General features: G+C 32.2%; 7 protein-coding genes and 2 long non-coding RNA genes across 11 annotated transcripts; 6 read left to right on the forward strand and 3 right to left on the reverse strand.

The window, feature by feature from the left end:
- Positions 1-4,906: 4,906 nt before the first annotated feature.
- On the reverse strand, positions 4,907-9,924 carry LOC137835738 (serine/threonine-protein kinase GRIK1). 2 transcript variants are annotated; one of them, XM_068644372.2, is made up of 12 exons: positions 9,797-9,924; positions 9,292-9,675; positions 8,768-8,842; positions 8,639-8,683; positions 8,281-8,355; positions 7,346-7,433; positions 7,083-7,207; positions 6,524-6,619; positions 5,895-5,961; positions 5,685-5,800; positions 5,507-5,585; positions 4,907-5,375 (listed from the first exon to the last, which is right to left on the reverse strand). In XM_068644372.2, the coding sequence occupies exons 2-12, from the start codon at positions 9,607-9,609 to the stop codon at positions 5,230-5,232; spliced, it is 1,230 nt and encodes a 409-aa protein (XP_068500473.1). In that variant the 5' UTR covers positions 9,610-9,675; positions 9,797-9,924; the 3' UTR covers positions 4,907-5,229. The 2 variants fall into 2 exon arrangements, with proteins under 2 accessions (XP_068500473.1, XP_068500474.1); XM_068644373.2 differs by having other exon boundaries at positions 9,292-9,685.
- Positions 9,925-11,434: 1,510 nt separating this feature from the next.
- On the reverse strand, positions 11,435-18,366 carry LOC137835740 (beta-galactosidase 8). 2 transcript variants are annotated; one of them, XM_068644374.2, is made up of 19 exons: positions 17,537-18,366; positions 17,363-17,458; positions 17,098-17,210; positions 16,957-17,023; positions 16,792-16,884; positions 16,395-16,538; positions 16,165-16,253; positions 15,877-15,982; positions 15,690-15,777; positions 15,351-15,469; positions 14,867-15,028; positions 14,423-14,625; positions 14,238-14,332; positions 13,379-13,488; positions 13,087-13,200; positions 12,689-12,790; positions 12,208-12,419; positions 11,785-12,121; positions 11,435-11,700 (listed from the first exon to the last, which is right to left on the reverse strand). In XM_068644374.2, the coding sequence occupies exons 1-19, from the start codon at positions 17,699-17,701 to the stop codon at positions 11,593-11,595; spliced, it is 2,523 nt and encodes an 840-aa protein (XP_068500475.1). In that variant the 5' UTR covers positions 17,702-18,366; the 3' UTR covers positions 11,435-11,592. The 2 variants fall into 2 exon arrangements, with proteins under 2 accessions (XP_068500475.1, XP_090158124.1); XM_090301998.1 differs by lacking the exon at positions 16,165-16,253 and having other exon boundaries at positions 17,537-17,997.
- Positions 18,367-27,406: 9,040 nt separating this feature from the next.
- On the forward strand, positions 27,407-28,701 carry LOC137835741 (fasciclin-like arabinogalactan protein 11). Its single transcript, XM_068644375.2, has one exon. It carries the CDS (start codon positions 27,679-27,681, stop codon positions 28,495-28,497), a length of 819 nt encoding a protein of 272 aa, XP_068500476.1. The 5' UTR covers positions 27,407-27,678; the 3' UTR covers positions 28,498-28,701.
- A 2,771-nt stretch (positions 28,702-31,472) lies between these two features.
- On the forward strand, positions 31,473-32,535 carry LOC137835742 (fasciclin-like arabinogalactan protein 11). The gene has a single exon (XM_068644377.2). The coding sequence runs from the start codon at positions 31,533-31,535 to the stop codon at positions 32,391-32,393; it is 861 nt and encodes a 286-aa protein (XP_068500478.1). The 5' UTR covers positions 31,473-31,532; the 3' UTR covers positions 32,394-32,535.
- A 507-nt stretch (positions 32,536-33,042) lies between these two features.
- Positions 33,043-33,726, forward strand: LOC137834533 (uncharacterized). The gene is made up of 2 exons (XM_068642559.1): positions 33,043-33,430; positions 33,516-33,726. The coding sequence occupies exons 1-2, from the start codon at positions 33,096-33,098 to the stop codon at positions 33,523-33,525; spliced, it is 345 nt and encodes a 114-aa protein (XP_068498660.1). The 5' UTR covers positions 33,043-33,095; the 3' UTR covers positions 33,526-33,726.
- A 10,822-nt stretch (positions 33,727-44,548) lies between these two features.
- On the reverse strand, positions 44,549-47,278 carry LOC150027629 (uncharacterized). The gene has a single exon (XM_090302960.1). The coding sequence runs from the start codon at positions 47,276-47,278 to the stop codon at positions 44,549-44,551; it is 2,730 nt and encodes a 909-aa protein (XP_090159086.1).
- Positions 47,279-50,307: 3,029 nt separating this feature from the next.
- LOC137834534 (uncharacterized) lies at positions 50,308-51,269 on the forward strand. The gene is made up of 2 exons (XM_068642560.2): positions 50,308-50,857; positions 50,943-51,269. Exons 1-2 carry the CDS (start codon positions 50,370-50,372, stop codon positions 50,950-50,952), a joined length of 498 nt encoding a protein of 165 aa, XP_068498661.2. The 5' UTR covers positions 50,308-50,369; the 3' UTR covers positions 50,953-51,269.
- A 4,255-nt stretch (positions 51,270-55,524) lies between these two features.
- On the forward strand, positions 55,525-56,256 carry LOC150027630 (uncharacterized). The gene is made up of 2 exons (XR_016521159.1): positions 55,525-55,858; positions 55,944-56,256. It is a non-coding gene; the product is annotated as an uncharacterized LOC150027630 (long non-coding RNA).
- An 8,693-nt stretch (positions 56,257-64,949) lies between these two features.
- LOC137835743 (uncharacterized) lies at positions 64,950-65,554 on the forward strand. The gene is made up of 2 exons (XR_011085129.2): positions 64,950-65,258; positions 65,344-65,554. It is a non-coding gene; the product is annotated as an uncharacterized LOC137835743 (long non-coding RNA).
- Positions 65,555-72,089: the final 6,535 nt, after the last annotated feature.

The following is a 72,089-nucleotide window of genomic DNA, read 5'->3' on the forward strand; positions in this document are numbered from 1 at the left end:
AATATAATTCCTGTAAAAGTAAAAAAATAGCAAAATGAAAATATTTAGAAATGACAAATTTTGCAAACTAATAATTCTAATTAGGTCTCACGATCTCATATAATATTATCAAATATTAATTAAGCAATATTAAAACTCGCTTAATTTTTATTTACCGTTATATTTTATTTTATTATATTCCAACTTAAACATAAAAAAGATGCAACTAATTATTTAATGTATAAAGATCAAATATATCCTTAATTTTTTTCATAATTGTGTATAGTTTCCCCCCCTTCTACTTTCTATAGTACCAATTTTTATTTATTTTTAACTTTTTCTCATTTCATTTTCTTTAACAAAATAAAATAAAAACCTTCAACCTTCTATTTATTCTCTTCCATTCCTTTTTTTTTTTTTTATAAAGTTGTCGTGTTAGGCATCACTATGCAACTTGACATCTCAGCAAAGCTGACACCTCAAGTAACAACAATCATCTGCCATCACATGAAAAAATATTATTAAAAAAAGAAAAAAGAAAGAAAATACAAAAATATGGGGAGACATTCCTTCTTTTTCTTTTATTATCTTTCTTAAAAACTAAATAAAAGTGTACCATCACTAAAAAAAAAAAAATCATGAAATAAAAACCAATTTTAGAGATAAAAAATAATTAGTTGTTACAATGACTAAATTAGAGACCATTTTAGAGAATACAAACTTTTTTGTTTTCTACAATAATTTCTATTATTTTTAAATGGTTATCTATTTAGCAAACCAAAATTTTTCTATCAAATTTAAAATCTAAATAATTGATAGTTAAAACTTTGGTAGCTAATTAGATATTAATTTAGAAACTATTTAACAATAATAGTTAATCTTTAAAATATCTCTAATTTAATCATTATACCTACTAATTAATTTTGGTATCTAAATTTAGTTTTTATTTCATTTCATGATTTTATTGTGTATTTTCGCATAGCAGAGAATGTATTTACATGATTAGATAGAAAATAGTTTGGTAAAAAGCATGGGAAAATAGGAAGGGAGGAATCAGTAAAAGCAAGAGGAACAGGAGAAGCTGGAAGAGAATCTAATACGTTTTCTTTATTCGAGAATGTGAAAGAAAAATGAAAAATGAAAAATGAAAAAAAGAAAATAGAGTAATAAAGAAGGAGGCATGATTGTGCCATTTGTCGACCTCGAAAAGCCTTGTTGCTTTTTGGCAATTCATTCTGAAAACGCAAAAGAAAAGTGAAAAATGGAAAAAAAGTTAGAAAGTATTTATATTTTGAAGGAGAACTTAACATTTTATTGATTAATAGAATACATAGCAACAGAGTTGAGCCAAGAAAGCGATACAACAACTGACATAATTATTTTTAGGAAAAGATGTTCACTCATTCAACATTGTCTTCTGTCTCTGCTCCTGTCGGACCTCTAATTTTCTTCAAATTATATCTAATCAATTTAATCTTAACACTTTTTATTTTTTATTTTTACTCTCTAATTAACTTTCTCACTTTCAAAACTATGTATCAATTTTTTGTAAAAGAATTTATATGGGCTCGTAATTTGTTGGATTAGTTCTTCAGAGTTTATTTTAACAATCTTCTTATGAAACTTATTAAATAATTTGTTTAACTCATTAGGGTAAACTTTGTGGGTAGATCTATAACATTGTTTTTTTATGCAACTCTTAAATGAAATATCTCACTACAAAATAATTAAATAAAAATTCATTTTAAAAATAATAAATAATTAGTTATATTGATTAATTTAGATATTGTTGATATTTAAAATAGTTTATGTTATTAATAAAATTTAAAAATTATTTTTAAATTGATATAATTAATACCAATGTTTTAGGAGTAACTTTAAAATCTAAAATATTGGTAACTATCAATTTAAAAACTAGTTTATAATTTTTATTAATAATAAAAATTATTTTAGATATTAATAATTTTATTATATTTAATTTAATCAATATAGTAATCAATTATTATTTGTCTCTAGAATTAATTTTTATTTAATAATTTTTTTAGTGTTTTTTTTAATATTTTATCTTTAACAGATAATATTATGAATAAATTTTAATTCATTTGCAATATGCGAAGTAAGCTGTAAACAATATTTAAACTAAGTGTAAATGCTGTTAATATTTTATAAATAATGAATAGAAAATCTAATTTTTCATATAGTCACTACTTGTAATTTGTTTTGATAGTTTGTTCAGTACCTTCATTTGTTAAAATAAATCATCAAATAACCAATATAAAATACTGATTAAAAAATTTATTTTAAAATTGATCTACTACTTTTTAATTCATCTTATTATTGGTTTTGAAAGTCTTTAATTTTTGAAATGGAATACAAATTCAAAACGCTAAAAAGGTAGAAGGGAGATATAATTAAATGTTATAAAATAATAAAATACTAATTTGGATATAGATAAAAATAGTCATTATTATTGGAGTAAACTTGGATATTTCAAGGTGCTTTTGGTATAGTTATACTTTTAGATAAAAATTTAAATAACACTAAAAACACTTAAAAAACATATAGTTTTTTCTCCATTTTTATATCGATGGCTTATTATATTTTAAAAAAAGTCTGTTCCTAACAAATAAATATTTTAGATGCATTAAGTGATTGAAAAGTCTCAAGGGATTGCGTAATTAACATAAATACCAAACAATGTGGGTAAGTACCTTGTATGAGAAATAAACTATTTTGTTTAGGAAAAGAAGTTAAAAGAGAGAAAGTGAAATGAATTAAATGAAAGAAAAAAGTTAAATTGTTTTATTTAATTATATGAAAAGTAAAAGAAAAAAATTAGTACATAAAATGGCATAAACATTTTTAATAAAAATATGTAAAAATAATGATAATTTACTCCTTTACTGTATAAAGCAATTCTCTTTCTCTCTCTCTTTCTTTTTCAGATTTTGAACAGATTGCAAACAAATGTGAGTCTCACCTTTTTTTTTCTTTTTTAATCATTCCTGCTTCCTTGCAGAGGATTCAAACAGCAGAAAAACTATTAATATTACCACTTTCCATCTTGTGTAGTTTCTTCCTCATTCACTCATTCTAAACAAACCCTAAAGGCAAAAATAAGCTTGAATATAATTTATTTTATTAACTCTCAGTTATAATAAAAAAGATCATTTATTTATTTACTTTGTATGTAAAAAATATGATAAAACTCATATGTTGTGTGAGAAAATTGAAAAAAAGTGATGCATGTGTGATATCTGGCAGTTGGATAGAAGAAGGTTTAGTTTGAGAATTGTAGAAAACTAAATGAAAGCATATTATAGTGACAGACATGCATGGTTGTAGAAAAATGATCCATAAAGTTAGATGGTAGTAGCGTGCGTGAAATACTTAGTTGCTAATATGATCTTAAAAACAAAAAACCTTATCACTTGTTGTGCTAATCTAATCAGAACATCATAGGCCACATGTTTGATATCCCCTTCATTTTGTTCAACTTTCGTTTTCATGTCAACATCATTCCACCATCCAACAACTTTATTCTTTCCAATTAACAAATTCGAAAACTCACTATTCTTCCTTCCTTCCTCTGCACCAATCTCTACTCATTATCTTATGTCATCACTCATACTAGAATACAACTCTAACTGTAACTGCTGTAACTGTAACTGTAACTCATTCTACTTCTACCTCCCTTTTTGCTAACCATTTTTTACCAGTAACAAAATATTGTATTGTTCATATACCTTTTCTGCCATCCAAATAAATCATAATATCAAGCTGGAATATACTTTTCATGTTTCACGTTAAATGCACGTTCAGCGTGTTTCAACGTTGATTTAAGAGGGTCTTGGTCAATGATGGCTTTTATCTATATGCACATAGATCACTGCTCTTTATAAACTTGCAATTTTTTGTCACAATTATTTAACATTTTCTCTTCTGAAATTCTTTTACGTGGGTGATTGTAAGGATTGGTTATGGTAAAAAAGAACGTTGTTGATGATTTTTGAATTTGTTAGTAGATTTATAATTTGTTTAGGTTTACTAAAATTGAAATAAAAATTAGGATGCATTTGTATGTAGAGAATGTTGATTCGGCTGACAGAGGTCTCATCAATCAGTCTCAGATTGACGTGGTTCGTTCTTTATTTTATTCATCTACTTTCACCTTATCTCAACAACATCATCATATACGTTTATTTATTTAGTTATTCTCAACGGCTCTTATTTAATCCATCCCTTCAATTCTTTTATTCGTTACACCTCTTTTTCTAAAACAAAAAGGAATAAGTACACATAAATTAATGGATTCTAAATAGCTATTTTGAAGTGAAGTTCATATGCAACTTGTATATATACTGTTGGTGCCGTATGAAAGTATATGATTCTGTTGAAAGGATACCAGTTTGCTCCTCCATGCACTGGCTGAGGTTAGAATGAGAGTCGTAGAGAATGGGAGTTGCAGTTATCGTTGAAGATCTTTAAAATGCAAGTCAAATGGTAAAAATCCTAAATATAAAAACAAAGGCTAAGGAGGGTGGTGACGACAATAGAGCCAAAGATTGGCTCTACTTTTGTTTGTTTGCGTGGATGAAGACTTTTGTTGAAGAGTACCACGCGTTTACGACAACCAGAACCGAACTTATGCAACGAATAACAACTTTATCCCATTACAATAATACTTGCAATACCTTTTAAGTTGGAACTTCTCACTTCTCATCTAAAAGCAGATTAAAAGTAAATACAATACAATACAATGTGAGTTGCTACTCCGGGAGGGTTTGGCAAGAATCCACTGTCTGTCAGACAAAGACCTTATGATAGGAGTGGAGTTTCATAAATTTGACAATCAAAGCCTAAATTCAAGCTTAGCGTGGATCGTTGAATAATCAAATTCTTTGAATCTTAAACCAAACCATGTATGTAAGCAAACACTCCAAGGAATGTAATATATAATATATAGAATATGAAGTGAACACAATTGGGCACGTGTTTGAGAAAAAAACTCATTGTATGCGAAAGAGCCGTATACAAGACCTCTATGTCCGCATGCACCAAATGCTTCTTTATAACAAAAAAATAAACATGATTTAGTTGGCTACTTATCGTCGACAACATGAGCTGTATTTGCTTAAATTCCAAGGATCCTTTGGAGACTCCCTTTAATCATAACATCCCTCCGTGGGGTCCAAGTAATGGGCCTTTTCACACTGTACATAACAAATCTAACTTAAAAACCAGTATGGATCAAGCAAGTGTATTGCTCCCATCAAAATCTTCAGCAACCAGGCTCTTGCGTTTGCACCAACATAAGTACCCAGGAATTGGCCCATCATTTCCAATAACCCACACATGCTCGGCAACATCGCCCAATGTCATCCTTTGGTCTGGGTCTGCATAACACAGGTCAGTTGGGAACCATAAAATGATCCCAAAATAAAAATTAGGATGATGATAAAATTATGTCAGCAAATTGAGATGGAATATATACAGTTACGTCTGTGAAAACTTGAATGCCACGTACCTTTGCACAGTAATCCTTCTATCAAGTTCTTCAACTGGGGGTTAATGTCATCTGGCAGAAGTAAAGGATCATTGACTATCTGGACAGGGAAGAAAACAACAAGCTCAGAGTTTGGTGAAAGGTTAAAAACATGAACTCTACGTAATAATATCAGAGGTTAAGTTAATATATGTCATACTTTGTCATATGTATCTTGAAGTGTATCTCCAAGAAATGGGTATTCACCCAATATCATACAGTACAAAGTAACTCCTACGGCCCACGTGTCAGAAGCTTTACCCCGATAAGTAAGACCTAAATAGTATCAACAAATAACTCCAGTGAGAACATGTACTTTTCATATAGTCCACGGAGAAGTGTCTAGCATGCTTGAAAGCAAACCTCTAACCTAAACAACATTCTGGTGCAGTGAAAACAGGAGTGCCAGGTGATCGACGAAGTTCATCCTGGCCATCCTGCAAAATGAAATCAAGGTATTGATTCCTTATTAGTTGAGGTTATATCTACACATGTAATGTCATCAATATATTACAGGAATGTGCTACGAGATGTCAAACATATTAATTAGAAAACAAAAATCTCTCCCTGATTAATAACCATTTTCAACTTCCTAGCTCCTGCCCCATCCTAAGATTAGATCAATTCTTATAGGTATCGCCAAGAAAGAAAATTAAGTGCCAAAAAAACAACTGCTTTGGACCTATTACCGTGATAATTGCAAGAGTGGAGTCAGAATCCTATAGATTTGCAGAGACGTGTGCTATCCGCACAATGAAGTAAAAAAAATCAACTTATATTATGTAATTGACATGTTAATGATTTTCATCTTTCAAGGACAAATTAGCAAGGTACATTCACCAGCTTTCCTTCAACCAATCAAATTTCGAACTCACTCATAAAACAATGTCTTTTCAAATATCAAATTTCGAAAACACAAGAAAATAATATCAGAAACCTGGAGTAAATAATCCGCTTTCACATTTTTTCAAGAATTTTTTAGTTCAGTAATTACATCACCTCAAAAGCCTGGCTGACACTGAAATCCCCAATCTTTACTGTGCCATGACGAGTAATCAACAGATTATCAGGTTTTATATCCCCATGCACTATATTCTGCATTAGAACAAATACTGAATGACCATAGTAACATAGTCAAACTATTTTGAAGCATATAACATCAATGAGCCTGAGCATGTTAGTTATGAAGTTTTTAAGCAGGCATATCTAATATACGCATTTCCAGTGATATGCAAAAATATACTTCAACCAACTATAGACAAATAAATATTTACAGCTTCAAGTAGACAGACAAAACTGACTTTTAAGTGTAAGAAGGATTGCATAAATTAGAATACATATTGCCCAAACAAAAAATAGAAGCAGTAGTGTCTATTTGTAATTCAATTCTCATAAATGTTTTTTTTCTACAAAAAAAAAATCATAGAAATGTGAAAAACATAAAATAAAACAACTATAAAAACTTCAGGCATATAATTGAAGGTCAAAGTGTGCATTTGTGATAGAGGGGGGCGTTAGTCATCATCAACCACAATAAGATTTGGTTGAGAGATAATACATGAGCATGGAGATATGTTAATCCTGAGACTATATCACGCATGTATTTCCTAGCAGTCTCTTCGCCTAATGCAGAGGAACGACCTGTACCCTCACACACCCATTTGCTTTCCACATATTCAAGTACTGTAAAAGTAAAAAAACAGCAGTTAAACAAAGTAGTTATTAGTAATTCTTATTAAAACTTCAGGTTCAAATACATAAGGACAATTTACAGGAACAGTCTTCTCTAAATTAAGAAACCAAGACACTAGTATTGAGTACCCATGTAGAAGTCGTCTGATTCCGAGTCATCAATTACTTCAATGAGATTGACTATATTAGGATGTTCCACCATTTTCATAATCAGTACCTGAAATAACGCACATGTCTATTAAAATACTGCAGGGGAAGTAAAGAACATCCCAAAAATTGAGTTAAAAACATTATTATAAATCATAAAATGAACAAAATAGGAAGCAAAATATAAAAGTGAAATCTTGGCAAAAGATTAAAAATATTGAAATTTATTGGAAAAACCAATTTGCACATGACTAGAGAGAGTGCTTGAGAAGTAAACATAAGCAGGGTACTCTAAACTCCTGTGCTAGCTTTTGAGGTTGAATTAGGTTAAGATTCAAATTTTAAGAACATATAAGAGCCTGCCCTAAATCCGACATCATTTACCATATTATCCACACCAAGCCCAATAAATAGTAGGCGTGAGATGGAGTATTAGGAAAAACTCAAGTCACACATTAACTAGAAATAAGTGTCTAAATAGAATATATAAATGGGGATCAATCCTCACCTTATGAGGGGTTGTGTTAGGCCCTAAGCTAAATTTATAAGAAAATGGAACACAACATTTGCACCAGAAAAAAAGGTCTCCATTTTCCAAAACTGATCTATATGCATGCTATGGTATAAAAAAATCACAGACGACAACATATTCCATAAGAACAGAAAAGCAGCAAATTTAGAAGTAGTTTCCATATACTGTTAGTGAAGTTAAAGAGCCATATGAAGCAGTTGGTGGCTAGCCACTAGCTGCCAACCATTGTGTTATCAAGTTCAATGAATATTTACACTTGGACGACATTTCTACCACAAATCATGATTGAAGATTAAAAAGAAAAGGCCAATGCTCCCACCATGAAATGAGGACTCCCTACCCTATATTGTTCATAGAAAGATACTAAAAGGATATATATACATACCTCCCTTAGAACATCAGTCATGGCAGTCTCAGAGGGTGCAACACGAAGCTTTTGTAAATGAGACTTGTGAAAGGCCTACAGTTCAAAAAAGTTAACCTCAATAAATGACTATTTTGCCCTTGTCACGATAATGACATTTCACACATGCATGTTGCCATGAGGAAGTGAGCTTTTTATTAGAGTTCGTATGTTCTTTTCAGTCTCTTAAAGTAATACAGTCTGCAATTTCTCAGTCACACTAGCTAGCCCAACAATCTACCAGCGTCACACTTCCCTACTCAGGAGCAGTGACTAAGGACCTGTTAAAAACCTGCTATTATAAAATAGTCTGCATGTTCACAACAAAAAGTGTCCATACCTTAATTGCATAATGCTTTCCGTCAAAGCAACCTCGATAAAGAGCCTGAAATTTGAAGAAGGGAAGGGACTCAGGACAGTGGATCCAATGAGAATAAAGGAAACACAATTTCTCAAAAACTAAGCTTACCACTTTGCCATAGCTTCCAGAACCAATTTTGTACTCTCGGACATATTCATTTATCATCTTGTTCCCATTTTCATCCTGAAGGAATGAAGACATTAAAATAAAGACCATGAAAAAGAAGAAGATATTCATCAAAGTACAGACGTTTTGCCTGAATACAGTTCACACCTGTCAGGTAAGAGGATAGACACACTAAAAAGACACAAAATTCAAGACCAAGATTACCGTGTAGAATGTAAAGTAATCTCTCTATATTTATGGTTACAACTTGCAAGTGCAGGAAAGTAGGACAAAGCAGCAACTAGGCAGAAAAAAATTTACACCAAACATTTCAAAGTTTAGTCTTAATTCAATGTCATATCACCAATATTCAGGCAAAAGTTTGGATACCATAAAGGGAAAAAAACACCGAATTCAATATTCACTAATAATGATCCCACTCACATATCAAAACTAGTCAAGCTAGTTTTGACGTTTTACTGAAAGCAACTTTATAGAAAAAACTAAAAAGCTATCTCCACATATACCTCTGTGCGAACAAGTTCAAAAGTCTCCTTGACAGGAAATGGCCTACAAACCATGCCATTCTCAGCTCTAAAGTTCAAAATATCCTCGGAACGGTTCCGTACAGCTTGAACCTCATTATCATCTCCACTGGTGGCGTTACTAGTAACATCACCACTACACGACTCATCACATTCAGTTTCTCCATAATATAATAGGCCATGGGAGAGAAAATTGTTGGTGCTACGTTTAGCCCGACGCCGTCTAGGTTTTTTCACAAATCCGAAGCAACCACAGCAGCCCATCATTTTGGAAAATGAAAAACTCTTATAATCTCCCATCACAGCAGTAACTCACCTCAAACGGGCAAAGCCAATATCCTAATAACTAACTTGTCTCTGCTGACCCTGCAAATTGCTTTCACAATAGGAATCTCAGCAAATGGGTGGGTTACCTCCACACAGCTGCAAGGATTAAGCACAATCACAAAACAAGATTTTACTTATCCCTTAAGGGGAAGATGATTACCTGATATGAGAGGAAGAGAAGGGCCTCAAGCCCCGTTTAACATTACTATTCTAAAGGATGCCATTCAGCTAGGTGGAGAAAACGGCTACAGAAATTAAAGCCACAGCGATTCACACCCAACATTGCGATAGCTCCAGTTTATAGTAACGGTTGCAGGCTCAGCCCACAACTCACCACCAATAATTCGTTGACCTTTTACACAAACAGGAACAGGAATTTTTTTTAAAAAGAAGATGATAAAAAATAAAAACTACATATTGATAAAATAATATTGGGAAAATAGAAATAAGAAGAATACAAAAGTTTTGGACGCCATCAAAGAGAAACGTCAACGGCTGAGTCTATTATTATAATTATAATTATAATTATAATTAATGAAAAGTTCAATAATTTACCCCTCTCTCTTTTCCTCCAGGAGGGAAATTACAAAACGGAAGAACCCTATCCCTGTGGCTCCGAAAGCCTAAAAATCCAGCACGAATCGACGGCCTTCAGAGTAAGACTCGGAACCCTAAATCCAAAATTGAATGGAGAGAGTTGCAATTAGCACAGAAGGAAACCGAAGGAAACGAAAACCCTATTGCAATTGCCGTTGTGAATGGGAAGGAGAAAAATTGGAATGGGAAATCGGAATGCGGAAAAACCCTAGGCGGAGGAAATCGATCCGTCGGGAAGAAAGAGAGTGAAGAAAAAATGAATAAATACAGGGTATTGTGAAAAGTGCGAAGCTAAAAAGAGGGGCAATATAGCAATTAAAAATTTTGTTCAATTTTTAGGAGGAATCCAACAACGGTAACAGGTTGGCCACATTCGGCATCACTCATTTTTTCAGACTATAAATACAATTTATAACTGTTTCTTGCATCCCATAAATGCATAAACGCTTTTTTATACTTTAATACTTCATCACAATTAGAATTAAAATCTAACTTCTTCAACTATTAAATTTTTTTAACAATAACTTATTTCCATTTATATCACTTTCTGCCAAGTTACCTTTTAGAGCTCCAAATTTTAATCTTTTTAGAAGTCAAATTTTTAGGGAGAATAGGTTTCTTTAAACTCAAATATATATGATATTATTTTTCTGTGTAGTTTCTACCAAAAAATGTAAGTAATGTTATACTTTGTTATAAACGTCTCTATTATTTTTCTAAAAATATATCAATTGAAAACTAAATACATTTCATTTCATACTTTAAAAATATAAATCACATTTTATATTTATCATACAAGGGAAGTAATGCAGGTTTTTTTGGAATCTCTTATTCCTGCTGCTTCAAACTTTTCATTACCAATTGTTATGCCTTAATCATGATGAACCTTAAATTCATTCAAGTTGTGGAAACTCAAATTCGGAGAAGGGTTTTTTTTCTTGTTGCAAGTACAACGCATTGGGTTGATTTCTACTGATCCAACTTGTGAATTTCAAAAGCTCTACACATCCTTTTACATTTCAGTAAATTTTATCATACAATTTGTCTCACGAGAAGAACTTCATGCTCCTAATTTCAACATTTTACTGTTCGCTTTCCTCACACCAATCATGAGAACAACTTGTCTTGCAAGTTGGGAAATTAGTCATCCTTTTCAGTAAAAGCATAAATAAAAAAAATACCATTTGTGGCGTATCTTGCATAAGCCAAGACTTTTTTTCTTTTATTGCACGTGAGACTAGACAGTTTTAGTTGACAAATTTTCATGGATGTTCCTAGATTGCAAATCTACTGTGTGGCTTATTAGTAGGAATCATCTTGAGACAATTGGGGAGTGTTCTTGTAACAACATGTCTCTGTCTATGCACAAGTAGCTTCAACAGCTAAACTCTTTGCCACTCCTCTACAAGGATCTCCAAATGTATTGATTGACACTCCAACACTACAACTGCTTGATCCAATGCAGGCCTGTTTAAAATCATTTGATGAGTCATTCTAGACCAAAGCGAAAAGATATCAATGTAAAAAGAGAAAGAGGAAGCTAAATAACACCTTCTGCACTATAGGCAAAGCCTTGTTGCTGCTGCAGCGTCCATGGTAGAAGTTCCCACAAGTCCCCAGGGGGGTTCCGTAGCTTGCAAATTTAATGGAAGAGATGACCTGATTATTCTGAGGGCATGTGAGTGATAGTACAGGACCTACTTCTCTTCCTGATTCTGTATATGAGTTCCACAATTCTACTGGTGGTGGGTGAGAATCAGATACATGTGCACACAAACTTTCTATCTGTTTTGTGACAAAAGATATTTGTGTTGGATCACCTCCCTTCTCCTCAAACAAAACAAGGGTGTTGCCACTTGGTTTCAACCACGATCGTGGTACATGATACCTGCAGGATTAATGCCTCAGTGATATTATCAACCAAAGACTAACTTCATTTTTCAATTTCACTCATTTATGATATCCCACACTTACAGTGTCTGTGATGGTTTTCCACAATTTCTGCGGCATTTGGATGCAGTGTAAGGTCCTCTATAATTGCAAGAGTCTGTGCAACCAGCATCTGAAGCTACATATGTAGGCCAGTATCGGCCAATGCTTTGCCCATTCACCCAAGCCTCACCTTTACTCATTCCCGTGAAGTCAATTGCAACTGGACTCGTGCCGGATGGAGCAGCAAAGGTTGTCTAATGCAACATGAACTACATTAGTTAGTAGCAGAAGTATTTTTCCCATAGAGCATTCCCTTCATTTCAATTATTGTATGCTAATGCAAGTTGAACATAACAGTTGTAGACATTGCTGGTAAAACTATACAAAGATATGGGAGTTCTAAAAGAAGTGGGTGGTGGCCAGGAGGATGGGAATCTTTAAATTGTCTACAAGCCTGGGATGAGTAATAATTCTAATTCCCTTACTCCTGATCAGTAAAACAAGGAAATGAAAATCAGATTACCTTGTACCAAGTCAAAGGTTGGTTCTTAGGGAAGGTAGACTGTGAATTCCATTGTTCAGAATTTCCACTAGACAGGCCTGAGTCTTCACCTTTGAGTCCAACCTGCATAAAAAAAATTAAGACTGCATTCTATGATTTTAACCAAAACGGAAATAGGGAATCCAACTGACTTCAGTTTTATATCTTTTAGGATCTTGAACTAAAAAATAGCACTTTACATCTTCTATCATGAACTTATTGATCTATGAAATTCATTGGCGGGAATAGAGAAAATAACTGAAACATACAAGTAAACTTTATGGATAGGTTTAAGTATTACATGAATCTCACAAATGTTTACTTGATTAAGTTATATACAAAGGAGACAGAATAGAGTTTAACCAAATGCAAAAACTGACTTGATATGTCCACTTCTGGGAGGAGAGATCAAGTGTATTGGCATTCGCCAAACCTTTCAATATCACTGGACCAGTGATCCCCGCTCCTGATGTGTCAAAAAATGCTCCATAGTTCTGATGTGTATAAGGTTTAATTAGTCAATGTTGTAGCAATCATCGATATAAATGACTGGACGAGTAAGCAAGATAATGTGTAACAGAAACTAACAAGCCAATACATAATTGCATACTATAAAACCATAATTTCATATCTTGTAAATTTGTGTGTATAGTATGGTGTGGAAAATTGAACCTGAAGTCCCACGGTTAAACTCAAGAGGTCAATTGTGTTCTTTCCAGCCACTAGGGTGACAGGGATGTCCACAGTGAACTTAGCTTTGCCACTGTTGCCTGCTTGACTCCCTAAGAAGTTTTCAATAATATTGCAGATAATTAAAATTAATTCAAGAACTTAATTGAAGGAATAAAATCTGAACATTTTAGGAAGGAGAAACTGCTCTTACGTCCTTGCTTGATTTTAAATTAAGCTTTGATTTTATTTTCCCAACATCTTTAAAGGGATTCGAATTTTGCATAACAACAAAGACTCAAAATTTAAAATTTGGTGGATCCTCTTCTACACATAAATTAAATAGAGATTTCGGTTCCTGTACAACAGACCAGTACTTAATGTTTCGTATGATTCAACTGATTTGATTTTCATTTGGGTTAGATACATTATAATGTTGTAAGGTCATATAACTAGGTGAAATTTGATTTAAATTGATTTTATCCATTAGCTAAGAATTTAAGTTGTGTTCAGGTTTCTGATCAATAACTGACCAAACATGTCTGCTATTTTCAATTCTGACTACATACAATGGTTGCCCCCTCCACTGGATTCAAATTAGATGCACAATACCACTCAAACTCTTCAAAAATTCCTCTCTACAATGAAATTTATACCTATCTAAGTCTCTCATCATTTAGCAACAATTTCAAGAGGTGCTGCAGTTACTAAAATGATACCAAGGATCTACATAACCAACAATTAAATATGAATCTCAATCATATAAAACAAAAACATAAGAATATTTAGGAAGAAAGAGTGTAGAGATTCACAGTTATCCCAATATAACATCAGTTGTAGTAACTGTTTTACTTTTATTTACCTGCAAGCTTCCCGTTGATGAAAGCATGAAGGCCATGACCAAGTGATTGAATTTGAAGGAAAGTTTGAGAACCAGCAGCATCCTTATAATCAATGCTTTAAGAAAAACACAAGAACAATGTTAACAAAGCGGAAAGAATTATAGGTCAGGGGAAATGTCTTGCAACATGGAGGCCTATTATCTACCTTAATGAGTACCACAAGTAATCACTTTTATCAGCTGTTGTATTTATTTGCTCCAGTAATCCAGTTTGTGAGAATGAATTGGCCTTTGAAATACCCACTGGTTCACTTATCCAACTCCATCCAGTACTAGAAGTTTCTAAAGAACCAATATCTTCTTCTGAAGGTTCATTTGTGAAGCTTGAAATTGAAGAAGCAGAATTAATCTGCCATGAAAAATATTATTTTTATCATATGCTACTTGCTTCTTGGAGTAGAAAATAACAACTTTTTTTTACTATAGAAGCATTAATCACAAAATGACCATACTCATTACAATTTCATAGTAACTCGAGTCAATTAAACTAGTTATAAGATTGGGAAAATCAACCAACAACACATTTAATGTTAGGGAGCCACTCATTAGTGAAGCCACATTTACATGAAAAAGAAGTTAATGAGGCGAACCTTTGCAGTGTTAAGCACTACATTCTTGCAGTCTGGTAAGATGCTCACAGACCATGCAGGCAAGTGATATGAGTTGCCACTGAAATTTACAGTTACATCAGATGTGGTGCCTACATTAGCAAGGAAGGCCGAACATACAGATTCTGTCTTGTAAACTGCAGCCTGTGGTTTAGATAGTAAAAAATACATTATGGAGAGACTGATTTTTCATAAAGCATATAAGTAGTAATGCAGAAAAAAAAAAAAAACATCAGCATGCAATAGCATTATTGCAAGAGGAAGGAACCAGTGTAACCTATGACAGCGAGCCAGTGTACCAATTTATAAGTTAGCATTCCACTATCACGGGGCATTTCAAGGGAAATAAACTAACGAAAATTTTATAAATAAGGAGAATTACAAATAAGTTTATCAAAGAAATTCCATCCCAAGACATGAAGAACACGTTTAATGGACCAAATTTTTTAACATAAACCATTCATACCTCTAGGTTTGGACCAAGGGATACAATTGATGGATCAGTAGCTATCAATGCTTCTTCACAAAGCTTTATGGCCTTATGAACATCTTTAAGGTGGCCCCACTTAGGCTGTCTAACAATTCCTGAAGCATATGGTAGAGATATGTTTAAAAACCCACACAAATTTGTCAGTGTAATTTGTCTTACATAAATAATTAATAAATTGTGCATGCAATACTGTTTATCCAACTTCTTCAATGCATATGGAAGTTAAGCTGCCCTCAACTGACAGTTGCTAGCACAATTGTGATGTCTGCAATATCAACCAAAGATATGCAATATGAAGGAAGAATGAGTGCATACCATACTCATCAATTGGTGCATCATAATCATAACTTGTAGCAATGAAAGGTCCACCAGAAGTTCGGTCAAAGTTGGTCCCTCCATGGTACTGTTTCAAAGCAAGCAATATATTTCCTCTTCGCATCAAATTCTTTCTTGAAGTATCATATCAAATGAAATGCAGCCACCACATTTAAAGTTGCATTACCATATAGTAATTTTGAAATGTTCCTCCTCGCTGAAAAAAGCGTGCCACAGCAAATGCAAGATCTTCCACAGGTCTGGAAGGAACAGCACCACCAAATGAAAGAAACCTACCATTCCAAAGAGTTTAAAACAACAAAAACAAAACCTTGTTCCAAAGAAGTTCAAAAGATTAAAAAACATTAAGAAAAAAATAGACTCTAATATAAGGTACAAAAACTAATCAGATGACATTTCAAGGGATATATTTCATTGAAATAACTAACTGATTTAAATAGAAAAAGATGCTAACCATCCACTCCAATTCTCAGTCCACATTTTTGGTTTTGTGTTAGAGTTTGGTGTAAATTGATCGCAGTAAAATCCATTGCATGTATTAATCTGCGGGTTGTTACAGTATCAATAAAGTAAAGAGAATGTAGACAGAACACCCTGATTTCTCCTTCCAGGAAGACAAACAATCTAGTAAAAAACATAAACCACCAACCCTTGATGTTGAAAAATAAACAGAAGAAAACTCACAATTGGATCAGGAGCATCAGCTTGTTGACACATGACCCAGGGAACCCCTGTATCAAGAGATGTAGCCATAGTTGCTGCCCACTTGATGTAGGATTTGCCAGCAGCACCGTAGGACGAATCAATGTTTCCATACTCATTTTCAATCTGGCATTAGAAAGTACTAATATTATTATATTGACAAATATTGTAATTTACAACCATACTTCAACATCTGGATGTTAGTAATTTCTTTTAAACAAAAAAATGTTTTTATTAAATGAGACTAATTTGTATGCACCACCAATGTAAAAAGATTGTTACCCTTGATTAGAAAGTGTTAGATATGACATGTAAGATAGTTGTTATAACTATCAATGCAATTATGATTAAATTCTCATTAAATTAAAAGAAGAAAAACCTGAGATAAAATAATAGGTCCTCCCTGTGACGCATATAGCTTCTCTTGCTTCATCATATCCACAATTTTGGCAGTGAACCGCTTCATTTCTGCCTGAGTACAAAGTGGTCGGTGAGTAAACTCGGATCCAAGGACAGCATCACAAAGCAGAAGGAGGAGAGTTACCTTGAAGGGTTCATTATCAGTTCTGAACTTGATTCCTGGAATGAAGTGCAACCAAAGGGGGAAACCACTATTGAAAAATGACATCCCTCAATTAGACATGAACACCCCCAGAAAATAGAACACAAAAGGACCAAACTTTACCCATAGTTCCATTCAGCACACACGTATGGACCAATGCGGAGATGCACATAGAGACCCGCCGCTGCCACTGTCTTCACAAATTTCACCAAGTCCTTCCTCCCATCAAAGTCATACTGCCATTTTTTCTTGTTAGTATTTTCATTCAAAACCACAGAAAGAAACTGCTAAACATTCCATGCTTCAACAAATGCAATGCTGATACCGGAAGCCATAGGAGAATGCAAAATTAAAATAAAATAAAAAATGAAAAGAGAACAGTCATAACCTGTCCTCGAACTGGTTCGTGTGCGTTCCAGAAAACATAAGTCTCAATCACATCCAATCCTCCATCTTTTGATTTTTGAATAAGGTCTGGCCACATCTGCAACATTTCCCTTCTAAGTTAAAAAAACCACGCAGAAGTCACACACACAAGCACAGAGAGAGAGAGAAAAAAAACCTCTGGAGTGCTGCGAGGGTAATGAATAGAACCGGAGATCAAGACCCTGCGTTTGCCATCGATGACCAATGCTCTGTGATCATACTGCACATTGGCACAGAACAACGCGGGAGTGTAAATGCAGAGAAACCAGAACACAACCAACACAATATGTGTTGCTCTCATGTTGTAGTTTTTTGGCACAACGGAGAGAAAGGAGCAAACCCACAAGGAAAGGAAGACGCTTTATCCAAACCAAAATGGCAACAAATAATGGGGTTGCCTTGTTTGGTAACACAATGCAAAGCGATCTTGCTTTGCTCGATGTGTTACTTGTGTCGTGCCTCACATGCGTGCGAAATGCAAATGCTAATGATGTTGCTTTGCGGAGAGATATTAATGGGAAGTAAAAGTGGTTGAAATGAAAGAGATAATAAAACTTGGAGAGAGGGAAGGGAATCAAATGGGGGGAGAAGTAGAGTGAAGAGTTAGGCTAACAAGCTATATATGTACATCTATGATTTATTTGTTATTTATCATTTATTCTGCTGTTAGAAAAGGACACTCCAGGTGTCAGATGTGTGTGTTAACAAAGAAAAAAAAGGTTGTCGGTGAGATTATCGTGTTGGTCTGTCGGCGAGTCAATGGTGAAGGGTGGAGCATAGGAAATGGGGTCTTATCGATGAGGCATTTTATGCAAAGGGGTCAAAAATTGGTAGTGAAAAAGGAAAATGGTGATATTGCTGATGTTAAGATTTGTGTCGAAAGCTGAAGGGTGTGGTTTAGGTGGGGAGACACAAACACAGGGCATGGCAGCTGTAACCAGTAATGACCAAACGGTTTCAGACGATATTTATTCCCCCTAGTTTTTTGTTCTTTTTATGGTATTTGGATTCAGGTGCGTTGCATGAAACAGAGTTTTGTTTGTGCCTATGTTAACTTTACTTTCGTCAATCAAAAGTTGTCTTTAACACTCTCTAACGCCGAGTAAAAGCAACTCTTAATTTTAACATATGTTTCAAAATGAAATATGTTTTATTAACACCGTATGCCATAGTAAAAGCACAGATAATGTCAGAGTCTGTGGCAAAAGAGTCCTTATATAAAGCTGAATTGCTTAAGAATATAACCGCTAAAAATGGAAAAAAAAGGTTATTCTATTTAAGGAGGTGGAGGTGGACATATTTTGAAAAAATTGTAATGATATTTTGACACCTGTTCAGTTTACATTTATAATAAAATATTAATATTTATAATAAAAAATTTAAAAAAATAAAAAATGTCATGAAAATATAGACAAAAGAGTAAGAGTGAGAACTTTCCTAAGTAGAACTTAAAATCAAAATGAATTCTTATTCACCTTTTATTTCCTTTATGTTACACTGAAACCAAACCAACACTAAAATAATGGAACAGGACTATGTAGAAATAGTTAGTATAAAAATAAAATATAATTTGTCTTACAATTAATTAGGGTAATTATTTTTTTCGCTTTACGAAGACTGTATATCAAGTATAAGATAGCACATTTAGTTTTCTTGTGATGTTAGATAACATCTTATTAAAAAAATTGTTGTTTTCAATCACAACTAAATCATAATACCTGATCATATCAGAAAAATAAGATCTGGAAATACTTATTTCTATTTTTTTTTATCAATAGAGCACATTAGACGAGAGTTTGCACTAGATAACTAAAAAATATGATCCTTCAAAAATGTTATTCTCTAGTCCATAATAGAAATGGTTGATTGAGAAAAAAAATCATTTTGAGTGAGCAAGAGAAATTGTTTAACTTGATTATCTTTATTTCTTACTTAATTAGCGAATCTAAGTTTATCAATAGATTGAATGATGTCACTATTCTTAAATATTTTAACATACATGATCATGTGAAAAAGTTTTGGGTTTGTAGATTTCAACATTGATGATAATATACATAGTACTATCCCTTGTGGTAGGATTTTTTATAATAAGTGTTGAAAAATTTATTAGTGTTTTTTTTTCTATTTATTTTTAAAAGTTGAGTTACTAGATAATATTTTGGTTATTGAATTATTTGGAGGATGACCTCACTTTTTGAATGTGATCTTTCTTTCATGGTTGATGTTTTCAAGATTCCATATATATAGAGAGAGGGAGAAGAAAATAATGTGTTGATAGGTGGTGTCAGCGATGAATTACACCTTCAATACTAACAAGTTTCCAGTGATTATGACATGAAAGTTATCGACAACGAGTCTAAGGTGCAAGGCGATGAGGATCGATGACAGGGAAGGATTGTTAGTGTCGATGTATTGTCACACATGGTGAGAGCAATGCAAGTGGTTGACAAAGTGTCAAGCATTCGTGACGAAGAAGAAGAAGAATGGATGGTGTTTGAGTATTTATGGAACATGGTGTTGATCTCATTGACACATTACTTAAAGATGAGTATGTAATTGCTTATCTGAAATTTTGATATATGGAGTTACTTGTTTTAATATTTTTTTTGAAGAAAAGAGAATATACTGTTTTGAAGTAAATATACACCAAGACTTAAAATAAATAATATGAAGAAGAGAAAAATAAAAATTATTATAAAAAGAAAGAGTTAATATAAGTGTTATAATCGTATCTCAATAAGTCTTTTAAGTATAAGACACTTGGGTAGTTATGTGTATTAAAAAAAGTTATAATTTTATCCCGATAAAAATTGTATTAGAGAACTTGTAATTTTATCATAATAAAAATTGTATGTTAAAGTAAAAATACTTTTATTAAATATTTATGAATGTAGAACTTGAAATAGAAATAACATTAAATTTATTTATGATCTCTCTCTTATTTATAAGTGTGATTCTATCTAGGTTATTTATAAGCGTGATTCCACTAAACGATTATTATTTTCTATTGCATGATTCCTAACACCACACATGCAATCGCTATTTCAACAAAACACAACAAAATTCCATGCCAATTCTACCTTTTCATCCACCAAAACCTAATGCAGAGGTCACAAATCTCCACCACCAAAACTACAAAATAAAAAATCATAAAATAAAAACTAATTTTAAAAACTAAAAATAATTAATTATTACAATGACTAAATTAAATATCATTTTAAAAACTATTTTTTTTTATAAATTAGTTTCTATTAAATAATTTTTAAATTGGTATTTAATTAACTATGAAGATTTTAACTACCAATTATTTAGATTCTAAATTTGGTAGAAAAATCTTGATAACTAATTAAATATCAATTTAAAAACCATTTAACAATAATAGAAACTAATTTAAAAATAAATTATTTTTTAATCTTTAAAATGGTTTGTAATTTAGTCGCTATAATAATTAATTTTTTTTATCTAAAATTGGTTTAATTCATTATTTGTTGGAGATCCCACATCAACTAGAGATTAGAGCCTTTCATTATATATAAGTGGATGCAAACCTCAACTCTATGAGCCGGTTTTATGGGATTGAGTTAGACTTAAATCCACTTCATAATATGATATCAGAGCAATTTTCGAGCCTATCGTGCCACCTTCATGGCAATGAAGGTCATAAAGAAATAGAGTAATTATTTGATAAAATAAAAGTAGACACTAACTACTTTTTATATATATATATATATATATTAAAAAGAATTAATATTTCAAAATTAAAGGTAAAAGTAAATAAATATATTAAAAGTTTTACATTTATAAAAATATACAATTAATAATTAACGTGGAATTTAAAATTTCTGCATAAAAAATTCGTACTAACAGAATTCAAGGGTTGATCACTTACTTCAATTTGATTCATCTACTACCACACCTAAATGACAATGATCTCTTCCTTATCTTTATATACACACTTCACTTCACCTAATTAAATTAAAAATCGAGAGCGTGGGACCATGAAATGAAAGCCACACAAATTGCAGAACACTTAGCCATACCATGCATTTTCAACAACTATTCTTTGCGATTAATAAAACATACAAAAGTTGTTTGTAAAATTGGCACAAAGTTGAGTGCAATGGCATTTGCAATTACCCATTTGATTTATATAAAAAAAATAAATAGAGGTGTATCTATAAAAAAAATAATACATGAGCATCTTGACCATGGAACACTCAACTCCTAATTTTCTTAGAGAATGGATTTTAAGTGGTGTATAAAAACTTTAATTTTCTCTGCATTTATCTTAGATTTTGCTCCACAATCAAATAAAGGATGATACTATAAAGTGATAAATATATACTTATTTTCATATTCTGTCTAACTAATTCAAATATTTTCCATCAACGAAATTTACTATGACTTTTTATTATTAATCATTACTAATTTTTTTTCTTTTGTTTAATATATAACCATTAAAGTTAATTGTGGTTGGTTAATCTGATAAATTCATTGGTAGTCGGCAAGTATGATGGTTAGTGATTCGTGTGTATCTTAATTACAAGTGATTTAAAAACATCTTGTATAAATTAACTTGAGTTACAAAGTGATGTGTAGTTTTGATTGTAATTGTATTTTTTGGAATAATTAGTTATTACTTACTTTGAGATCAAATTCGTGCTTTTAGAATAATGGATTTCATGTTACATCAATTTGAACTTACTTCATTAGGTAATATCTTTTTCATTAATTGCTTTCAATTTTTATATAAAGATATTTTTTTTCAGGAGTACGCTTACCTATTCTACCAAATACAGATACACCTCCATGAGCTTTAGCATGTTATTGATCAATTTCATAATAAATACAATTTTATACATTCTAGCTCCACCAGAAAGTTCTATTTATATGAGTATGTACAAGAGACCTAAATTATCCATCGACTCTCCCTAAACACATTTTAAAATTTGTCCTAAAACCCACTAGTGATAAAGGCCGTAAAGACTAGTATAATTACATACAAGCAATTAGAAAAAAAAGAAGTATAATAATAATTTGATTCTTCGTTGTTGTACTAAACAGTAGAGAAAATAGAAATTATTTCTTCATTTTAAAAAAAAAGTAATTAATTGTGACGTGTTTACTAAAAATTTTATTTTGTAACGAATTATTTACCTTTATGATGTGTTAACAATTTAATAATTATCTTTGTAGTTATAGAATGTTTCAGGGTTATCTGATATCTAAAAATTAAATTTTTTGTATTAAATTTATAGTGTGGATACTTTGTTTTAACTCTAATTCTAACTCTCATTACCTAATACTACTATATTGCTCTAGAATAGAAGGAGAATGACTGATTTTATTTTGTCTAAACAAGACTCTTATAATGAATGGGTTAAAGGGTGAATGAAGGAAGTGTTGGTGTGGGATAGTCTTGTGTTTTGACTTCCACATTGAAGATAATCTAGGTCACACTTTTTTGGAGTGAAACAAAATGTTTCTTTAATTTTGATTTTATTTCTTTTGTGTAGTGAATTAGGCTCCAAAATCATAAAAAACATTTCGATGGCAAAGGATGAAATAGGGCATTAAAATACAACATGCCCAAACATTGAAAAATTAAACTAAATAAATGAGTGTTTGAATACAACGCCTTGTCATAACATGGTAATGCATTTAGGAGCACACGAAATGATAACTAATTGGCGTAAAATATTAACAAAATTGAATTTTTTATCCAAATCTTTTCATTTTTATGTTTCATTGGATCTTGTAATTTTGAAACTTTTCTAAACAAAGTATGGAGTTCCTTCAACTTTATAAATCCCTTAAATTCTTTCGGATATTAATGATAAGATTTAAATTATAAAATCTTAATCATAAATTTATTTTAAAAATTACAATTCCTACGTAATACCTAAAACTACAATATATTTTTATATCAAAATATTTTTAAAATACACGCTTTAGATTTTAATTTAATGCATACATAAGTGCAATGTTAATTTGCATGGATGGATCTACAAGACAAATAACAATATACTAATGGAAATTTGGATAATTACCAAATGCAGGGACAAAAGATTAATCAATGATATTCAAATTTTACGTTGATGAAACACTATTAGAAAATAATTAAATAAAAATTACTTTTAGAGATTAAAAATAATTAGTCGTTATATTAACTAAATTAATTAAATTTTATTTTAAATATTAAAAAAGTTATTGATTTTTAAATTAGTTTATATTATTGATAAATATTTTATAAATTGATATTTAATTAGTTATCAAGGTTTTAACTACCAATTATTTATATTATAAATTTGGTAGCAAAAATCTTAAACACCAATATAGACACTATTAATTTAAAAATTAATAATTTTTTTAATATTTAAAATAAAATCTAATTAATTTAGTCAATATAACAATTAATTATTTTTAATCTTTAAAATTGATTTTTATTTAATTATTTTCTTGCATTGAAAACACTATTAACATAATTTTTACTATTTTTCTTAAGAGAATGTTATGCTATAACAAAACTATTTAATATTTAAGAAATTAAAATAATGAAATAAGATAAAAAGAGATAATTTTTCTCTCATTTAATATTTAAGAAATTAAAATAATGAAATAAGATAAAAAAGAGATAATTTTTCTCTCATTTCATACCAATTGAATTCTTTCATTCTTTGTATGCATCCCTCTTTCCATTTCTTTATAAATATTTTTTTTGTTTAACTGTTATTTTTAAAGTTTAAAATAACACTAAATTTTCATTTATATTCTTACCATTTATCTTATTTTTAATTAGTTTCATCTTATAAATATTTTATCAAATAACTAAAAAAATTATTATACTGCTTGATTATTTTATAAAATTTTAAACTGACATTTAATAAAAAGAAAGATAGGGTGGATATGAAAACAAACTAATAACATAAAAGTATGAATTCTTAAATGCATTTTATTAACTTAAATGTTATTATTTCATTAAAGAAGAAAGTCATTCTCTTACCTACAAACCAACAATTATAGCTGATACTTTTTCTTCTTCTTTAATTTTATACTGTATTCTATTTTAGAAGTGCCAAATTTTAAATATATCATAATTTTAATAAGAAATTGTGGTATGTACACTAGCTATATACATAGATAATGTCTCATATTTTAAGTTAGGTATGAGACAAGAATATGTATGTATATATTTATCTAGTTATTATACTAGTATGTGTTTATAATAAACAAAATACCATTAATTTATTAAAAAATCTAAAAAACTTGTTATTTTTTATATTTTTTTAATTTGAATAAATCTTCTTTTGTTACATAATTTTTTTTTAATTATTTATTTAATTTTTTCATAATCATTTATTTCAATTATTCGACTTATTTCATATGTATAAGTTTACATAGACCTGTTTCATCTTAAATTCAATTATATATTTTTATTTTGGTGATTCAAAGATGCATTGCATTTAAGACAATGTAAACTTCAATTATATTTAATTAATTATTTATTCGACATATTTATGAACATTTTTGTTTTGTTTTAAAATCTTTATTTACCGTTGCTTTTTCTATTACTTGAAAATATTTGACTATAAATTTTAAATATTCAATCAAACATTTAGTTTAGTTTATCTTTTCTCTTTGGTTATTAACTCTTCGGTCACACAAGTTTTATATTCACCAAGTTTATTGCTACTTTCCTTTTCAACATTTGGAAAAAATAAAAAATGTCATATTTGTCAAAAATTTCAATTACATGTATTTATTATTAAATACTAAAACTATTGACACAAATGAGAACAACCGGAAATACATATATAACAAAAATGAGAATAAGAATACATGTGAATTTGTAATATAAAGATAATTATACACGAATGATATGCATTATACAATAATGTTTTGACATTATAAAGAAATAAATTTGTTTTTCAAAAGACTCGTTGTTTTCCCTCAATCCTAGGGGATTAGTGTACTATGTGAGTACTTGAGATCCTCATCTTAACATATCAATATCTCGAAAACACATTTGACAATCAAGATTAGAGTTTAATCACATAATTAGCAAATATGACACAACAAATAATTAATAAACTGTGATTAAGAAAACACTAAAACCTACTTAGGTCTACTTTAGTCATTTGTGCATGAAGGAACCCAACACGATTGGTATAAACAGATAAACGTAAAAAATAACTAATCTTTAACGATTATTATATACTCTTTATTTTGTCCGATAACTGACTCGAACGTTAAATTATAATTACATGTATCTCCGACAAAACCAAAAACTGAAGATCCGAAACTAAGAACTCAAAACTGCGAACCAAAAACTTAGAGCAACGTGCAATGACTAAATATGTTCTATAATTCGATTCAATCCAACAAAATAATTACAATTTCTATCCAATTAAAAAACGCAAAATGTAATAATAGATTATATTCGAAGTAAATATTTTAAAAGGTATTTATTCTAAAACAAAAATTATAATTGATTATAGATATTTTTATTATTATAAAATAATAATAAATAATTTAAATATAATATTAAAAAATTAATAAAAAATAAAAATTATATAATTCTTCCTTATCTAATATCAATATTACATATAGACAGTGCCTTAAGTTGCACGCTGTATTTACAGTACAGAAACTGTAAACCTGAAACATGATATCGTGTTCCATGGAGCACCCAAATTCTGTTGGCTATTAAATAACCACAAAAAGTTCATTTTAGTTTCAGATGGTTTTATTTAATATACAAATATCTCAGAGCAATTCAATTTTTTATCTAATTGACTGGGACCCAGACTTTTGGCCACCAATTGAAGTTGATAGAATGCTTTATTTCTTTTAAGTAATTTATGGTGTAAGCAATAAGCAACTGAAGTAGGCATGTCACATGACAAAACCCTCTTTCAATGTTTTCTATTTTGATTCATAAAAGAATAATGCTTCTCTGCTTTGTAAACTATTTATTTTCATTGGTTGAAATAAAAAACTGTGGCACAACTTTTGAAAGATATACTGAAAAACTTAACACTTATTTTCACTGAATGTGGAATTTAAACCTGTTCTGTAATTCTAAAGCATATTTACATAGCTATGGACTCATCATTCTTATTGAAGCAGCTTCAGCAACTTATTAGGCTTTGATTGCATATTCCAACCACATTTTCAAACCTTAATTGCCTTGTGCACCAAATTGAAGATTTTTAGAGTCACCATAATGCATATTTTAAAGAACAGTTGAGTACATGACCCATGTACACACAAGCTGAAGCCATTTACTGAATCTCATTTTATATGAACCCCTTTCCAATTAAAATGGAGTGCAGGTGAAGAGTGATCCCTCTTTTTCATCTCTCTAGCAAAGTGGGATTGAGATCATCATTTCCTGTTCCTATATAATGAGATATGATTCCTTTCTGCAGAGATACATTTTTTTATCTGATAAATCATATATCTGATAATGATAAGTGCTTACATTACCTGATAAAATCTAGCCTTTTTTGTTTCCTCTTCAATATTGTTATTTAAGAATATGAGATTTAAATTGGCCAACTAAGGAATTGATTTCCTTAGTTGAATGGTGAAGATCAAGTCGAAATGAGTATTTGTAGTGTTAGTTTTAGGTATGAATGCAAATAGCAGTTGCTAATTTTAGATATAAGTTGTCAAGCTTTCAAACCTCACTAAACTTTGTCTCATTGGTTTATGGCGATGATGTGAAAGTATCAATAGTAGATCACATGATGCAATAAAAAGAAAAGTTGCAGAGAGAAGGGGTAAATTTAGTACCACTTCCTTCTTTGTGTGCATAGGACAATGAGAAAATTTCATGAGCTAAAGCAAAGATGGCAATGATATAGATGACCCACAGGCATTGAACACCGAGCAAGTAGCAATGCACCGTAGGTTAGAGGTTACCATCCAACCAAATCATCATCAAACTTACTCAGATTGAAAATAAATAAATAAGGGACTTGTTCCTTAAGATATCAGCAAGCACTTGATTCTCTTACCTATTTCAGAACAATTTTCAACTTACAAGCCAACGCAAAGCAATCATGATCATCTTTTTTTGCCCCCACTTGAGATTCCACTGTTTTTCCTGCCTTCCCAAGCAAAATCCAAGTGGCTACTAGCCTACTACAGTGCTATTACCTCTCCATTGACACACACACACCACCTTTCAATAATCTCCAACTTCATACTCTAACAGCTAAGCTTTGCTAATTGCTAACCAAACATTCCACCTAATTTCAACTTCATATCCTTATGAAGCCCCCAATAAATTCCACACTCCTTCCCTCACTCCCACACCAAGGACCACTCTTCCATTCACCGATTCTCATAACACAAAAGATGGTGATGAAGAAACACCCTTTCCTCTCTCTCTCACTTTTCCTAATGGTTATGTGCTACACCACCACCATTTCAGCTCAAACCCCAGCACCATCACCATCCTCATCCCCCACAGATATCATCAGGATCCTCAAAAAAGCAGGAGGCTTCACCACTCTAATCCGTCTTCTCACCACAACACAGGTCTCAACCCAGATCAACGCCCAACTCCTCAACTCAAACAACGGCTTAACAGTGTTTGCACCAAACGACAATGCCTTCCAAAGCCTCAAACCTGGCTTCCTCAACTCCCTAAACGACCAGCAGAAGAACGAGCTCATCCAATTCCACGTGCTGCCCACGTTTGTTTCCATCTCAAACTTCGACACTCTGAGCAACCCCGTGAGAACACAGGCTGGTGATGACCCTGATAGGTTGGCATTGAACATCACAAGTTCGGGGAACCAGGTGAACATGACAACAGGTGTTGTTAACACCACAGTTGGTGGCAGTGTGTACTCTGATCACCAGCTTGCGATTTATCAAGTGGATAAGGTTCTTCTTCCGAGGGACTTCTTTATTCCTAAGCCTCCACCACCTGCTCCTGCACCTGCAAAGGCTAAGGCTTCTTCTGCAAAGAAATCTGCAGATGGTCCTGCTTCAGCTAACGACTCTGCTGCTATCAGTTTGAAACTCAAGAACGGAATGTGGGTGTCCCTTGCAGTTGCAGCAGCAGTAGTATTCTCATTGTGACCATGAATCAACCACGTTACTTGGGGTCCAATGTTGTTGTGCTTTGTTAATTTCCACCTGCTTTTTTGTGATTGGTTGGATTCAAGGGGAATCGTGAACTTTTTGTAGCACTTTTCAATCATTTTCTTCTTTTTCATTTTTTTTTTGTTTTTTTTTTGTGGTGAAATATGTATTCGATTTTGAAGGTATATTTCTTCTTCTTTACTCGTTCTCGTCTCATGTTATAGGGATTTGTGTACTCTTGTAAGCTGCCAACAAAGATTTTTCCAAGTTTCAACAGAAAATGGAACATAAGTTTCTTTAGGTTAATTTATTCTTTGTGTATTTATGAACCTCCTACACCCAGTGAATTTGTGTCGGACACACGTATTGGACACGATACTTTTAAAATACTCGTAGGATACTTATCATTAAATTGTGAAATTCAAAAAATATTGTTGGATTTCTAACAATTTTTGCATGATTCTTAACAATTTTTTTAAAAATATATTAATTTTCTAAAGACTCAAACTTATTGAATAAATTATTATTATGATTATAAAAATAAGGAATAAATTCTTTTGAACCGACCATAAAAAAAACATTTTTCTGCTAACATACTTGTACACATAAATCTTCATTTTTAATTTATATAATTAATAATTATATAATATACATCCGTGTCCCGTGTCTTACATTTTAGAAATTATACGTATCTTCGTATGTGTGTCCATGTTGTATTGGTGTCCATGTACGTCTGTGTTAAATAAATATATTTGTTTTCTTCTTTGGTGTTTTCAACCTACAAGAGATTATACATTTTACTCAATACAGAATCAGATATTAAACGTAAGTGTTTCAAATAAAGAAATTGAACTGAAAATGAGCAGAAAAACTAGTCCTTCTAGAGAATTTAATCCCGTAGAGTTTCTTTATCTTTTAAATATTCTCCATATACGAAGTGATCATGTTCAAATACTTAAGCACCAAGTATGACTGTCTCAATGAAAACTAGAATCATTACTGTTTTCCACTTTACAGAAAACTAACTCTTTCTGAAAAACATCACACTGTTGGGTTCTCTTATCACGAGTTAGGATATTTTCACAATCAATTTATTTCGTACAATCTCTCTACTATCAATTTAAATTTTAAATAGCATTTGTTTTAGTAATATGTTCATTAACTAACTTAAATGTAATATTTTATTATTAGAAAGGAGATATGAAGTTGTTAGTAAAACCATGATTAGAAAAGATAATTTTCCTATTACAACTACATTTTTTTGTCTCTGCATTTTCGATCCTTTTAGCAGAAAGGGGAGGTTAGGGGGAGGGGCTACTAATACTATTTTTGTTGGAAAGGAGAACAATGTTAACAAGTTTTCTAAGATAGTACACTATATTTATTAATCGTTCAAAAAAATCCTTAGTTTGAGAAAATATTCTCTGTTTTTTATAAATTGTAATTTATGTTTTGAATGTATATCTCCTTTTTCCTATTACGAATGATTTTTATAAGTGTATAAGATGTTTGACTGAAATTTGATTTTATACTTCAATCTCGTAATTGAAGTGGTGAGTAATCAAATATATACAATTAATCAATAAAATATTTCATTAAATATATACAATTTGTTAAGATAATATAGGTAGACACATGATTATTATTTTAATTTAAAAAATAATATATATATATATATAATATTATATTTAAATTTTATTAAAAAAAATTAAGGTCTCATATTTAAAATTCAATGAATATTGAAACTTAAACAATGTATGCATTTCAGAAAGATAAAAAATATTATTAAATATTAAAAAATATTTATCGAATTTTGTGAATGTACATGTGTTATGAATTAAGGATTGATAGTAGTTTCTTTTTCACTTCCATGTTTTTCTTCTTGCACCCTGTACTTCAGAAAATACTCAAATTACCCTGTGACATTTTTCATCAAATATTTTTTCTTTAATTCCAGAATATGGAATTCAAAGACTTCTCAAATTATAAAATTTGAAAGTTAAAATTTTGTTTTCGGATTGTACAATATTTTAAATTGTACAATCCATAATACAAATTTGTATTTCAGATTATAAAATTTAGAATAAATAATTTTAAAAAATTTTAGAATATGAGACTACAAAAAGAAATTGTGGGGATGCATAATTTTTTTTAAATGTGTGGATCAACTCGTGTCGTTCTGTACTTGACCCGTGTAGGTTGTGAGTTATGTAGAATGAATCTAAACGGATTAGGAGAGCCGGGAGAGCCGGTATCGTCCACTCTGCTATCCAAATGATACAGTTTCAAATGAATTTTAAGATTTTTTTTATGAATCATTGATTTTTGTGTGTATTTTTACTGAAGTGTATCTTCATGTCTTTCTAATGGCCGATCGTGTCAAATTAATCGCGTGCGTAATATTATAGAACAGTTATTTGTTACCAAGATGTATGAGGGCTCCACTGTAACCTCTATTTTTGTTTCCTTTCTTTCTTTGCACAATTTGATCAACAAAAGTGTTATGTGTCTTTCAGCAGCTCACCACATCTGAGTTTGATGTTTTATTCAGAGTTACATACTGCAATCTAATGCATCCACTAAGATTTGATAAAGGTTGGTGACAACATATTAAAGTAAAGATCCTTAGTGTCTTTGATACATCACACAATCCACAAAACAAACCACAATTACATTTATTTGTATCCCATGTAATTTATAGATCCTTCTCAAGCAAAATAAAACAAATAGAAAAGTGCTTCCTTGTTTCAATCCTCATTGACGCCCTACCTTAATCTCCTTCCAACAATGAATCCAACTCTTCTCACATCTTATTCACATATTCATCTCATATGATCCAACACCTTAATTATATCCCAACACAACAACACAACTCACAATTAACCAAGCCATTTACCTGCTACTCCTTATCAACAATCCACACTATATAAACCCCCTCATTTCATCTCTCCAACACATCAACCAACCAACCAACCAAACACTCATCATTACAACCGCCAAACTAACACCCTCACAACCTTAGTTTCTCAAAAATGACAAAACACCCTCCTTTACCCATCTCATTTGCACTTCTGTTTTCCCTCTTGCATGCAACCGCTCTAACACCTCTATCTCCGACCACCGCGCCGGCCGCCGCCCCAACAAAACCCTTGACTCCCACCCTACCCCAGCCGCCTCCCACCGACAACACTCCCGGCGCTACCGACATAGCATCAGTCCTAAGACAAACGAACTCCTTCAACATCTTCCTCCGCCTCATGAAAACCACGCAACTGATCAACCAACTCAACTCCCAACTCATTACCATAAAATCCGGTGGCTTAACCATTCTCGCACCCGAAGACGGCGCCTTCTCGGAGCTCCCACCGGGCTTCCTCAACACGCTCTCCGACGGCCAGAAACTCAAGCTCGTCCAGTTCCACGTCCTCCCCGACTTCATCTCCAGCGCCAGCTTCGACACCCTCACCAACCCCGTACGAACCCTCGCCGGAAACAAGCCCGGGAAGGTGGAACTCGATGTCATAAGTTACGGCGGCAGCGTTAACATCTCCACGGGACAAGTTAACACCACCATCAATGGGATCGTATACATGGATAAGCATCTTGCTGTTTACAAGGTGGGTAAGGTGCTTCTTCCTTCCGAGTTTTTCGCTACTAAGAAGAAGACAATCGTTGCTGCACCAACTCTTGCGCCGGCGCCGGTTAATGAAACGGTGAAGACGCCTGAACCGGCAAAGGTGAAGCCGCCGTCCTCTGAGGAATCTTCGGCTTCGTCGACGCAGGTTGTTCCTACTGTGACCTCAGGAGGTATGAGAATTGGTGTAAGTGGAACGTGGGTGCTGCCCCTTGTTCTTGTTCTTGGTGTTGTCTTTGTGGAGTTTTTGGATATGTAGGAAGGTGATGTGTCTATATGCCAACAGATTCAAGAAGTTACTGCTATAACTATATTGTTACTCCACCTCTTTCTATCTCTTTATGTATTTGAATCTTTCTGAATTCATAACTGTTGAAATAAAATCATTATTGTTTATTCTACTTTCCTATTTCTAAAGGTTTGTCTTCTTACTAGCCAAAACAAAAGTTACACAATCAGATGTATATTTCATCATTTTAATAAATAAATTTAGCACTTGAAAATTGTTTCACTCTAAACACTTCAAAATTAACTTATTATTGAACTAGTCTAAAATAATAATTTGTTTAAAAATAAATAAATTATTCATAAAGCTTAAAACATTGATTTCAATTTAACACTTGAATAAACTTATATTAACTAAATACATAAGAAAAATTTAACGTCTAAAATATTCCCAGAGTGAAAAGAAACCGATATATTTGTACGTAACCATTCTCCTCCATAAGAACACAAAGTGTTGATCCTCAACAATGCGTTTTCTTTGGGTTATTGTGTGGTTGATGACCCAAAACCAATCGTTAAAGCGATCACCACGCACCATTAGTCTCGCAGACATATCAACCTATGTCTCATTACGCATATAAATACACCCTTCGGCAAATCAATTAAGCAAAATAAAAAAGAAATTAAGCAAAATAAAAAAGAATAAAACACAAGCTTTTCAAATAAATTCCTAAGAATGGAAAACATAAACATGAAGTTCGTTATTGTGGTGGTGTGCCTTGCCGTGTGCATTGGAGCGAGCTGGGCCGGTATTCATGATGGCGCCAAAGCCAATGAAGAGAAGGCCAAGAAAGCCGCCGCCGAGATAATCAAAGCTGCCAAGGATTCTGCCAAACACTCTGGCAAGCACTCTGCCAAGCACTCTGGCAAGCACTCTGCCAAGCAGTCTGCCGCGTCAAGTGACAAATCTGACAAGGTCGCCGAAGCACCCGCTGTTGATGCCCCTGCTCCCGGACCAGCCACCGAAGAGTCTGAGACTTTTGGCGAGTGGGCTTACGAGAAATTTACCGGGTAATATTCTCTCTCATGCTTTATAGTTTCGACATTCATCTGTGTTTATTTGCTTACTGATGAGAGTTTACAATTGTTGTGACAGTGGTAACTGAAATGGTGAAGACGCCTGAACCTGCAAAGGTGAAGCCGCCGTCCTCCTAGGATATGTAGGAAGGTGATGTGTCTGAATATGCCAACGGATTCAAGAACTAACAGTTATACTATATTGCTACACCACATCTTTCTATCTCTTTATGTATTTGAATCTTTACAAATTCATAACTGTTGAAATAAGACTACACTTGTTTATTCTAGTTTCTTATTCTAAGGTTTCTCTTCTTCTTACTAGCCAAAACAAAAGTTAACACAATTATTATAGATGTATATTTCATCATTTTAATAAATAAATTTAGCTGTTGAAAATTCTTTCACTCTCAACACTTCAAAATTAACTTATTATTCAACTAGTCTAAATAATAATTTCTTAAAAAATAATATAATAATAAATAAATTATTCACAAATCTTAAATTTTTTTTTTCAATTTAACACTTCAATAAACTTATATTAATTAAATACATAAGAAAAATTTAACGTCTAGAAAATTCCCAAAGTGAAAAATTGTTTCACACTTAACCGATTTTTCTTTTTCAATTTTAGATTAACCAGAGAAACTGATTTCTCACCATTAACTATAAAAGGTGATATGTCGATAAATAATATAAAAAGTTATTTGGGTAGTTATTTTATAAAAAAGGTGATTAACACTAAAAAAAAATATATTCACTTTCCATAACTCAAAATAATAATATTTTAATAATATTTATTTCATCAATTTAAAATTTTAATATATATTATTATCTATACCCATATATAAAAGAGATTCCTCCTCAAAATGATTGGTAACTGTTTTTGAACAGAGTTGGAACCAAAAGAACGATTAAAATCACTCCTTAAGTTCGTCGATTGGTCTGCACTTCACTCCTTTATCTCAGCTGAACTCTCACCTTTTCGCTCTTCCACTCCTCCTTCTTGCTCGCTTCGGTCTCAGATGGTGGCATACTTGATCCATTGGGATTTGTGTTAATTTATATGATTATTGTGGGCTCATTGTGGTTAATGAGCCTAATAAAAGGAGATTAACAAATGTTGAGTTATTAATCAACCTTGCTAGTGATCATGTAAGTCAGACTGAACCGGATGCCGAGTCAAGATCTCGTCGTGCAGACCGTACCAGTAAAGTAACCACATTTTGGTGTGCACAACTTTTTTTTTTCCATTTTACCTATCTAATATATCTCATTATATTATTTTATATTTTAAAATTCAAAATTATCAGAAAAATTATTTGGTCATTTCGTCATTATTATTGTCATGGAGTAGTTTTGAATTTGATTCACAAAGCAATTTTGAATTTGATTTTTTGGATTTAAATAGAAATGGTGAAAGGAATACACAATGGTATCCTTTATCATTTGCAAGATCACTTCTTTTCAACCATTCAACCAATTTTTTTTTTTTCCTTCAAATCTCATTCTTCTCCCTTTATTCTATGTGTATCTCCCACCTATATATTTTAAAAAAGTAGATACACATAAGTTGTGTATCCACATTTTTTAATTTTATTATAAACTTGTGTGTATGTGCATTTTTAAATTTATTATAAACTTATATGTATCTGCAGATTTTAATTTTATCACAAACTTATGTGTATCTTGTACCTAATATATATTTAAAAAATGTAAATAAATAAATTTTGTATTTTTGAGTTTTATCACAAACTTATTTGTATTCATATTTTTTTTTATTTTACCATAAACTTATGTGTATCTTATTTTTCAATTTTATCATAAACTTATGTGTATCCACATTTTTTAATTATATCATAAATTTATGTACATTTTTAATTTTATCATAAGCTTGTGTATATATGCATTTTTTAATTTTATTATAAAATTATGTATATTTTTTTTTTAATTTTATCATAAAATTATATATGTAATTTATATTAAAGAATGATACACTACTTTAGAAACAACTTTGAACGACGATTAAAAATAACATTTGAAGATGATTTTTTAACAGTTGTTAATGAAGATGTCATTATAAATTAATGACTTTTAACGACGATTATAAAACCATGAATGCTAGCTTAGTTTTAAAAAATTTTCTACTCTGGGATCGTCGGTAAAAGTAATTCTGAGGGACTTTTAAGGATGGTTTTATTTAAAACCATCGTTAAAAGTAACTTAGTGAAGTTTTTTTAAAGAAAATTTTGGTCCATAATTATCGTTAAAAGAGTTTTTTTTTTTAGAAATTTTTCAGTATTGCTATATATGCTTTCATTTTGCATAATGTATTAATATTCCAGACAAAATCATACATTGTAACAAAATTTTGATTACATATAACATCTTAATTTAAATATAAAAGACTTATAATGTCATTCTAATTATTCATTTATTCTAAGGTGTTATACATGGTTACAAAATATTTTGATCATATTGTATTTACATACTCCAGTGCTTCTCAGTCTAGCGACCGTGGGTCATTGAAAACCTGTGACATTTGAAATATTTTTGAGTTAGTCCATAAATAATGAACACCAAATTTTAATGTCTTTGTGTATTGATGTATTACCTTATCCAAACCTCCATCAATTTCAGATTGCACAATAGTTGATAGCCACTTCATGACATAGTAACCACACTCATAATTTCTAGATTGCTTATTGCACTACTAGAAGTCAAAATAAATGTTATTAAATAAATCAATAACACACATTGAAGTGAGGGAATAAATATACATTATATAGTTTATAATTACTAACGACATTACGTTATGCAAACTATATGAATTCTCCCACCCCTCACAAACTTGTAACATGTGTGGGGAGGAAGCGAAAATAATGTCACATCTCTTTTGTATATGCAGGGTAGCTTGGTTGGCGTGGTCTAAATGCTATGAATGGGTGAGTATGACATCAACGGTTCATCATCAACCAAAAAAACACTTCACACAATTCAGGATGATTAAGGAAAGTGAAGTTGTCAATCAAATATGGTCTTGCATGTGAATAGCAAAAGTATGAGAACTGTGGAAGCAAAGTTATAAGAAGATTTTAGGAGTGGAAGAATAGATCATCATGAAATATTCACGATGACACAACTTAAGGTCTAGTCGTGGGTAACTGCGAAGGTAAAAGTAACATGTTTTTCTTATTTTGATTGGTGTCTTGAACCAGTAGGCTGTGTGAGGTCTACCGATAAGAGTAAAAGTTAGATGTGTGAATGGTTAAATAGAGGTAAGCTTGGAAGAGCTTGGTCTCTTTAGTTTGAGGAGTGAAGTTCAGGACTTTTGTGTGAGGTGGAGTGTTTGACTTTTTGTATAAGAGTTGAGGTATCCCTGAAATACCTTCATTATTTCTTCTTTTTTGGCTGATAAAAAAATCAGTTGTGTTGGAACAAAACCCACAACCATTATACTTGAAGCCTTTATCAACCATCATTTGTCGTGAAGGACCATAAATAAGTAAGAAAAACACTCCATAAATTGTTTGAAATATGTGACTTGCTTTCTAACAAGGTTTAATCCACTATCTGACAGGTTCATACCAATTTGAAAGTAGAACGAACTCAATTTGAAGCATAACTATTAAGTTAGAATGTCACAAAGACACCTTCCAAACAATGGTGCTAAGTCACGTAGTTATTTAGTGACTATAATCTACAAGCAAATAGGGGAAGGATGTAAATTATAGAATGTACAGGAGATGGAAAACATAGTCTATACAAGTATATCTATTAAGGAAGTAAAAAATTGTGGCATATTCATATTTTGGGCGTGGTAATGTAACTCGACAACTGGATGAAATTAAAGATCAAGATGATCACAAATAAGCATATTATTTACTACATCTTCTACGTAAAGGTAAGAGCAACATATACACAGTCCTATAGGCTATATGACTTTAAAATCTTAAAATTTTAAGATTTGCATGACTTCTTAGCTCATAACCAATGTGTTCATGCAGTAATCTTGCAATTGTAATTGATAGTAATCACATTACCTGGTACTATGTTGATAATGTGTGAAGGAGACACCTTGTTGATAAAAGCATAACCCACATTACACTTATTCTGCAAGAAAAGATAGGCATTAAGAAGAATTAAGTCATCCAGGGATGAAAAATCCCCCAATCTTAATAAAAAAAATATGTAGCCTGGTGATTCTCATCAATTGCAGCAAGCAACATCTTTGAGGTATACCTTAAAACCAATAAGAACAACCCAAAATCATCAAGAAATTCACCAATTACCATCCTTGTTAAATTCACTAATATTGTGCTGCTCCAGTGCAGTTTCTAAGGCTCCAACACCTGATGGATCAATTACAGTGGTCTGCTCATCAAAAAGGAATTTGTTACATATCAAAAACAAATCTATAATGATAATGGTTATGCATACCTAGGAAAAAGGTAAAATCTACCAAAAGTAACCCATTACAAGCATCAAATCAAATGTCCAACTTACCACCGTGTACCACAATGAATTACTTTTGCCCATAAACATTCAAGCCAAAGCTCACATATTATCACTTTGTGTTCTTACAACAAGGACCAAGAACACTTGAAATGGGTTAATCAAGACTAATCTTTCAATCTTGGGCTGAATACTATCTTGGGCCGGGTACTTCTCTCCTTGATGAAAACTCTTGGCTTCTCCTCTCGGATGAAAACTCTTGGCTTCTCCTCTCGGCTGGTGCTCTCGGCTTCTCCTCTCGGCTGGTGCTCTCGGCTTCTCCTCTCGGCTGGTGCTCTCGGCTTCTCCTCACGACAGGTGGGGGGTACCTGCAAGTCGCTCCGATGCCAAAGTCAGAAAAGGTTTAACGTTCATCAGATAAAATCACTCCTACCTTTTTCTTGTGCTGACCTCCTATTTATAGGGTTTCGTTGATGGGCCTTCTACAGTACTTTTGGACTTTCTTCTCACACCTTTTTATTACTTTTACACCCCCTTGTGCAAGTTCCTTATTTAAATTGGGCTTTATTATGATTTTTATTATCCTTTCAGGTTTCGGTTTAAACCTCTCGGTTTCAACCTTTTTCCCTTGTTTACTCAATGTTGTTCTCGGCCTAAACCTCTCGGTTTTAGCCTACCAGTACACTAGCCCCCGAGACAAAAATATTTTTATTTCAAGTTTAAAGAAATATTTGTGTCTTAATATAATATAATAATGTTTGACGTTTGATTTGATTTGATATGGAACGCTTTGATTTCTGCGCTTTATTTTGCTCAGTTTTCATGACTTGACAGGAACTTGCTATTTTGACCGTTAGATGACATATGTTTGAATGGTGCCACATTGTTTATATCGTTTGAAATTCTAGGGTTTTGCCTGGGCTATAAATAGGTTTGCCATTGGGTTTTTTATGATTGTGTGAGCTTTGCTGCTGTTTAGAAGGAAGCATATTGTCAATCTTCGTTCAATTCTTGCGAAGGTAATGTCTCTTTCAAGTTCTTCTGCTACTGATGAATTTTCAAGCGCGGGTGGTGAATCAACTGGCCGAGTGGTTCGAGAAGAAGTTCCTCCTGAGTCAAAATCTTCTTCTGCTACTCCATCTTGTATGAATGATTCAAGTGGAGCTCCTGCTGTTGATGTTCCTCAAGAATTTGGATTTATCGTACCCCAGAAAAACCTTCGTCCTGGTTATCAATGGGTCAATCCTAAAGTCCGAGAGTATTTCTCGAAGTATCGTTCTGCTAACGAACTTCGGAGTTTTCTTTCCCGTTCTCAAATTTATTATTCTGATATTGAAAATGATATCATTTCATTTCGGCGTGTTGGTGATGTTGATAATGTGTGTCATGGCCGAGAAGGTGATAGCTATGATTTTTTTTTTATTTTTATGCTTGCTTTTTCAGAGATCTTCATATTCGATTGCCTTTGAACAATTTTCAAATGGGTGTTCTTAATTTTCTTAATGTTGCTCCTACTCAGCTTCATCCTAATGGTTGGGCTGCGATGCAAGCATTCAGTATTTTGTGTAAATTATTGTCACTTTCTCCTAGTCCTTCTGCGTTTCTATACTATTATAGTTCTCGGCCTGGTAAACGACCAGGGTGGCTATCCCTTATTAGCAAGTCCAATGTGTGTTTTCTTAAGCCTTTTACGTCGTCGTATAAGGATTTTAAAGGAAGTTTTTTCAGAATTCTAATAGAGCCACTAGGAAGAGAATATTTCTTTAATGGAAATTCTCCAAAATTTCCTCTGTATTGGACGAAAGATCCTGTGAAGTTTAACTCAATATCCTTTCATTCGATGGGTGTGGCCGATCGTCATGTTATTGAAGTTTTTAGTCATTTCTCGTATCAAGTTCCCACTCGTGCTTTGCTTCAGTTGTATACTTCATCACATCCTCGAGAAGATCTTACTGGTACGTGGTTATTCCGCATTTTCTTGCTTTTTAGGATAAGTTTTTTAACTTCGCTAAATTTTTTATTGATTTTCAGCTCTGATGGCAAGTACTAATCCGAAAGCTCGATCTTACTTTTCGAAACTGCTTAACAAAGTGGGTGATGTTACTCCCCGACGCGAAAATGTGGTAAATCCTGTTGTGGAAGTAGAAAACGTGGAGCCAGTTGCTAATGTTGACGTGGTGGAACCGACAAGTAATGTTGATGTTGCTGGTCCTTCGAAGAAATCAAAGAAACGGGATAGGAGCAGCAAGAAGTCACATTCATCTTCTCGGCGCCATCGCCATAGTGGAAATGTTTCATGTGAACCTCTTCCCGAAACGATTTTTAGTGCTACGAATAAATATGCAAAATTCGTTCAAACATCTTTTAGTGAATCAACTTACAATATGCTGAAAAATATGGATGCTGCTTCATTAGCGGATTCTGTTATTGAATTATCAAGTAGAAATCTTTTGATTGGAAAAATGATGAAAGAGAAGAATGGAAACTGCGTGTCGTTGTCCGAATTTGAGAAGCTAAAGAATGATCTTGCTGAGTATAAGGATAGAATGAACTCTTTATCATTAAAGTTAGAGAAGGTGGTAGAACAGAAAGAACAACAAGAAATCGAAAATGAAGGTCTTGGAAAAGAAATTTCTGATTTGAAGAATGAAAACCTGAAATGTATTACGGAGAATGCTCAATTGTGCAAGGAGAATCAACTTTTGACCGAGAAGGTATCGGCGCTATCTTCTGCTAATGAATCTGACAAGAACACCATCAAACTTATGGATGAGGAGATTAATCAGCTAAAGACCAATGTTTTTGAAGCCGAAAGTTTTATATTTGAACAACACAAACTTGGCTTTGAGAAGGCTCTTCAACAAGCAAAATACTTTTATAAAATTCCTATTGATGAAGGTAATTTTGATGTTAAGAAGGACTTTTATAATGGTGAGCTAGTTCCTACTAATGAGATTCCAGATAATGATGCTGAAGATATTAATATTGAAAATTAGGTATAGGGTTTTAAGGTTTAGTTTGTCGGATACTTCTCGGTTACTTGTGGAGAAGTATAATTGTTTTGGAATGCTAAGCTTTGTTGGATATTTGCATTCGTGATGTAATTCCTTTTTTTTGGGAACTTTTGTTAATATAAATGTTTAAGCTTTTGTGGTTATCATCGTAATTTTATCCTGTTATGTTCTGATAATTTTGTTATAATCGTTGAGGCTTGCTAATTTTCAGTTCTTTTGTTGAAAGCGTTAGAAATGTTAGAATTATTGGAGTTTACCTCTCGGTTTCTATTATTAGTTTAAAGACGACATTTTGTTGGAGCATGAAGATATTAACTGTTATGACTTGGACCTTTCGGTGTTTTTTTTTTATTTGTCAAAAAATTGTGAAGTATAAAATTATTAAAAAAAAACCTTTAATTTATTAAGGTTGATTCGTAATTGATATATTATTGACTGGAATATGCAACTGTCGGTTTAGTAATGTAAGTTGTACGAGTGACTTTCGGTTTTTGGAATTGTGTTTTAGCTCTGATCTTTCGGTTTTCGTTTGAGATAAAATGTTTAAGATTGACAAATTTTAAAGGAAGATTCTGATAGCAGGGTTTTTCAAAAAACGAAAGCTAATTCTGATCTTTCGGTTTTCGTGTGTTTTGAAGGTTTTCAAGAATGAGCATTATATTTGTTTGTTCGGGAGGGATTTCACCTGAAATGAAAGCATCCAAGCCCGAAAAAGCTATGTAAATCGATTCTCGGGTGGGATTTCACCTGGAATGAAAGCATCCAAACCCAAAAAAAAAACTATGTAAATCTATTCTCGGGTGGGATTTCACCTGAAGTGAAAGCATCCAAAGCCGAGAGTTTATGTAAATCTATTTTCGGGTGGGATTTCACCTGAAGTGAAAGCATCCAAACCCAAAAAAAAAACTATGTAAATCTATTCTCGGGTGGGATTTCACCTGAAGTGAAAGCATCCAAAGCCGAGAGTTTATGTAAATCTATTTTCGGGTGGGATTTCACCTGAAGTGAAAGCATCCAAGGCCGAGAGACGAAGAATGTATATGTACATAATGGAAGATAACAAAACGGATTGTTTCTTGAGAATTCCTCTTCATTATATGATAAGTAATTTACATCTATTCTAACTGAAATAAAATTTTAGATGACTTGCATTCCAGGTTCTCGGTATCATTTTCTCTTCCAAAGTTTCTAACCTATAAGCTCCATTTTGTAAGTTTTCTAGCACTCTAAAAGGTCCTTCCCAATTGGATGCCAATTTTCCATGTCGTGGATCCTTTCGAGCATCAGTTCGCATTCTCCACACCAGATCTCCTTCTTTAAAAGCCCTAAATCTGAATTTTGCATTAAATCTCTTCATTGCTCTTCGTTTGACTGCCGTCTCTTTTATTTTTGCTTTTTCTCTAAGTTCTTCAATAAGATCAAGATCGGTTCTCAAACACTCATTGTTGATATTCCAGTCTTCCATTTGTCTTCTTAATGTGGGTTCATTAACTTCTACTGGTAACATTGCGTCTGTTCCATAAGTGAGATTGAACGGTGTTTCTCCAGTTGATGTTTGCGGTGTGCAACGATATGCCCATAAAATCTCCGGTAATTTCTCTGCCCATAATCCTTTAGCAGTCCCCAACCTCTTTTTTAATTGTCCAAGAATAACCTTGTTTGCGGCTTCAGCTTGTCCATTCGTTTGTGGATGTTCGACCGAAGTGGTTGTGGGCTTGATTCCCAAATCTGCATAAAATTCCATAAGTTTTTTGTCAATGAATTGTCGGCCATTGTCACTTACAATAGTATGTGGGATTCCGAATCGACATATTATATTTTTCCATATAAACGTTTGGACTTGCTGTGCCGTTATCTTTGTCAATGCTTCTGCTTCTATCCATTTTGTAAAGTAGTCTACAGCTACTATCATGAATTTTGTTTGGCCTTGTCCAAGTGGGAATGGGCCAAGTATATCAATTCCCCATTTTGCAAATGGCCATGGAGATATGATTTCTTGCAACTCCTGCGCTGGGATATGATTTAAGCTCCCAAACTCTTGGCATTTTCTACATGTTTTGACATAAATTTCACAGTCCTCTCGGATTGTTGGCCAATAATAACCAGCTCTACAAACCTTTGTTGCCATTGTTCGAGCTCCACAATGCAGTCCACAAATTCCTTCATGAAGTTCTTTGACCACATATTCTGCTTGTTCTTTGGTCAAACATTTTAACAAGGGCGTAGAGTATCCCCTTTTATATAGCTCATCACCGATTAGAATGAAATTAGCGACTTTCTTTGCTATTTTGACATTCGGCTGAACACCTTGCTCCTGGGTCTTTATGATTTCGATGTATGTGTTTATCCAGTCATCTTTGGTTGTTACAATATTGAAGCATTCGTCGAGACTAACTGTCGGATGACTGAGGGTTTGTTGTATGATGGAATTGTGTTGCACTTGTCTTTGTTGGCTTGCTAACTTAGACAATGAATCTGCTTTCATATTTAATTCTCTTGGAATGTATTTCATCTCGGCCTTGTTAAAACATTGCATAATATTTAAGACTTTATGATAATATTTCATTACCAAAGGGTCTTTTACCTGATACTCCCCGTGCACTTGTCCCACCGACAACTGTGAATCCGTTTTGCAAAGGACATTTTCCACTCCCATGTCTCTGGCTAATAACAATCCTGCAACAAGAGCTTCATATTCGGCCTGATTGTTGGATGTTTTGAACTCGAATTTGAGCGCCATTTCGACTTGGAAGTTATCGGGTCCTTCAAGTACTATTCCTGCTCCGCTTCCTCTTTTGCTTGACGCGCCATCTACATACAAAGTCCACTGGTCCTGTTGTGCTGATGTTGGCATCTGAATGATAAAATCTGCAAGAGATTGGGCTTTGATTGGTCCTCTTGGTTCGTATTTGATTCCATATTCCGAAAGCTCCATTGACCATGTCACCATTCGACCTGCAAGCTCTGGTTTTTTTAAAATTTTAGATATTGGAAAATCTGTTCTCACTATTACCTGATGATTCTGAAAGTATGGTCGAAGGCGTCTTGCAGCATACACTAATGTTAGGGCAACTCTCTCAACTTTGGGATATCTGGTTTCGGCATTTTGTAGGGTTCTACTCACAAAATATATCGGTTTCTGCTCTGGGTTTTCTTGGATTAAAGCGGCTCCTATTGCTTCATTTGAAGTAGCTAAGTAGACTATGATGGGTTGATTGGGTACAGGTTTTACTAAAATTGGAGGTTCAGCCACCATGCTCTTTATTTGAGATAAAGCTTGCTCACATTGTTCACTCCACACAAAATTTTCAGATTTTTTCAACAAGTTTATAATCGGTTTAGTTTTCTTAGCCAATATTGGCAGAAATCTTGATAGTGAATTCAACTTCCCTACTAGCCTTTGCACTTCTTTTAGGTTTTTTGGTCTTCCCATCTGCATGATTGCCTCACATTTGTCAGGATTAGCTTCAATTCCTCTGTTTGTCAACATAAATCCCAAAAATTTTCCTCCTCTGACGCCGAAAATGCATTTTTCTGGATTAAGTCGAATATTGTATTTCCTTATTTGAGCAAACACTTCTTCAAGGTCTTCCAGGTGTTTCTGTATCTCATTTGATTTAACAACCATGTCATCAACATACACTTATAGGTTCTTTCCAATCTGTTCTTTAAACACTTTGTCCATCAATCTTTGGTATGTTGCCCCAGCATTCTTCAAGCCGAAAGGCATGACTTTATAACAATAATTTGCAACATCAGTGGTGAAAGCTGTTTTCGGGATATCAGGTGCATACATCTGTATTTGATTATACCCCGAATAAGCATCAAGGAAACTCATCATCTCTTGGCCAGATGCCCCATCAACTAGTCGGTCTATGTTAGGTAATGGATATGTGTCTTTCAGACAAGCTTTGTTCAAATCGGTGTAATCTGTACACATTCTCCATTGTCCACTTGGTTTTTTGACGAGTACCACATTAGACAACCACGTGGTATACTTAGCTTCTCGGATAAAACCAGCTTGTATTAACTTTTGAGTTTCTTCAATTGCTGCTTGTCGTCGTTCTTCTCCTAACTTTCTTCGTTTTTGAGATACTGGCTTTGCTTCACGGCAAACAGATAATTTGTGACACATTACCTCTGGATCAATTCCAGGGATATCAGACGGCCGCCAGGCAAATAAATCCTTATTACTACGCAACAGTGTGATAAGTTTGCTAAGCAATTCATCAGGCATACTTCCACTTACATAAGTGCATTGTCTGTCGTCTTGGCCTAACAGTACTGCTGTCGTTTCTTCTTTCGGTTCCAGCCTTTCCTCATTCAATCTGGGATCCAAGTCCACCATGGCTACTATTTTTTCAGCCTCTTTATCCACCTTCAAATTCATTTTTAAACCTGCTGCATAACATTCTCGAGCATCTCTTTGATTGACATAAACTGTAGCTATCTCTCCTTTTTCTGTTGGGAATTTCATGGCCAAATGTGGTGTTGACACGATTGCTCCTAACTTATTTAAGGAAGATCGTCCTAGCAACACATTGTATGAGGTGGATGCATCCACCACCAGATATCGGATTTTAATTTTTCTAACTTTGCTACCTCTTCCAAATGTTGTCACCAAATCAACATATCCCTTTGTGTTAACTCTTTCGCCTGAAAAGCCAATGATTTGCTCTCGAAAAGGCACTATGTCTTCTTCTCTCAAATGTAACCTTTTGAACGTATCCCAGAACAAGATATCGACCGAACTCCCTTGATCAACCAGGGTCTTCATGACAGCATATTCGGCTATTTCAACCGTGATTACCATAGGATCATCATGATCTGGATCAATTTCTTGGAAGTCTTCGTCTGTGAAAAGCATTGGTGGTAAAGTTCTTCTTTTGAAAACATGATTAACAGACCTGATATTTCTCCAATGTTGCTTTCGTGCAGATGAGGATTCCTTCCCAGAAAAACCTCCTGAGATCGTATTTATAAACCCCCTAACCGATCTTCCCAAACTTCGCTCTCTGCTTCGTCTTACTGATTGAGTGTTTTGATAGATTCTATCTCTTCTTTCGTCTGGCCTTCCAACCCTTCTTTCGTCTCTTTTTTCCACTTGTTTTTCTCTCCTTTCCAACCTTTCAACCCTTCTTTCACCAAGCTCTCGCCCCCTCGTATCTCTCTCTGGACTCAACCATACTCTTGGATTTCCCCTTTGAACAAAACGTTTTAACTGTCCGGCATGAATCAACTCTTCTATTTTATCTTTCAACCCAATACATTCTTCTGTATGATGACCATGATTTTTATGATATTCACAATGTTTGGTGCGGTCTGCCCTTTCTGGTGTTCTTGCTTTTCTTGGTGATGGTATTATTTCAACTGCCATGGCTTCCTGTAAAATTCTTGCTCTGTTCGTATTTAGAGGTGTGTATTGCTGGAACTTTCGAGCTCTGAATTCTTCTCGGGCTCTTCTTGCAACAGGCGGGTGTTCTCTTTCTGTCACCCTCTTCTCGCCTCCATCAACCCTTACTTGGTTTCGAAACTCCCTTAATTCTTCCATTTGCATAAATTTTGATGCCCGTTGCCTTAGTTCATCCAGATTGATCGCAGGTTTCTTGCAAAGACTATCGGCAAATGGTCCCGGTTTTAATGCCGTTATCATATGATGCATGGTGACCTCTGGACTAAGATTTCGGATTCCCAAAGCAACCTTTCCAAAACGTTCCATGAACATTCTTAAAGACTCTCCTTTCTCTTGTCTTATGTTCACTAAGGCGATTGACGTTAAATGATGGGGACGACTAGTTGCAAATTGAGCACCGAACTTTTCTATCAACATATCAAAACAATCTATACTCAAAGGTGGGAGGCGTGTAAACCAGCTCAATGCTGCCCCTTTCAGAGTTGTAGGAAATACTCTGCACATAACAGCATCATTCCATGTATACAAGCTGATTTGAGTAGTATATATTGCAATATGCTCATCAGGATCCGTACTTCCATCATATTTGTCAATGGTTAAGTTCTTCCAATTGTCAGGCAACGGAGTATCGACTATAACATCATAAAACGGATGTTTTCTGGAAGATGTTCCTGCACAAACCCCAGAGTTTTCAAGCCATCTTCTTCTGGTTTGAGAATTTTCATTATATATCCTCTCGTTCACTTGTATCCCCGGTTGGACAGTTTCGAAAGATGAATTCAAAACCGTTTCCTCTTGTAACTTTCTCCTCATGTGTGCGTTTTCGGCTCTTAACATACTCAATTCTTCTTCATTATTCTTTTTTAACATCTCGAATTCTTTTTGTAATTGGACCAACATTGCCATTGGCATGTTAACATTGTCTTCCCGATCTCCACCTTGTTCTCCTCCTTGACTCATCTTGTCTTTAACCCTTCTCAATTGACCCTCGGCCCCACGGTGGGCGCCAAAATGTTCTTACAACAAGGACCAAGAACACTTGAAATAGGTTAATCAAGACTAATCCTTCAATCTTGGGCTGAATACTATCTTGGGCCGGGTACTTCTCTCCTTGATGAAAACTCTTGGCTTCTCCTCTCGGATGAAAACTCTTGGCTTCTCCTCTCGGCTGGTGCTCTCGGCTTCTCCTCACGACAGGTGGGGGGTACCTGCAAGTCGCTCCGATGCCAAAGTCAGAAAAGGTTTAACGTTCATCAGATAAAATCACTCCTACCTTTTTCTTGTGCTGACCTCCTATTTATAGGGTTTCGTTGATGGGCCTTCTACAGTACTTTTGGACTTTCTTCTCACACCTTTTTATTACTTTTACACCCCCTTGTGCAAGTTCCTTATTTAAATTGGGCTTTATTATGATTTTTATTATCCTTTCAGGTTTCGGTTTAAACCTCTCGGTTTCAACCTTTTTCCCTTGTTTACTCAATGTTGTTCTCGGCCTAAACCTCTCGGTTTTAGCCTACCAGTACACTTTGGAACCTAAAAAATATGAACTTTTTGCTTCAAACCTTAAAATAATTACTAGCATTGTTGTTGCTCCCATCATAGTTTATCACATACCCAGAAAAGAAAAGAGTAAAATCCAATATTTATTGAAATAAAAACGCAAACAAGTTGTGAAGACTGAAACACATTACTCCTTAAGAACTAGTGCAAATTAATACAAATTAAACAAAGCATTTCAAACTGTCTTGTTCCGAATCGGGTAGGTATTTGACCGAGCTCACTAAGGGTCCATCAGGAGGAAGTGACGACGTGAGAACTTGGCATAGGCCACGACCGAATGAACAGGCCCAAAAACACGACCTGTTTTGGGCCTTGGCCCAGTATCGCGCGACGCCAGCAAAGAACGAATCTCACTAAAGGAAAGTATAACGTTTGTCCTGCAAACACGTATTCCCGATAGTGTAATAAATATAAATGCTCATATCCCCGATAACGTAATAAATATTATCATCAATATCCCTGATTATGCCGATTAACTATTCTGATTTACATACTTTATATCCAAATTTTATAGAGTGTTACTGAGAAATGACACATTAATGCCGGGAAAGATCCAGGTCTGAAATCCAAACCCGTGGACGCTTATAAATAGACGATCACCCACAAGGAGTATCTTAATTTGCATCTTTGCAGTATATTTTATCATACACCTTATATTGAGTGCTCTCACTGACTTGAACATCGGAGTGCAATCACTGGTGAAACCCTCCTCATCACCCAGGAGATCGGTCTGTTGAAGCCTAGAGGCCATTCACCAAGCGTCTCATCCATTAGGCAATCGAACAATAAAAGAAAATCCGAAAAAAGTTCATCCTTACTCCGACCAACGTCGAGCCGGCGAGAACAGAAACCAATGAAGCATTGGCTCCAATTTTATTCTGATACCTCCTGCAGCTTTTGGTCTAACAACAATTATTTTTGGCCAGCCAGGAGGAGGAGCAAGTTGAAACCCCACACCACTCTCAGTTTCAATCTTCACCTCAAGAGGAGCAGGAGCATCGTCAACAACAAAAACAGTGAGTGACCAAGATTATATCAGAAAGAAGCTAAATCAAAAGTTTAGACAATGTAAAATTAAAACAACAGAAACCTAACACAATACTTTAAAATACAACATTAGGAACTCAAAGATTATTCACAATGCATTCACGTATGATGGAACAAAAAAACGAAACCAAACACATTCCATTATTCCTAAAACAGAATCAAAGAAAATCACTAAGCCCCTACCTCCTCAGCAGTGAACGATTGTCTTAAATACCTCTAATTACTTATTTCAAATAATTTTATGTTTTTTTTTACATTAAATAAAATAGTGTAAACTAACATTATACGTCATGGCGACGCTAACACAAATATAATTTATTTATGTAAGCTAAACCTCCATTTAATTATATGATACTTAATTTAATTTTCAAATTTTAAAAATATTGTAGTGTGGAATAAACTTTCTTTTATTGTTCACTTCTATACACCCATAACGATCGTCCTTTATGTGGATGCTATTTTAACATTTGACTCTTTTTTTCTTATATTTTTTAACGTGAATTTAATGTTTTTATGATCAACGCTACTTTTAATATTTATTTTCGTTTTTCTGGTGTTGATTTAGTGGAAGTTAGTCAATTTCCTTTTTCTTTTAGCTTTTCTTATAGTGTATTATTAAAGGTTATAATAACTTTTATTAATTAAATTTCTAGTAAAATTAAATTTTTTTAGTGAAGTATTTTATAAAATGTATAAAAAATATTTTAATATCAAATTTTGAAATTTAATATAATTTTTAGAAAACTATCAAATCTTATAATTGTTTATATAAATACTTGTATCTTAACAAACATGAGTATATGAGTATCTGAGAGGTGACAATGTAAAATTGAAACAAATTAAAGATAAAAAAAAAGAAATGTATCCTAAAAATGTTTTAGAAGCACGTCATTTCTAACTTCAGTTTTACATATACTATCATGTACGTTATATACATATAACACTATATAATTATAAAATATTAAACTTCAAGTACATAGCCTTTTAACTCTTTAAATTTAAAAAATTATGTTAGTAATTTGACAATAATTTTTTTATATTTCTTATATATGGACTTAGTGTTTTCATTTTAACTTATGAGTTTAGTTTTATGACTGATCTTAAAGTTAATCAAATTATAAGTATTATAAATTTGATTTGGAATAAATAACAAAAATATTGATCAGATTATGTTTTTTAAGGAGTAAAGATATTTGTACATAACAATTCTCCTCCATAAGAACACAAAGTGTTGAATGCGTTTTCTTTGGGTTATTGTGTGGTTGATGACCCAAAACCAACCGTTAAAGCGATCACCACGCACCATTAGTCTCGCAAACATATCAACTTATGCCTCATTACGCATATAAATACACCCTTTAGCAAATCAATTAAGCAAAATAAAAAAGAAATTAAGCAAAATAAAAAAGAATAAAACACAAGCTTTTCAAATAAATTCCTAAGAATGGAAAACATAAACATGAAGTTCGTTATTGTGGTGGTGTGCCTTGCCGTGTGCATTGGAGCGAGCTGGGGCGATAGTCATGATAGCGCCAAAGCCAATGAAGAGAAGGCCAAGAAAGTCGCCACCGAGACGGTCAAAGCTGCCAAGGACGCCAAGGACTCTGCCAAGGACTCTGCCAAGGACTCTGCCAAACACTCTGCCAAGGACTCTGCCAAGGACTCTGCCAAACACTCTGCCAAGGACTCTGCCAAGGACTCTGCCAAACACTCTACCAAGGACTCTGCCAAGGACTCTGCCAAACACTCTGCCAAGGACTCTGCCAAACACTCTGACAAGCACTCTGGCAAGCACTCTGCCAAGCACTCTGCCGCGTCAAGTGACAAATCTGACAAGGACGCCGACGCACCCGCTGCTGATGCCGCTGCTCCCGGACCTGCCACCGAAGAGTCTGAGACTTTTGGCGAGTGGGCTTACGAGAAATTTGCCGGGTAATCTTCTCTCTCATGCTTTATAGTTTCGACATTCATCTGTGTTTATTTGCTTACTGATGAGAGTTTACAATTGTTGTGACAGTGGTAACTGAATGGTGAAGACATCTGAACCTGCAAAGGTGAAGCTGCCGTCCTCCGAGAATATGTAGGAAAGTGATGTGTCTGAATATGCCAACCGATTCAAGAACTAACTGCTATACTATATTGCTACACCACATCTTTCTATCTCTTTGCGTATTTGAATCTTTACAAATTCAAAACGGTTGAAATAAAACCAATGTTGTTTATTCTAGTTTCTTATTTCTAAGGTTTGTATTCTTCTTACTAGCCAAAACAAAAGTTAACACAGTTGTTATTATCAGATGTATATTTCATCATTTTAATAAATAAATTTAGCAGTTGAAAATTCTTTCACTCTCAACACTTCAAATTATCTTATTATTGAACTAGTCTAAAAGAATATTTTGTTCAAAAATAATATAAAAATAAATAAATTATTCACAAAGCTTAAAACATTTATTTCAATTTAACACTTGAATTGATTTATATTAATTAAATACATAAGAAAAATTTAACATTTCAAAAGTGAAAAAATTGTTTCACACATAACTGATTTTTTTTTTCAATTTTAGATTATTCAGAGAAACCAATTTCTCTTTTCCAATTTTAGATTACCCAGATAAATCGATTTCTCACCATTCACGATATAAAAGGTGATATTTTGATGAATAATATAGAGTTATTTGGGTAATTATTTTATGAAAAGGTGATGATATCTTAACACCCACCAAAACATATATTCACTTTTCGTAACTCAAAATAATAATATTTTAATAATATTTATATTATTAATTTAAAATTTTAATATATATTATTATCTATATCTATATATAAAGGAGATTTCTCCTCGAATTGAAAGTGGTCGGAACCAAGAAAACAATTTGAACCATTTCTTTGGTCGGTCTGCACTTCACTCCTTCCTCTTAGTTGAACTTTCACCTTCTCGCTCTTCCACTCCTCCTCCTTGCTCGTTGCGGTCTTGGATGGTTGCGTACCTGATCCATTGGGATTTGTGTTAATTTAAATGATTATTGTGGGCTCATTGTGGTTAATGAGTCTAATAAAAGAATATTAACAAATGCTGGATCATTAATTGGTCTCCCTGACTAGATGCCGAGTCAAGATCTCATTATATTATTTTATATTTTAAAATTTAAAATTATTAGAAAATTTATTTAGTCATTTCGTCAATATTTTTCTCCCTTTATTCTATCCGTAACTCAAAATAATAATATTTTAATAATATTTATTTTATTTTTTAATTTAAAATTTAATATATATTATCATCTATACCTATATATAAAAAAAATTCATCCTCAAAATGATTGGTAACCAAATTTTAGTGTGCACAACTTTTTTTCCATTTTATCTATCTAATATATCTTATTACACTATTTTATTTTGAATTTCATTCACGGAGCGATTTTGAATTTGATTTTGTGGATTTAAAAGATAAATGGTGAAAGAAATACACAATGGTATCCTTTATCATTTGCATGATCACTTCTTTTCAACCATTCAACAAATCGTTTTTTTTTTCTTCAAATCTCATTCTTCTCCCTTTATTTTATGGGTATCTGCTATCTATATATTTAAAAAATTCAGATACACATAAGTTGTATATCCACATTTTGTGATTTTATTATAAACTTATGTGTATCTGCATATTTTAATTTTATCACAAACTTACGTAATATATATTTAAAAAATGCAAATAAAAACAAGTTCATAAACTTATGTGTTTATCTATTTTTAAATTTATCAACTTATTTGTATTTGCATTTTTGAGTTTTATCACAAACTTATTTGTATTTATATTTTTTATTTTATTTTACCATAAACTTACGTGTATCTTATTTTTCAATTTTATCATAAACTTATGTATATCCGCATTTTTTAATTTTATCATAAATTTATGTTTATATACATTTTTAATTTTATTATAAGTTTGTGTGTATCTGTAATTTTTTAATTTTTATCATAAATTTATGTATATTTGTATTTTTTTTAATTTTATCACAAACTTATATGTAATTTACAAACTCTAAGTTTAGCCTTGCATTTATGAAAAGCTACACCTGAAACAGGTTTCGTGAGAATATCAGCTATTTGAAACTGGGATGGGAGGTGAACCAGAGTGAGACGTCGATCTTGAACTCGATCACGTACAAAGTGCAAATCAAGTTCAAAGTGTTTGGATCGTGAGTGCATGACAGGATTTGCAGCAAGCTGAACTGCACCTAGGTTGTCTGAGTAAAGTTGTGGTGTGGGAGATGTTACACGAAGTTCATGCATGAGATCGATTGGATCCAAATGATGTCAGCAAGAGCAACAACAACACTTCTATACTCAGCCTCAATACTACTTCGAGAAACAACCTTTTGTTTCTTTGAAGACCATGAAACCAAGTTATTTCCAACAAAAATGCAATATCCAGTTGTAGACTTGCGATCATCCAAGTCAGTAGCCTAGTCAGAGTCACTGAATCCGGTGATGGAATAAGTAGAAGATGAAGAGAAGTGAAGCCCATTGGTGGAAGTTCCAGCGAGATAACCAAGAATCCGTTTGACAACCTGCCAATGACTCAACTGAGGTTTGTGCATGTATTGACAAACTTTGTTCACAGAAAAGGAAAGCTCAGGACGAGTAATAGTGACATATTGAAGAGCTCCCACAATTGAGCGATAGAGGGAAGGATCGTCAACAAAGATAGATTGATCTGCTGTGAGACGTAGAGAGGAAACCATGGGAGTAGGTTGCGGCTTGGAGTGAAGCATGTTGGTTCGTCATAGCAAATCACGAATATACTTGGAAGAGGTCATTCACCCAAACATTTGTAGTTCTTCCTTCTAGTCTTCTAAAAAATTAAAGAAGAATTAAAATAAAGAGAGGACCAAGCCTAAAGCCAAAAGAAGACTACAAGCTTTCAAGAATGAGCTTCAATTAATATCTCTCTTTATAGTTTCTTTTGTATAAATTTGTAAATAATATAGAATAGTGTTTAGGTAGGTGCTAAGAGGGAAACCTAAAAATACCTCTTGTGTAAAGCATCTTTAGATATTAGCTTTAGAAAAATCTAGAAGGTATCCCTTCTATTCTCCACTTTAGGCGCTAGAAGTGGAAGAGTTGCAAGGTAACCTTGGATAGCTTGCTTTGTAAGCTTCTTGTACACTCATGATCGGTCCTTCTCCTTTAAAAGGAGGGCTTGAGTCTTTCTAATACAAATTTGATATTTTGAGTAAAGAAATTCTCCCAAATTGGTGAGTGATTGAGAGACTTATGTCTTCTCTTCTTCTAGTCTCATCTTGAGTGCATCTTGGAACCTCAAGTGGCGTCATCTACACTCACCTTGGAGCCTTACATCCTTTGATATGATTCCAATAACATGATAAGGATATTCTAAGGACATGTTATGAATTCAACTTGAGTTGGAATATGATTAGGCACTTTTTTTCAGCAGGTCGAGGGCCGACCCGCCCCACTTTGCCACCCCTTTATGTGAACCCTAACATTATTATTTTTCTTTTCTTTTTATAAATTTTAACATGAATTTAACGTTTTTATGGGAAACGCAATATTTATTTTTGTGTTTCTCTTGTGCTGGCATAGTGGAAGCTAGTCAGTTTGCTTATTTTACTGTCACTTTTTTTTGTAACTTTTCTTATAGTGTATGTGTATCACTTCCTAGAGGTTATAATAACCTTCATTAATAATTTTATAGTAAAATTAATTTTTTTAGCGAAGCATTTTATAAAATGAAAAAAAAAATATCCTATTTTTATATTTAATATAATTTTTAGAAAATTATCAAATCTTATAATTGTTTATATAAATACTTGTGTCTTAACAAACACGAGTATGTAAAAAGTGACAGTGTAAAATTGAAACAAATTAAAGATAAAAAAAAAAAATCCTAAAAATGTTTTAAAAGCACGTCATTTCCAACTTTTGTTTTGCATAAACTATTTATGTGCTTTGAACTTTTTATATTGATTGTGAATATTGAACAATTTATTATTATTATTATTTATAATAATAATAATATTAAATATAATATTATTTATAATAATAATATTAATAAATATAATTGAAATATAATATTAAAATAATATTAATCATGTACGTTATATTATATAATAATATACAACCATAAAATATTAAAATTGAAATACATAGTCTTTTAATTCTTTAAATTTAAAAAATTATGTTAGTAATTTCACAATAATTTTCTTATATTTCTTATGCATGGATTCTTATATTTCTTATGCATGGATTCAATGTTTTCATTTAAACTTCTGAGTTTAGTTTTATGATTGATCTTAAAGTTAATCAAATTACGAGTATTATAAATTTGATTTGGAATAAACAATAGAAATATTGAACAAATTACATTTTTGAAGGAGTAAAGATATTTGTACGTAACCATTCTCCTCCATAAGAACACAGAGTGTTGAATGCGTTTTCTTTGGGTTATTGTGTGGCTGATGACCCAAAACCAACCGTTAAAGCGATCACCACGCACCATTAGTCTCGCAAACATATCAACCTATGTCTCATTACGCATATAAATACACCCTCCAACAAATCAATTAAGCAAAATAAAAAAGAAATTAAGTAAAATAAAAAAGAATAAAACACAAGCCTTTCAAATAAATTCCTAAGAATGGAAAACATAAACATGAAGTTCATTATTGTGGTGGTGTGTCTTGCCGTGTGCATTGGAGCAAGCTGGGGCGGTAGTCATGACGGCGCCAAAGCCAATGAAGAGAAGGCCAGGAAAGCCTCCACCAAGACGGTCAACGATGTCAAGGACTCCGCCGTGTCAAGTGACAAATCTGACAAGGATGCCGGTGCACCCGCCTTTGATGCCGCCGCTCCCGCACCTGCCACCGAAGAGTCTGAGAGTTTTGGTCAGTGGGCTTACGAGAAATTTATCGGGTAATCTTCTCTCTCATACTTTATAGTTTCGACATTCATCTGTGTTAATTTGCTTACTGATGAGAGTTTACAATTGTTGTGACAGTGGTAACTGAAACGGTGAAGACGCCTGAACCTGCAAAGGTGAAGTCGCCGTCTTCTGAAGATATGTAGGAAGGTGATGTGTCTGAATATGCCAACCGATTCAAGAACTAACTGATATACTATATTGCTACAGCACATCTTTCTATCTCTTTATGTATTTGAATCTTTACAAATTCATAACTGTTGAAATAAGACTACTCTTGTTTATTCTAGTTTCTTATTTCTAAGGTTTGTCTTCTTCTTACTAGCCAAAACAGAAGTTAACACAGTTATTATCAGATGTATGTTTAATCATTTTAATAAATAAATTTAGCCGTTGAAATCTCCACACTTCAAAATTAACTTATTATTCAACTAGTCTAAAATAATAATTTCTTCAAAAATAATATAAAAATAAATAAATTATTCCCAAAGTTTAAAACATCGTCTATTTCAATTTAACACTTCAATAAACCAATGTTAATTAAATACATAAGAAAAGTTTAACATTTCAAAGTGAAAAATTGTTTCACACATAACCAAATTCTCTTTTTCAATTTTATATTACCCAGAGAAACCAATTTCTCTTTTTCAATTTTAGATTACCCAGAAAAACCGATTTCTCACCATTAACTATATAAAATGTGATATTTTAATGAATAATATAGAGTTATTTGGGTAATTATTTATAAAAAAGGTGATGATATATTTAACACCCACCAAAAATATATATTCACTTTCCATAACTCAATAATATTTATTTTATTTTTTAATTTAAAATTTAAATATATATTATTTTCTATACCTATATATAAAGAAGATATGTCTTCAAACGAATTGGTAACCAAACTTTGGTGTGCACAATTTGTTTTTCCATTTTACCTATCTAAATATAAAAGTAGAACAATTAAAAGAGTTTTGAATTAATTGTGTTGGCACTTATCAATAAGAAAACAGATAAAGAATTAATTGTTTCAATTGGAAAAATAAGGATTAGTTTCATCTCTCTCACCTCAATCTGGCAATAGGGTTGAACCTCTAGCCCCCTATTTATCTTAATTTTATAGGGTTAGGTGGCTTGCTGTCTCGCACTAAAGGGCTAAGTGATAAAACATAAAAAAAAAGCCCAATCTTTCTTTGCAATCTGCAATTAACACCAAATTTGGGAATAAAATACTCTTATTCAAATAAAGATCATAAAAAATGTAAGAAAGTATAAATTCATAAATTAGAGATTATTTTATATGTAAATTAGCAATAAATTCTCATAAGTGCCTATATTTTAATATGAAATATTACTGAAATTATATACTTATCAGTGCACAATTTGTTTTTCCATTTTACCTATCTAATATATCTCATTATATTATTTTATCTTTTAAAATTTAAAATTATAAGAAAAATCATTTTGTAATTTCGTCATTATTCTTGCCATGGAGTTGTTTTGAATTTGATTCATGGAGCGATTTTGAATTTAAAGAGAAATGATGAGAGAAATTTTATCTGCAAGATCTTCTTTTTAACCATTCAACCAATTGTTTGGGTCCATTCTCCTCCCTTTATTTTATGTGTATATGTTACCTATGTATTTAAAAAATGCATACACATAAGTTGTGTATCTACACTTTTTAAATTTTATTATAAACTTATGTGTATGTACATTTATAAATTTATGATGTATTCGCATATTTTAATTTTATCATAAGCTTATTTGTATTTGTATTTTTTAATTTTATCATAAACTTATTTATATTTTCATTTTTTAGTTTTATTATAAACTTATTTGTATTCATATTTTTTATTTCTTCATAAATTTATGTGTATTCGCATTTTTTAATTTTATCATAAATTTATGTGTATATGTATTTTTTAATTTTATCATAAAATTATTATATTCATATTTTTTTTCATAAACTTACGTGTATCAACATTTTTTAATTTTATCATCAATTTATGTGTATATTTATTTTTTAATTTTATCATAATTTTTTGTGTATATGTATTTTTTAATTTTATCATAAACTTTTGCGTATCTGCATTTTTTAGGTCTTAATAAACTTATGTTTGTATGCATTTTTTAATTTTATCATAAGCTTATTTGTATCTGTATTTTTTAATTTTATCATAAATTTATGTGTATTTGTATTTTTTAATTTTATCATAAACTTATATGTAATTTATATTAAAGAATGACACGCTAATGTAGAAACAACTTTGAATAACGGTTAAAAACAACATTTGAAGACGGTATGTCATTAATGAAAGCGTCATTATAATTAATCACTTTTAAAGATTGTTATAAAACCGTCGTTATAAAACAAAAATTATGATGCTAAATGCAAAACTGTCGATAGTGTAGAAAAAAAGAAGAGAATGATAGCTTAGTTTTAACGATGGTTCTAGAATTGTCGTTAAAAGTAATTCTGAAGGAGTTTTAAAGATGGTTCTATCCTGGAACCATTGTTAAAAGTGACTTAGTGAGTTTTTTTATAAGACACTTTTTGTTCAGAATCATTGTTAGAAGTTTTTTTTTTTAGAAATTTTCCAATATTGTTATATATGCGTTTGTTCTTCATAATGTATAAATATTCCATACAAAAAAATCATTGATTGTAACAAAATTATGACTACATATAATATCATAATTTAAATATAAAATACATATAAAATACTTATGTGATGTCATTCTAATTATTCATTTATCCTAAGGTGTTATACTTTGTTACACATTATTTTGACCATGTTGTCTTTACACTACAAGAAAATCATCAAATAGAAACCAAAATAATTAGTTGCAATAGTAACTAAATTAAAGACCATTTTAGAAACTAAAACAAAAATTGGTTTCTAAATTAGTTTATATTATTTTTTATTATTGTTAAATAGTTTCTAAATTGGTATCTAATTAGCAACCAAGGTTTTAACTACCAATTATTTAGTTTCTAAATTTAGTCTCTAAAACCTTGGTTGCTAATTAGATACCAATTTAGAAACTATTTAACAATAATAGAAAATAATAGAAACTAATTTAGAAACCAATTTTTGTTTTAGTTTCCAAAATGGTCTCTAATTTAGTTACTATTGCAACTAATTATTTTGGTATCTAAAAATTGGTTTCTATTTCATGATTTTCTTGTAGTGTTATATACTCCAGTGCTTTCAAATTTATTGGTTGTGGGTCATTGAAAAACTGTCACATTTGAATACTAAATTTTATTGTCCTTATGTATTGATGTATTACCTGATCCCAACCTCCATCAATTTCAGATCGCACAATAATTGATATCCATTTCATCACATAGTAACCACACTCATAATTTCTAGATTAATTATGCACTACAAGTCAAAATAAATGTTATTAAATAAATCGATGACACACATTGAAGTGAGGGAACAAATATACTTTATATACCTTATGATTACTAACGACATTACATTGTGCAAACTATATCAATTCTTCCACCCCTCTCTCGTATGTATCACTTATACACGATGTTTAATCCAACTCTGATAAACTAAGAAAGTCTAAATTAAAATTGTCCAAGGTTGAACACCCCTGGACTCAACATTAACACATTTAGTACATATAATACTATCTAATTCATAATAAAACTAAATCCAAATTGTTGAAGGTCAAACACTCTCGGACTCAGCATCAAGGTGTTCCATATATACAAATACTATCTAATTCATTAACAACTAAATAATAATTGTTGAAGGTCATACACCCACGAGACTGAGCATCAACACGTTCAACACATACATAACAATAAAATATTAACCTCGATTGTCAGTTTTTATTCATTCGTGACGAGAAGGAAGCTTGCGGAGGTGAGAGGTGCAGTGGGGAGCGGCCCCGAGCGATGTAGAGTGGTTAGCGACAGTGGACGTGCATGGTTCGGTGTGAAAGGTTTCGAGAAGTGGCGCAAACGTTCTTCACAGGTTTTGAGCGGAATAGTGACAGGCGCTCGATTCAGAGCAATAGCGACGGGCGTCGCGGTTCGCAGTAGCGACGATGGGCGTCTTGGTTCAGACAAACGACGACATGAGTCGCAATTCTTAGTAGTGGGGGTTGGTGTCGCGACCGTTCAGAACGAGCAACGACAGTGGTATAGAGATGAACGTTACTTTTAGCGACAATTCTTCACACGAACCATTGTTAATTATCTCCGGAACCCTTTTTAACGACGGTTCGTGCCAAAACTGTCGTTAATTCTCTCTTTGAACTCTGTTTAATTTCGGTTCCTCACACAACCTTGGTTAAAAATTAATAATGAAAAAATGGCCAACAATCTTTTTTTATGATGATTTTCTTATAAAAGTCGTTATTTGGGGGGGTTTTTGTTAGGATATTCTGTACTAGTGACACCTTGAAGGCAAATTAGGGTTTTCCTTTCGCTATAAATTTACCATAAAAATTTACAATAGGATTTAAAAAATACATATTGATAAGTGCCTAATTTCAGTAATGTTTCATATTAAAATATAGGCACTTATGAGGATTTATTGCTAATTTACATATAAAATAATCTCTAATTTATGAATTTATACCTTTTTATATTTTTATGAGCTTTATTTGACTAAGAGCATTTTATTCCCAAATTTGGTGTTAATTGCAGATTTCTAGGGAAGATTGAAGATTTGAAATAAAGAAGAATAATTTGAGCTAAAAAGATAAAGTCGGAAGGTCCCATAATGGAAAAAGATGCAAAGAAAGATTGGACATTTTTTATGTTTTATCATTTAGCCCATTAGCGCGACACAGGAAGCAACCTAACCCTAGAAAACTAGGATAAATAGAGGGCTAGAGGCTCAATCCTAGTGTGTCAGATTGAGAGGAAAACACCATAGAGTGAATTGTAACCAATTGGGAGAATGGAAGGTGCTAGAAGTATGCGTAGCTAATTCTACCCTTTGAGATTGGGAGTAATCTGCTCAAACTCTTATGTATTGAGGTGATATCTTATATATTAATATTCAGTTCTTGATTGATTATTGGTATTTTTGTTTTACTTTTAACTTTCCGTGACAAATTGAGAATCTTAAATCTGACCGAGAGGTATTTTTAGGATTTATACCTAAACATCAATACTTAGCATATTTGAGTGTTAGGGATAAACTTGAAATGTTAATTGCCATTAACATCTGAGTGTGATTCTAAGTTGTTTTTAAAAATATGCGAGGGATCGATATTTAGGAAACATTCTTAAGGATTTTATATGCGAGAGATAAATATAAATGAATTTTCTACGGGCATCAATTTCAATTAAAGAACTCAATATTAACATGCTAATCAAAATACATGAGAGTGGGAGAGAGGAAACCTAATCCCTATTTTTCCAATTAAATCAACTAATTCTTTGTTTGTTTTCTTATTGATCAGTGCCAACACAATCACTTATAAACTCTTTTTATTGTTATGTTGTTATATTTAGCGAATATTGTACTTCATAATTTACTGTTCCTTGTGAGATCGATATCCGTCCTTAGGGACAATTATTACTTCTGACAAACACGGTGCACTTGCCGTAAAATGTCATCACATATACACATAAGTTTATGATAAAATTTAAAAATATGGATACACAGTCACGATAACAATCGTGCTTTCATAATCTATTATTATTATATATTAATAGAGAGTTGTTATACAATATTTTTATACTACAAAAAAATCATTTTTAGCAACCACCAAATTCAGTCGCTAAAAGCACTATAATCGGTTGCTAAACGTATTTGCGAACAAAACGGTCACCAAATAAAGATGGAAGCAAAAACAACCGATTCTGTTTCGGTTGCTAAACAACAACTTTGTAGATATAACCACCAAATCAGTTTCGGTGACTATTTTTATACGTATTATTAATAAAAAATTTAAATGGTATTTTGACCTGTTTATAAAAGAAATTAAAACTTGCTTATAGATATTCAAAATTCAATCAAGCTAAATTGGAATGAACTTCAAATACATAATTTAAGAAAGAGTAGTACACAAATTAAAAGTAAATCATATTATACAACGAAAATTATTGAAAACAAGTTAAAAGAGTCAAATCTATTATATAATTCAACATACAACTAATCTTTTTTTGAAGTGATTCACAATTTTCACAAAAGCTAGAGTCAAATTTGCAAGAAGATTTTTTTTAAATCATTTCCAAATTTTCAAAATCAGTTTTCGAATTGTTCAGCTTTTCTTCCAATGTCTTGACTCTGTTTTCCAGCCAATTATTCAAGCCTTTTAAACCGGTTATTCAAAAGAGTCAATCTATTAGCTTCTTTATGAGTCTCTTTAAAAGCATCAAGAAGTTGGCTATAATATTCAAAGTTTATGGAGGTGCTGAAACTTACATTGCTTGTTTTTTATTCTCCCTTGCCATCAAGCACAAATTTGCCTCTTTATCTCCATTTGATGATGAGCTAGAGGAAGAAATATCATTATCTTGCCAAGCAATGTAGACTCTTTTAGCTTTTCCCTTATTCTCAAATTTCTTGTTTGCTCCTCTCTCCTTACTTTCATTGTTGGGACAACCGACTTTGATAAGGCCATGTTTACCACATCCAAAATAGGTATAATTTGTAGAATTGAAATAATTTTCTTACTGTTATACCTATTTGAAGGAATGTCAATGAGGTGGTGGAGATAACCAATATTTTGGTGTATTTTGATGGTTTTGTAGCTGCAGTTTGCAGTGCTCATAGCATTCCAATACGAGCACGGTGCTAGCTGGAATAAGATGTCTAGCTTATGCACTTCTGGGGTGTTTGTTCATCTCTTTATTCTTGGAGATTCTTAATGTGGTTTGGTTTATGTAAAAGGGTTGGGATATCCCTTTTGTATCCCTCTTAATTTAATTTCATTCTTTGCTGATAAAAAAAATACATATTTGAGGATTGGTTCTTGTCCTTGCTATTATTTTTCAAGAACTTGCTGAATTTTCTGGTAAGCAAGTTGAGAGTTTCACCACCACTACCCTCATTTCATTCTTGACCATCTCTAGTGCTCCTCACATGCTTTTCTTCATGTTCTTGGTCATTTAGACGGTTCATCTCAAGTTCATGGTCCATTAGCTTACCAAACAAAGAGGTTGTAGTCAAGGTTATCAAATCCTTGGATTCAAAGATTGCAATGACTTTTGGTTGCCAAGATCTGTCCAAGCATTTGAGGATCTTGATGTTTTGTTCCTCCCTTTCAAAGATCTTGCCAATGCTGATGAGGTGGTTCACAATGTGGGTTTTTCTCTTTTGCACATCTGAGATGGCTTCCAGAATTGATAATTTAATACACAAAATAGAGGTGGTCTGTTTATTGAAGCACCCTCCTCAAAGGGTAGGTTTCCAACCATTTAAAAAAGGTTTAGGATCGAAAACTTGAATGACTTTCAAGAACTCAGCTCTTGATGCCAATTGTTAGAAATAGAGGCCTTAAACAAGAGGGGTGCATTTTTTTAAAAGATTTTCGCAAGTATTGAAGGTATTGTGAAAGACTATGAAGAATCAATCAATTCGAAATCAATTTAACAAATTGGAAAACTTTTTTTAGTTTGATTCCAAAAAATCAACAAGTTGTTTTTGCGAGGTTATTTATAGCAGAAGTTTAGAAAATCAAAGCTAAAGTAGTTTAATAGGTGTAAGGATAGAGAGATTCACACAGGATGTTTATACTGGTTCACTCTTAACCAAAAGCTACATCCAATCCTCAGCTAACCACTGAGAACTCACTATGTAATGAAACCTAGATCACACACCACACACCAAAGTGATGACCTTGAACCCTTCAAGAACACACACCACCTTTGGCAAAAACACATAGTTTTCAAAAAAACCCTCTGAAATTGCAACACACCAATTCACACAGAAATACAATGATTAAGCAAGAAGGGAATAGAATACACATGGATAATATAAAATATTAAAGTACAAAGAATATAGAGAATCATATTCCACACTTGAGAATAATCCAAAAGCTCTTTGAAATTTTGAAAACTCTCTTTGATTGATCTCTCTTTCTTAATTAATGTCCATAAGTGTAAAACAATCTATTTAAACTCCAATCATATAGTCAAAACATTTAATTCAAGAACCAAAAACAAATTGAATAATTTAAAACAGATTGTTACAACTTAACATATTGTTACAACTTAACTTACAACTTAATGACTTACTAGAGGTTATAATAACCTTTATAAAGAAACCTATAGTAATTTTTTTTTTGAAATATTATATAAAATGTATTTTAATATCATATTTTTAAATTTAATATAATTTTTAGAAAACTATCAAATTTTATAATTGTTTATATAAATATTTGTGTCTTAATAAACATGAGTATGTGAGAGGAGACAATGTAAAATTGAAACAAAAGAAAATGTATCCTAAAAATGTTTTAAAAGCACGTCATTTCCAACTTTTGTTTTGCATATACTATTTTATGTGCTTTGAAATTTTTTATATTGATTGTGAATATTGAACAATTTTTTATTTATTTATAGTTATTATTTATAATAATAATATTAATAAATATAATATTATTTATATTAATAATATTAATAAATATAATTGAAATATAATATTAAAATAATATTAATCATGTACGTTATATTCATATAATAATTAAAATATTAATTAATTTTAACTCTTTAAATTTAAAAAGTTATGTTAGTAATTTTACAATAATTTTCTTATATTTCTTATGCATGGATTCAATGTTTTCATTTTAACTACTAAGTTTAGTTTTATTGTTGATCTTAAAGTTAATCAAATTACGAGTATTATAAATTTGATTTGGAATAAACAACAGAAATATTGAACATATTACATTTTTTGAAGGAGTTAAGATATTTGTATGTAACCATTCTCCTTCATAAGAACACAAAGTGTTGAATGCGTTTTATTTGGGTTATTGTGTGGCTGATGACCTAAAACCAACCGTTAAAGCGATCACCACGCACCATTAGTCTCGCAAACATATCAACCTATGTCTCATTACGCATATAAATACACCCTTCAGCAAATCAATTAAGCAAAATAAAAAAGAATAAAACACAAGCTTTTCAAATAAATTTCTTAGAATGGAAAACATAAACATGAAGTTCGTTGTTGTGGTGGTGTGCCTTGCCGTGTGCATTGGAGCGAGCTGGGGCGGTAGTCATGACGGCGCCAAAGCCAATGAAGAGAAGGCCAGGCAAGCCGCCACCCAGACGGTCAACGCTGCCAAGGACTCCACCACATCAAGTGACAACTCTGCTGGCACACCCGTTGTTGATGCCGCCACTCACGAACCTGCCACCAAAGAGTCTGAGACTTTAGGTCAGCAGGCTTCCGAGAAATCTACCGGGTAATATTCTCTCTCATGCTTTATAGTTTCGACATTCATATGTGTCAATTTGCTTACTAATGAGAGTTTACAATTGTTGTAACAGTGGTAACTGAAACGGTGAAGACGTCTGAACCTGCAAAGGTGAAGTCGCCATCCTCCGAGAATATGTAGGAAGGTGATGTGTCTGAATATGCCAACCGATTCAAGAACTAACTGTTATACTATATTGCTACACCACATCTTTCTATCTTTTTATGTATTTGAATCTTTACGAATTCATAACTGTTGAAATAAAATCACTGTTGTTTATTCTACTTTCTTATTTCTAAGGTTTGTCTTCTTCTTACTAGCCAAAACAAAAGTTAACACAATTATTATCAGATGTATATTTCGTCATTTTAATAAATAAATTTAGCAATTGAAAATTCTTTCACTATCAACACTTCAAAATTAACTTATCATTGAACTAGTCTAAATAATAATTTCTTAAAAAATAATATAAAAAATACATTATTTACAAAGCTTAAAACATTTATTTCAATTTAACACTTCACACCACAAGAAATTCATGAAATAGAAATCAATTTGTAGAAACCAAAATAATTAGTTACAATAATAACTAAATTAGAGACTATTTTAGAAACTAAAAAGAAATTTGATTTCTAAATTAGTTTCTATTGTTGTTAAATAGTCTCTAAATTGGTATCTAATTAGCAACCAAGGTTTTTGCTACCAAATTTAGAAACTAAATAATTGGTAGTTAAAACCTTAGTTGTTAATTAGATACCAATTTAGAAACTATTTAACAATAATAGAAAATAATAGAAACTAATTTAGAAACCAATTTTTTTTAGTTTCTAAAATAGTCTCTATTTTAATTATTATTGTAATTAATTATTTTGGTTTCTAAAAATTGGTTTCTATTTCATGATTTTCTTGTAGTGTCAATAAAATTATATTACTTAAATACATAAGAAAAATTTAACATTCTAAAGTGAAAAATTGTTTCACACATAACTGGTTTCTCTTTTTTCAATTTTAGATTACCCAGAGAAACTGATTTCTGACCATTCACCGTATAAAAGGTGTTATTTTGATGAATAATATAAAGTTATTTGGGTAATTATTTTATAAAAAGATGATGATATCTTAACACCGACCAAAAAATATATTAACTTTTCATAACTCAAAATAATAATATTTTAATAATATTTATTTTATTTTTTAATTTAAAATTTAATATATATTATCATCTCTACTTATATATAAAGGAGATTCCTCCTCAAATTGATTGGACTAAATTTTGGTGTGCACAATTTTTTTTTTCTATTTTATCTATCTAATATATCTTATTAATCTATTTTATCATTATTCTTTGTCATGGAGTAGTTTTGAATTTGATTTTTTGGATTTAAAGAGAAATGGTGAAAGAAATACACAATGATATCCTTTATCAATGCAATATCACTTCTTTTCAACCATTCAACAAATCATTTCAGATTACATGTATATAACAACATAATTTAAATATAAAAGGCTTATAATGTGATTCTAATTATTCATCTATCATAAGGTGTTATATATGGTTAAAAATATTTTAACCATGTTGTCTTTACATACTCTCGTGCTTCTGAATCTAGCGGTTGTGGGTCATTGAAAAACTGTGACATTTGAAATAGTTTTGAATTAGTCCATAAATAATAAACACAAAATTTTAATGTCTGTATGTGTTGATGCTAATTGGATCCTAACCTCCATCAATTTTAGATCGCACAATAGTTGATATTCACTTCATCACATAGTAACCACACTCATAATTTCAAGATTACTTATTGCACTACAAATCAAAATAAATGTTATTAAATAAATCAGTGATATTGAAGTGAGGGAACAAATATACTATATACACCTTATGATTACTAAGGATATTACGTTGTGCAAACCATATGAATTCTTCCACCCCTCTCTCGTCTGCATCACTTATACATGATGTATTAATCTAACTTTAATAAACTAAGAAAATCTAAATTAAAATTATCGAATGTGAGATCCCTGGACTCAACATCAACATGTTTAATACATATAATACTATCTAATTCTTTATAAAATTAAATCCAAATTATCAAAGGTCGAACACTCTCATTCGACATCAATGCGTTCCATATATCCAAATACTACCTAATTCAAACATGTCAACACATACATAATAGTAAATAAAATACTAACACCAAATGTCATTTTTTATGCATTCGTAGCAAGAAGAAGGCTCGTGGAGGTGGGAGGTGCGGTAGGGAGCAGCCACGAGCGACGTAGAGTGGTTAGCGGCGGTGGGCGCACGTGGTTTGGTGTGAGGGGTTCCGAGCAATGACGTGAACGTTCTTCACATGTTGCGAGCGGAGTAGCGGTGGGCACACGGAACGGAGCAGAGCAACCGAGTGCGATTCGCAGCAGCGACGGACGTCGCGGTTCTTAGTAGTGGGGTGGGTGTCGCGGTTATTGCGAGCGAGCAACAACGGTGGTGCGACAAATTAGGGTTTTCCTTTCTCTATAAATTTACTGTATAAATTTATAATAATATTTAAAGAAAATGCAGTATGATAAAATTTAAAAATAGATGCATGAGTCTTTTGTGCCATATACTTAAGAGTCCTGATATATTAATGTATAATTTATTAATTTTGTAGTTGCATGATTAATGAAGTTTTTAGAATTTTGTTGGTTATTTTCGAAAGCAATAGCCTATGAATATGCAGGGCAAGGAGCAAACATTTTCGTCTTAGCCTTCTCGGTTATTAGTAGAGCTAGCTATAAAAATGTTCTCAAGAAGGTTCTTATATATTTTTGCTTTCTCGTGTTTTGTATGTTATCTCTTCTCTCTAGTTTTGTATGTTATCACCACCATCCCTATGTTAGTTTTCTCATTGCCATTCACTTCCAAAGTGTTTTCAACAACTAAATTTATAAACTGGTCAAAGCCAAGAAGAATATCAAAAAATTCATATGGCACAATTTAGAAAAAAAGAACACGAAAACTTTAAAAGACACAAAGCATATTACAAAATAGAATAGAGATGAACAAAAGAGAACAGAGATGAACAAAAATTGTAAACTGAAGACAAAGGATATGAGAATAAATATCTCTTCTTTCTTGTTATTCAAATCAGAACAAATGGTCTGAATATATACAAGTAATACACTCATTATAGGGTTTAACTAAAGAAGGAAATAATCAATATTATTCACTAGAATCATAACACAAAAATAAAATAAAGGTTATTCCCTTCTATAAAGAGAAATAACTGATAATTAGAAAAGACACCCAATTATTCTTTCCTATAAGGAGAAGCAACTGATAATTAGAAAAGACTCCCAATTAATATTAGGATCCTTCTGTAACTCTGGTATCCGTATCCTTTAATACCCCGCTACAAGCTGGAGAGCAAATATTTATGAGACCCAGCTTGGAACAAATATTCTTAAAAGATTGAGGACTTAAAGCTTTGGTATAAATATCAACCAGTTGCTCTGTGGTGGAAATGGGAAGCAAATGGATGAGACCCTTCTTTAATTTTTCCCGGACCACGTGACAATCTATTTCTATATGTTTTGTACGCTCGTGAAACACTGGATTTGTTGCAATGTATCTTGCTGAGTCATTGTCACAGTATAAAAGAGATGGTTGCTCAAAAGGAACTTTGAAATCTTGAAGAAGATAAGTTAGCCATTGAATTTCACATGTAACAGTAGCCATTGCCCTGTATTCAGCTTCACAAGAACTCTTTGATATAGTTCCTTGCTTCTTTGATTTCCAAGATATGAGAGAATTTCCAAGATACACACTAAAACCAGTCACTGATTGTCTTGAATCACTACATGTGCCCCCAATCACTATCACAAAAGGCTTTCAGATGAACAGAGGTAGTGGAAGAGAAAAATAGACCAAGACTTGGAGCCCCTTTGATATATCTGAGAATTCTAATCGCTGCATTATAGTGAGCAATTGTAGGCTTAGCAAGAAATTGAGAAAGTTGTTGCACAGAAAATGTTATGTCAGGTCGGGTATTAGTGAGATACATAAGTCTTCCAATCAATCTTCTGTAGGCTTGAATGTCTGTGAAAGGAACACTTCCAGTAGAAGAGAATTTCTCATGATTATCAATAGGAGTGGGTGCAGGTTTGCAGGCTAAAAGACCTGCATCTGTTAATAATTCCAATGCATATTTCCTTTGATTTACCATTATTCCTGTCTTACTTCTTGCTACTTCTAGACCAAGAAAATATCTTAAATTCCCAAGATCTTTAATCTTGAATGTCTGATTCAAGGCTTGTTTGATTCGAGCAATCTCTTCTTTATCATTTCCTGTCAATATTATATCATCCACATATACCAATAATGCTGTAAAAGATCCTTCAGAAGAATTAATGAATAAGGAATGATCATTCATAGATTGAGTATATCCCATAGAAAGCAAAAATGATGACAGTTTGGCAAACCATTCTCTGCTAGCTTGCTTAAGACCATATAAAGCCTTTTTTAGTTTACAAACTTTTCCTGGTGGAATAGAAGTCAATCCAGGAGGAACAACCATGTATACATCTTATTTCAAATCTCCATGTAAAAAGGCATTGTTTATGTCTCTTTCTTCACATGTTGAGCCAAACACTTATGTGAGATATCTGCTTTAGAGTCAAATCAAACTTGGGAGACTGCTCTGATACCATATTACGAAATGGACTTTAAGCCTAACTCAACCCCATAAAACCGGCTCATAGGGTTGAGGTTTGCACCCACTTATATACAATGAAAGGCTCTAATCTCTAGTCGATGTGGGATCTCCAACACACCTCCCTCACGTCGAGACTGCCAACTCGTGCGTGGGACTATATATTATGGGTGGTCCGATAGCGGCCCGATAGCGGGTGGCACGATAGGCCCAACACTAACAATCGCTAGGATAGGCTCGAAATGGCTCTGATACCATATTACAAAATAGAATAGAGATAAACAAAAGAGAACAGAGATGAACAAAAAGAGTAAACTGAAGACAAAGGATATGAGAATGAATATCTCTTCTTTCTTGTTATTCAAATCAAAACAAATGGTCTGAATATATACAAGTAATACACTCATTATAGGGTTTAACTAAAGAAGGAAATAATCAATATTATTCACTAGAATCATAACACAAAAATAAAATAAAGGTTATTCTTTCCTATAAGGAGAAGCAACTGATAATTAGAAAAGACTCCCAATTAATATTAGGATCTTTCTGTAACTCTGGTATCCGTATCCTTTAATAAAGTAAGAGAAGTAACAAATAGAGAATTGAGAACATAATATCTTCTTTGTATATAACTAGTTCAAACAAAAATATCTACATTTTAATAATAAAAAAGTATAATTAAAAGGTAATTATTACAACAATGATCAAAATAAAAAATGGTCATTAAAACTTATTCTAAAATTGTGAAATAATATATACATAAAGAAATTAATTATAAAAATATTTTATTTTATTAATTATTATAATTACAGTGATTATTATCTTTCATCGTGATTATTATGGGTATAACTTCTTAAAGATTATAAAGTGAAAAAAAGTTGATTGTATCATTAAAAATAAAAGTAATAAAAATATAAAAAGGTAGTTATAAAAATCAATCTACATTTATTAATTATTATATACTATAGAATACTTTATAGATATATTTAGTTAAAATATATACAATAGATAGTGAAATCCGAAGACTCAGACACATTTTACTAACAGTTTACTGCGTTAATGGAACATGGATTGGAGCATCATGCAGATTGTACTTAAGTGAATATGTAATCCAATTATGAGAGCAATTATAACTCACTTGACTCCTTTGATTTTAAGTAAAGTGAGAGTTAAAGGACTATACCAGCCAAAGTTCAATAATGCTAAGATAATCCAAGAAAAACTTATATTTTGTTAAAATAATTAAAAAAATCTTTTCAATTACCTATAACAAGTTAGAAATATGCTTTAATGATAAGTGACCAACATTTATCATAAATAAAACTTGCTTAGCACTTACTTTTCAGTATAGAAGCCAACAGAATACCATGCATTCAAACAACATTTCAGGACCATCAATTTCTTCAAGCTCATAATTGTTTCTCTTGAGTTGCTTTGGATTAAACTCCAATTGTGCAGCTCCTTAGCTACTTTATGATTCAAAAAAATCCAGCAAGATGGAATGAATTTGAACATATGTAAAAGCAACCAAAGCCCACCATTTATGTTTTCCACTTACCATTTCAAAGTCATTGAACATGCATCACATCATATACAAAGTTTATACAAAAACAAAATCATCATGCAGTAGCAGTGAACACGGACTTAGATTGGCTTTTTATATGGAATTCACTATCTTATGGTATACATAAGAGATATATATGAATGCAAACTGATATTGAATGCAAATATAATTGATTTTAAAATAATCTAAAATTAAAATAGAAACAAGAAATGTAATCAGATATTGAAACACTGATTTCAAATTCATAATTGAAAAGCAGTAAAGAATGGTTAAAGCATAAGAGAATTCAATACATATATGAAAGGAAACTAAATAACCCCTAAAATCAAAACTCAAAATAGAACTTTAAATAACTCCTAAAATCAAAACTCAAATAATTCCTAAAATCAAAACCCAAAACTGAAATCTACATAGCCCCTAAAATCAACAACCAAAACGGAACCTTACATAAACCCTACAGTCAAAATCCAAAATAAAACCCTAAATAACACCTAGAATAAAAACCCAAAACAAAATCCTAAATAATTCCTAAAATCAAAACCCAATTGGTATCCTAAATAA

Source organism: Phaseolus vulgaris, chromosome 5, assembly GCF_051622355.1.
Source record: "Phaseolus vulgaris cultivar YP4 chromosome 5, ASM5162235v1, whole genome shotgun sequence".
Lineage (NCBI taxonomy): Eukaryota > Viridiplantae > Streptophyta > Magnoliopsida > Fabales > Fabaceae > Phaseolus > Phaseolus vulgaris.

Coding starts and splice junctions, on each gene's coding strand:
- LOC137835738 (XM_068644372.2), bottom strand. CDS start 9,609: ATGGGAGATTATAAGAGTTTTTCATTTTCCAAAATGATGGGCTGCTGT. Junction 8,684..8,767: donor CTGGAAGCTATGGCAAAGTG/GTAAGCTTAGTT, acceptor TTCAAATTTCAG/GCTCTTTATCGAGGTTGCTT. Junction 5,586..5,684: donor TTCAAGATACATATGACAAA/GTATGACATATA, acceptor TTCCCTGTCCAG/ATAGTCAATGATCCTTTACT.
- LOC137835740 (XM_068644374.2), bottom strand. CDS start 17,701: ATGAGAGCAACACATATTGTGTTGGTTGTGTTCTGGTTTCTCTGCATT. Junction 15,983..16,164: donor ACTGAGAATTGGAGTGGATG/GTTAGCATCTTT, acceptor TTGGAATGGTAG/GTTTCTTTCATTTGGTGGTG. Junction 15,470..15,689: donor TGCACCAATTGATGAGTATG/GTATGCACTCAT, acceptor CATATGCTTCAG/GAATTGTTAGACAGCCTAAG.
- LOC137835741 (XM_068644375.2), top strand. CDS start 27,679: ATGAAGCCCCCAATAAATTCCACACTCCTTCCCTCACTCCCACACCAA.
- LOC137835742 (XM_068644377.2), top strand. CDS start 31,533: ATGACAAAACACCCTCCTTTACCCATCTCATTTGCACTTCTGTTTTCC.
- LOC137834533 (XM_068642559.1), top strand. CDS start 33,096: ATGGAAAACATAAACATGAAGTTCGTTATTGTGGTGGTGTGCCTTGCC.
- LOC150027629 (XM_090302960.1), bottom strand. CDS start 47,278: ATGAGTCAAGGAGGAGAACAAGGTGGAGATCGGGAAGACAATGTTAAC.
- LOC137834534 (XM_068642560.2), top strand. CDS start 50,370: ATGGAAAACATAAACATGAAGTTCGTTATTGTGGTGGTGTGCCTTGCC.